This window comes from Chelonia mydas, chromosome 2 (assembly GCF_015237465.2).
Source record: "Chelonia mydas isolate rCheMyd1 chromosome 2, rCheMyd1.pri.v2, whole genome shotgun sequence".
NCBI classification, from domain to species: Eukaryota; Metazoa; Chordata; order Testudines; family Cheloniidae; genus Chelonia; species Chelonia mydas.
The window spans coordinates 37537322-37609410 of record NC_057850.1 but is presented as its reverse complement, the minus strand read 5'-3'; the positions used below and the strand labels follow the sequence as shown (position 1 = coordinate 37609410).

Here is a 72089-nt window from a genome sequence, read left to right as displayed (position 1 = left end):
TGGCTCTCAGCCATCACCTCTCTTGGCTGGAGACCTGTGTGTGTGTCTCTCTCTCTCTTCTGACCAGATTTCACAGTTCCCTGCCTACACTGTGATATTCCCAGCAAGCCAGATTGTCAAGACAGGCCAGGTCCTCTGCTTTGTTTTCTCCTCGGAGGCTATAAACAGCGGAATTGCCCACAGTTATGAGTTACTACACAGCTTCTTTTTTTTTTGAAAGTACATTTATTCTTAAGGGGAAAGCATTACAGAGAAAATATATTAGAAACAATAAAAGAACCTATGCACAGGCTGAAAAGCTTGTCAGAGATCACCCCAACTCCAGCAGGGCTCTTGCAGGAGTCAGTCCTTCAAACTCCACCTTGAAGTTTTTATGTGGTTACAAGGTCATAACTGCCTCAGCTCATAACATGGACACAGACTGCGCAGATCAGCCTGTTTCTTTATATAGCTTAGGCCTTTGATCTCCAACCCTTGGAACAGGTGATCAGCGGACGATGGTTCTCTCCTCAGAGCATAGCTGCAAAAGGTGGGGTTTTTGAATAACTGAGGACAAGGAATTTGCCTTCACCTTCCCCTAGATATTCCCCCAGGAAATCCACTCCCACGCATTGATCCAAAAGATCATTCTTGCCTGCCACATTGTTCAATATAGTCTTAATACAGTGGACTCCAAAGATACTTAAACTTAATTCAAGAAGGTTTTTTTCCAGGGTATTGCAGGAAATTGCCACAAGCCAGCTACTGGAGATGTGGATACGAGCCCAGTGGGAGCTGAACTGAGACCATCCAGCTCCTTTCATACAGGCCACCAAATAGTAAACATTCACAGTCACTACCAACCTGGACTGGACGTGAACCTGCAACCTAGGAGTAAAAGGCTCTCTCCTATCACCAATCCTCCAAATCCCTCCCATTCCCCTTAATGCATTTTTGCTTTCAGTCACATAACGTTCCCTTACAAAAACAAAATGTAGGTGTGTGGGGCAGAGAGGACCCCCACACCAGCAGAGGAGTTAAGGAGAGCATACGGGCCCAGCTGGCCCTGCCCTGCTATATCTCCACAATGGCAAGCTGGAGATGGAACAAGAGGAGAGAGCCTAGCTCAGTTGAGGGGTCATTAGCCAGGAAGGAGGATGGAGCTGTGCCTCTCTGCCTGAAGGGAGCTCCGGTTGCAGAGTTGCAGAGGGATGGGCTGCCTAGCCACTGTAGCCACTGGGGAGGAGCCATTAAAGCCCAGAAGGGAGCAATGCACAAGTAAGAGACTATTTTGGAGACAAACCTGAAAGGAAGGATGGGGAGCCCCACTGGAAGGCTGGGGCACAGCCCAGTATTCAGTTGTGTTTTCTTTGTGTTTTGGAACTTTTGGGGGCTGAGCCCCTCTGCCTCCCTGAGAGGGGGATAAGAGTTGAAGGGACAGTTATCTGGTGGGCCAGAGCCACACTACAGTGGGCCCTGGAGGTGGAACGCCCTCCCCACCCCAGGCAGGGAAGCCTGGGAGGACCACAAGGCCACTTACTACAGATTTGGTGGGTAACAACTTAGTCCCTGTGGAAAGGAGCCAGTCAATCCTTAAAATAAAGGGGGGAAAAAAGAGGAACCCTAAAGGAAATAGTCTACTCCCCATCCCCCACCCCGCTGTCGGATGGGTATGGATCAACTGCTGAAGCAGATGACAGAGCAGAATGCTCCACATCAACAACATCTCTTCTAGCAAATGGCCTAACAGTGGCAGCAGTTAATCTGTGATCTAGTGGCCCAAAAGCAGCAGCTGATACAACAGGTGGTCACAGTACTATGACCACTTGCTATAGCAGGACCAGCAGGCCCATCTGTCAGCGGCCCCAACCCCGTCAGGCTTACAAAGATGAAGCCCAACAAGAACCCCAAGGTCTTCCTCAAAACCTTCAAGCAGGTGGCCACAGCAGCCTTGTAGCCTCTCAAACAATGGGCAGTGTTGCTGGCCCTGTATTTAAGCAGGACGGTGCACACAGCTTATCATGCTTTGGACTTGGTTATTTCCCGAAATGATGGCAGGTCAAAGCAGCTATGCTTGATGCTCTAGACATCTCCAAAGAGATGTTCCAGCAATGTTTTCAGGAGGAGCAGTATCCTCTGGGAGTGCAGCCTTGCCTGGTCACCCAAAAGCTACAACATTCATGTTGGAGATGTCAGACCTGAGACAAAGACAGGAGTCCAGGAGACAGAGATAACTTTACCTGAACAGTTAACCCAGATAGTTCTCCATGAGGCAAATGACATTGGCCATTGTCTTGGGTTGATGCCATAGGACCAGTCCTTTCCACCAAGGAGAACTATCTGGTGGCCAAGATTGCCGTGATGAGACTCCATGAGGGGCCCACTGGGGCCAAAGGACCAGTGCAGGAAAATGAGAAAGCTGGCCATGGGGGCTCACATCTTGTGGGGTTCCACTCTGCTCCCCCCGCACCAGCACTCAGGAGGTCCCATAAGTCACAGGGACCATTGATAGCTTGGACCAAAGGTCTGGAGCCATTGACTCAGACCCCAGTTCAAGAAACCCCCAACCTACCTGGTCTTAAGAAGGTAACAACCATGAAAACCAAGTAGGGAGCCCCCATGCAATGGGACCTCCCAGGGACCCGGGGAAGCTCCCAAGACAATGGCAAAGCCTGAGATTTTTGCTTTTCATGTGGCTGTCCTGGGCATGGGTTTTTGAGTTCGCATTCATGGAACGCAGCTTTGAGCAAATTGGGATGGTCGAATCCAAGCTCAAAGATCACAGCCTGCTAAGTTGACCACTCCCATAAAGGTGAGTGGGGCAGAAGTGCTAGGTCTTGTGGACTCAGGATGTGCCCAAACCCTGGTGCAGAATTTGATGGTCCCAAATCCTGCATCACCTTGGAGCACCATCCTTCTACGATGTGTACATGGGGATGTGAAACCCTATCCTCATGTCCAAGTTAATCTAACTGTGGGGGGAACATATTAAGTCCCTGATGGTCAGCTTGGTCCCATCCCTTGCCTATCCCTTTATTATTGGCCATGTCAGGGAATACATTGGGAATCTATTGAAGGATTTCTCAGGACCTTTCCCAAACAATGAGGCTGACCTGCTGGAATCCCTGCCCTCAATTTGACCTGTATCAAACAACAGCATTCAATAATCTCTAGAATCCACTTGTCTTATGTTATTAGTTCCCATTGATGGTAAAAATGGGACAGGTGGTCCCCAAACAGAGAGACAACAGAATCTAACAAGACAGGTTTGAAGCTCTGTGTCCTTATGTCAAATATGTGATCTTGGACGAGTAGCAGCAGAAGATGAAATTGAAGATTTTCCAATTATTGTGAGGTTTAAACGACCTCTTCTTTTGCTGCTGCTGCTGTTGTTGTTAAGAGGAATGATGTTTTTGGTAATATTATTGGTATTATTTGGTAATAATAATTCCTTCTCTAACAGGAGTATGGTGCTGATGACAAAAAAGATGGGTATGGTCTCTGGTATCGGAAAAATAGAACAGAGGATGATCTTATTGTATTAAACATCCCTAAAGATCTAGCTGTAGAGTGACATTCTTCATTTTCTCTAGCACATTGTCTGTCTGTATACTAAATGAATCATTTCCCTCAAAGGGAAGATCCTCAGTTCTCATCCTTATCTCCTGAGGAAGACCCACTGATTTCAGCCAAGCATGTCTTCTTAATACAATAGGTGAAGCTACTGCTCTAGTTGATACATCTGAAGACTCAAATGCTGCTCTCAACTGGTATTTAGCAACATTTTTCCCTTCCACTGGAAGAGCACGTTTATGCTTCTCCAGTAGAGCATTCAGGAACATTACAATTTACCCTCCTAAATAATATTGCTATCTAGCCACGACAGCTTTGTAATTTGCTATTTGCATACCTAAAGAATCTGAAGAAAATATTTTCCTCCCAAACACATCCAGTCTTCTTCTTTCTTTAACAGAAGGAGTAGAGTGAACTTGTATACCCTTTGACCTGTGTAGTGCAACCTCTACTACTAACAGATTAGATGAGGGATGAGTATGGAACATAGCAAGACCTTCCTGAAGGAATTGGTACGATTTGTCAGCGTTTTTGGACATAGGCTGAACAGATGAGGTGCCTTCCAGATTGTTTTAGGCAGTTAAGACAATCCTTCCACTAAAGGGAGCCTGACCCTCTGTCTAGGAGCTGCCCTCAAAATATCGAAAACAGGGTGAGAAGATTCTACAACAGAAACAGAGGGAATAACCAATGTTTTTACCATGAGATCCATGAGCTCATGAGATAATACCACATTCTCTGATGGCCACAAGGCTGGTATCCCACATTCCCACATGAGATAATCCCACATTCTCCACCAGTCATTCCTTCAGAGTCTGGATCCCATTCTTGTACATCTGCTAATTCTTCCTCTTCTGACAGTACATCTCTTACCACTGGAGGAGATCTATCCTGACTTCGGGACATTGTCAGATCTATGTCTTTCAGATCAGGCACTTGAACGTCCTCTTGGTACCACATCAGTGAATGTCCATTCCAATACATAGGGACATCTTGATGCGGAGCTGGAGATGGCAAAATGAGATCATTGTACCCAAGGAGGGACTTTCTGTTAAGGCCAAAAGCCCATACTCTGCTGGGAATAAGGCACTGCAGCTGCAGCTGCTCAGTCTCCTGGTGGCCTTGACCCACAAATGGGTCACATCAGCGAGGCCGCCTGAGGGATTGCCCTGCCTTATTGACTGAGGAAGCTAGCAGACCTGTTCTTAATCCCAGCTGCAGTAAGTAGCTCACTGGCTGCTCAATGCACATGCCTACAGATTCTCTGTCCCTCTGTGTTTGCCTTGCTTCTGCTCCAGCCTAGGAGCATCCAGACTTGTCCAAGTCCTGTCCCAGCATTGCTCCTGCCTTGAAACCACCCCTGCTCCTTCCTTTCCTGACTCCACGTAATCCAGTTCTGACCTTCGGTTCCAATTCCTGACTCTGATTCTTATTCTGACCTTTCCCCCTCCCCCCTCACTACACCTGACTCCTGCTCCAACCACTAGGCCAAACCACTCAGGAGCCAGTCTCTTGACAGCTGGAAATATCTTTGTCCGTATGGATCCAAAGGAAATGCATGTAATTGCTGTAATGGTCTTTTTTCCAGATGCAACCTCTAATCTGTACCCATTCTGCCATCTGAGTCCATTCTTAGTTTGGATGGAAATGGAGATATCATTCTTCTAGGTTGAATAAAGGAGAGTGGAGAAAAACTTTTTCTGGAGATCCAGAAGGAGGTTTAGGTAACGGAAGTAATGGAGAAATCCTGACATCCTCAATTCTACTTCTCTTCACGGGGGAAGCATCCAGTTGAACCAGTGCCAAGAAAATGTCTGATTCCTGCTGAGTCGCAACACATGGGCTAATCTCTGATGGAATCGGAGAAGCATCTGATTTATATTCTGCACTATAACTATTTTTTGCAGTGCTGTGTCAGTACTCGTTATCAGATCCTTATATTTCCCTCAAACCATTGGTTCCTGCGTTTTAATTTTTGGAATTGGCTCAGCTGGATTCGACAGGACTGGATCCAAAGAAGCAAGTCTCCTGGTTCTACCATGAGAATCTGTACTCTTGGTAGATTCCTTGAAGATACTCTGGTCGGCTGCCTCCTCTCACGGATTGGGTTTTTTCAAAGAGGTTGCAACTGGCAAGGATGGAGCATTTGTACTCACCAGAACATCTGAGTCCTTTTCTCATGGATTGGCTCTAGAAACAGAAGCCGCCGTCATGGTGAGAGAGGCTTTTGTCTTTGGATCCTTCCTGCTTCTGGATCCTTTAGCGCTGAGTACTGAGGAGGGGGCTTTAGCTTTCTTCCTTACTGGTTCACTCAGAGCCAAAGCCAGTCTCTGAGATGTGTTTGAACCTTGCACTCACTCAGTTCCAGATAGTTTTGCTGACAAGAACTTACAGTAAAATCGCTTGAAGCACTGTCTGCCTCTCTTGTTTTGCTCACATTGTAAAGGTTGAGCAACTTGAGCATTTTGACAGTGAGTGTGCCTCACCCAAACATCCCAGGAACCTGGCACATGTGTCAGACGCTGGGAACACAGCCAGGCATGAAATGCACCTTTTAAATTTGGGCTTTTCAGCCTTCAGTTCCACCATCTTTGCAGCAAAGAACTTATAAGTAACTTGATCAAAATCTAAAACTATGAATGAACTACCAAAATATTAACTAAGATCAAACTAGCTGTGGATCTGGGAATACCCCAGAGTGGTTCCTAATCCATTCAGCTGGTTATGGCTGGAAGGAACGGAGATAGCTGGGACACCATGCCTGTTATACCCTCACCCTGGAACAGCTGATGTTCACTGAAGGGAGGGGAGAAGGAGGTGCACGAGTGCTCCAACAGCTACTACTAGCTAGGGTTTTTTGACACCTTGCTCAGGTCACCGCAAACTGAGTTACCGTGTACTGCTCTGCCTCAGCACAAGTGAGCTTTGCTGCTGCTAAGTTGTGTGTCACTGCCCTGACACACCGGCTTGTCTGCCTTGCCAGCAAACTCTACAGCCCAGGTTCTCAACCTTTTTCTTTCTGAGGACCCCCCAACGTGCTATAAAAACTCCACGGCCTGCCTGTGCCACAACAACTGTTTTTCTGCATATAAAAGCCAGAGCACACGTTAGTGGGTAGGAAGCAGGGCAGTTTTCCAGTGTCCCATGCCACAGGGGGATCCACACAGCTAAGTTGCTTAGGTTTTGGCTTCAGCCCTGGATGGCAGGGCTCAGGGCCCTGGGCTTTAGCCCCATGTGGTGGGGCTTCAGCTTTCTGCCCTGGGCCCCAGGAAGTCTAATTACGGCCCTTCTTGGCAGACCCCCTGAAACCTGCTCGCAGCCCCATGGGGGGCCCCAGACCCCTGGCTGAGAACCACTGCTCTACAGGACTCTGCCATTCCAAACCTTGTCTTGCACGTAACAATCAGTGAACCCCAGTTCCTGAGTTCACCAGAGATGTCTCCCTGCAGTGTCCAGTCCCTCCCACTGGACACTTAGGCCAGGTCTACACTACAGACCTCCATCGGTATAACTACGTTGCTCAGGGATGTGAAAAATCCATACCCCTGAGTGGCGTAGTTATACCGACCTAACCGTCTGTTTAGACAGTGCTATGACAATGGGAGAACTTCTCCCATTGACATAGCTCCCGCCTCTCAGGGAGGTGGATTAACTACGCTGATGGAAGAAGCTCTCCCATCGGAGTAGTAGCGTCTTCACTAAAACACTCCAGCAGTGCAACTGCACCACTAGAGTGCTGTACGTGAAAGCAAGCCCTTGCTGAAGTTATTAAGTTTGCTGCCTCGAAAGAGGCAGAGTAACACCAGCCTGTTAGGTTAGCTGAAGACACACTTCAAACCAATATGACAGCACTGAGATGGTTTTGTAATAAAACAAGAATACATTTATTAACATAGAACATTGGATTAAGGGATTTCAAGTAAGAAATATGAAATGTTACAAACAAAACACACTTTCTAGTGACTAACACTTAACTTCCAGCAAGTTACAATCCTTGTCTAAGCAGGTTTCTCACCTACAGTCAGTTCTGAGAGACTTCAACTCCTTGGTTGAAGGATCCATCTATAAAGTTGCCTGCAGTGACTCAAGAGCCTGGGTACCACCCTCAGGGCACACTGTTAAGAACCAGGGCACAAATCCCAAACTGGCTGTGAGTTCTGTACTTAGATTTCACCAACCACCAAGTGTAAACTCGTCAGGCACTATAACAGACTAAATGTGGCCTCACAGACAGTCCTTTTGTGTTCTTCGATATATCTTGCCATCCAGGTGACAATACCTTTGTGATAGTCACTTACACCAAGAATCACAGCAATATTTAGGTTACTCCCTGTCCCAAAGGACTAGTCACTTTCCCCAGGTCAATTGCACGTTAGATCTTACAACAAGGACAATGATTGGAGCTAATCCTATAATAAACTATATACAGATTTATTAGTAGGAAATGAAACAAGAGAGTTATTTATAAGGCTAAAGCAGGTAAACATATACACAGAAATTAGTTATAATCTTATAGAGCTTGCTTATTCTGAAATGTATGTCCTTTAGGGCTAACCCTGGCTAAGTACTGGGGATATCTTGTTTATGCCTAGTAAACCTTGCCCTCCAGAGTCCAAGCAGCACAGAGATCCAGTTCCTTCTTATTAGGGGTTTTTATTCCACTCCTCTCTTTGTGCTCTGTGCTGCAAACTCAGCTGATGGGAGGAATCCACTTGCATGACTCATATTCATGTGGGGGAGGGCAGAACAACAAAGTATTTTGCCCTCTTTAATGTCCCACAATAGTCTGACTGGTGTGGATGGACCTTTCTTTTTGGGCAGGACACAACACCTTTTGTTGAAGATCAGCACTTCACAGTAGTTAATGTCATTCTCCTGTCTGGTGATTTACAAAGTCACAGAGGCTCACAATACAACCATTCACATATTACCTTGCAGTATGGGATACAAAAGTTATAACTGAGATTAATGCATGCAACAACACACAAGCATTCAATAAAGACTAAACACTAACCACATTCATATAATTCTAATACCTATTTTAGGAATATTAACACATAGGTGAGCCAGACTGCTTCCAGCTATGGATTTGTCAGTGTTCAGTTGAGATTGGGCATGCACTGATCCCTGGTCTGCCAGCATCACACCACCCTTCTCAGATTTCAAGACCTCTGGCCTCTTGTGTCCCTCAAGTGACAGATACCAAAATGGTTTTCTGTTTCTGCGTAAGTCCATGTCTGTTTCAAGAGCCAGGGAGGTTTTCTGCAAGTGCAGCCTCCATCTCCCGGCGTGATCACTAAGTGGTCATCTCCGACCCTTGCTAGTTTGATGGCTTTGTTTACTTTCTATGTAAATATACTTCAATTGGAGACACAGTCAAGCAGGTGAAACAACATTCCTTTGTCTACGACAGGCTAGACTTATGCACTGCTTGTCAAACACATACCTTTTAAGAAGATATTTCCATCACACATCTATAATTGTTTATACTCCACCCATACATGCATCACACAATAATATTAATGACCAGCATGTTACCAGTTTATATATGATATCGTACATGACACCTTTAGATATGGATTATGACAACAGTGAGGTGGGACAATGAGTGTGTCAGGCCTGATGTGGGTTACGGCATAGTGTGCCCTCAGCCAGTTGGCAGTGAGCAGCTCCCTGGGTCACAAATTCTACCATTCAGGCATCACCAGCTGGAGCAACCCAAGAATGGACATATGCAGAGGATACTCGAAGAAGAATATCTTATCACCGCTTTGTTATAATATTTTACAGAGCACCATAAAGAAGGTCTGGTAAGACTTTATTTTTAAAAATTAGACAACAAAAGAACACAAGTCTAATTTATTTCTCTCTGCAGGCCACCTTTAAAGATCCCACACCACTCTTTGTAATGAAAAAGTGAAAATTGAGCGGGAAACTTGCATTCTTCCTGATTAAAATCCCCATGAAGTTTCAAATAGATATATTCTTTTTTCATTTCATTTCATAGCCCCCATCATATAGTGTTGCTTAGGCACTTTTTAGCAGCTGCTAAACTCCAGAGGTGGATGCATTTCAATGGGGGATGAACCTATTCCCACTTTGGTATAGTTTGTGAAGTACTTTTGGGCCCTCCAAGATAACAGGGGCTTGGATAAATATATTATTACAGTTACCCTAATTAAAATGTTCAGACTGGTTGTTTTAGAAGGAGGATGGTGTAATCTACTGTGTGCTTTGAGGTTTCACACTGGCTGCCTAACTTCCCTATCATTCTCAGCATGTTTGCTTAATTCCTTCTTGTTATATTCTTGGTTGTAACCCTTCCCTTGCTCACCTCTTCCGCTATATCACGGAGTATGTGTTTTAGTGTATTTATTGTCAAAGAATGCATCTTCCAGCATGCATAGTTCTACACACTCATTCTCTAACCCTTAAAAATAAACTTTGTTTCCACATCATACACACTTAAATCGTGTTGTAATCGCTTGACCCACTGCTAAATCTTCCATTCTGTCTAGAATGCAATTCCAAGTCTGTCAAGCTAGCACAGCAAAAAATTGATCTTACACGAAATTCTTTACACAAAAATAATATTTTTCTGGCTTGAAGTTCATTGGAGGCCATAGTGCACCAAAACCTTTCACTCAGGGTAGATCAGGACTCAAGTGCCAGCAATGCTAGAATTATAGACTTGCCACCAGGCAGTTAGATCACTCATTGCCAATATTAGCTGCTGTAGATAATACTCCCACCCTTTTGTCCTCCTATAATGAACATGGGGACCACTGTCTTTCTCTCAAGTGTGAGATCCTCTCACCCTCTAGTGGCTGTAACCTAGAGGACATATAGCTCTAATATGGTTTTCTGTGAATTTTTTAGAGTGCTCAAATGCATCTCTCTTAAGTAAAGTCACACTCAAACTATAACAAGAGTTGAATCCTTAGTGCTCAAGTGCTCACATTAGTACAAATGCACTTCACATTATCTTTTAGTGCTGGTGAAATTTCGCCTCCAGACACCAAGGGGTTAAGTTTTCTTTTCATTCAGAAACGGAGTAGGCCAACCACAGACTGTACAACTGAATTTTAACACATTTCAACAATTACAGGAGTACTCTTCGGTCTGAAACAGAGTTTCTATAAGTATCTTCCAAGTTTTAGTTCTACTTCCCTTAGCTCTGCTGGTTGGTATGTATGGGTTTGTGAAGATACCTGCACTCAGTTACCTTTCAACAGTACCATAATTAAAGCAGGGGAATTATTAAAAGAATCATCTGTGAAATATATTGAATCGGGAGTTTTCCATTTTTTCCCCTCCTTTCTCACCAATTATATTTGCATTTTACTATTGAAGAAAAGTCTGTTTCTCCCTCATTGTGAATGTCATTTTATAAACCTGCCTCTCCCAATGTGTGAAATCTGAAGTCATACACTGAGAAGGGTCCCGGCTGTTTGAAAAGCTGACTCAGCATCAGGTACACGAAGCAGAATACACTGAGGAACAGAAAATGAAAATGGCCAATAAAGGAAACAAAAAGAAGAGAGGTTTCAGAGTAACAGCAGTGTTAGTCTGTATTCGCAAAAAGAAAAGGAGGACTTGTGGCACCTTAGAGACTAACCAATTTATTTGAGCATAAACTTTCGTGAGCTGTAGCTCACGAAAGCTTATGCTCAAATAAAAAGAAGAGAGCACAAGGTGAGATGACATGGGGAGGAAGAAGGGATAGTAGAATGGGAAGGAAAGAGGCAGAGAGAAGCAGCAGAAGGGCAATGGGACAAGGATATATAGTACAGCGTAACTGCAACCTGGGCCAATAATGTGTCAAAGCTTTTAAGTGGAAGAAGTCTCATTAATGAAAAGGGGTTGCTGGAACTTTATGGGCAATACTACCTACCTACTTAGACAAGATTCTCCAGTTCCTGTTGGCAGTGGGAGCTGGAATTAAACATGTTAAGGCTAAATGGTTTAGCATTAGTAGTAAGGCAGCTTAACTACCCAGTCCCAAAAGGTTAAACTTCAATGAGTCTCTTAAAAAATAGTGACAGTTGAGTTTTGCTGTGAGGTTAGGCCGGGGGGCAGTTCCTCCTTTTCTCTCTCAAGGGTCTCATTGGGGGTATCTTCAATACAGCCAGAAACCATGACTCCAGCTCAGAACATGTTTAAATAGTAAAACTGACATTCAGAGGAGAACTTAACCAAGTGGAATTTGACACTAAACTATGAATAGTATCATTTCAATGTGATAACTATTTATGTTTACATATTGCACCCCCCCCCCCAAGGATCCCAAAGCACTTGGCAACCTTGGAACCTTATTTTGCAACTTCTTGTATGCAAACAGCTGCAGTTGCACTGAAGTTATGCAGGGCTCTCCAGTCTGCCTATGAGCAGGAAGTTGCAGGACTAGGGCCCTGGTGTTGGAAGGGGTGGACTAATGACTCTCAGAGGTCTGTTCCAGTTTGGATTTCTGTGATTTTATGTAACCGGTGCCTGGATTCTACAGCATACCTCCCAACATTTAAAGTAGCTAAAGCAGGAAGGGTCCTGCCCCTGTGCAGGGATGGGGGGAAGTCTGGGGAGGAAGTTTCAGAGTGAACCTGCCCCATACTTTCCTTGCAGAGGCAGCTCTTATGGCTCCTGTCCCGTGGGGCTGGCTGAGAGTGGCTGTCTGCTCTAGGTGTTGCAACCTGGGGTCACAGCGCTGCTCAGGATTGGCCCATCCACCTGTGGCCAGAATGGGAAGCCAAGCCCAGCCAGACCCACATGACAGAGTTTTTTGTGGATCAAAGCAGGACAGTCGTGTGAAACTCTTGGGAGATCTGCTATACTGATAGACGCCTTATAAACAAATGCTTTCAATGTACAGAAATCACTTTGTCCACCACTGAAACATAGCCGCTTCTGGGGCAAAATGCTGCAACTTTTGGAGAGCTGTGTAGGGTTACAGGACATGAAACAGATTAGAAGGGGGAAGAATGGAGCAGGGAAACAGTGGAAAAAGAGGAAAACCAAGATGAAAACAGAACGAGGCAGGAAGAATGAATGAAAGTCCCTCCCACAAAAACATCATTTCCTCCCAGGAAGCATTGTGTAGATTGTTAGGCTGTTTCAGGGGGACATGACTCCACGTAGGCAGGAAATACACAAAAGAAAAGGTGATCATAGACACAAAAGGGGCAATAGAAGGGTAGAGGCCTTCCCTGGTATTAAAATGCTTCCAGTGGGGCTAGTTTTCAAACATTTTTTGGCAGGGCTAAGGGACTCCTCCCTCGGACAGGGGATTCAGAGTGTAGCATATTCAACTCTGCTCTTGGAATCTCTGTATCTCCCTCCCTTTCTTCTGTGACTCACAGAGAGCAATAGGGTCTGTGCCAGACTACAGCAGCTCTCCATCACTGTTCTAACAGAGGACTTCAGTATGGGGCCTCAGTGGTTGCCAGCTCCCACTCTCTCCAGGAAAGGCTACTTTCACCCACTACGGGACTGCAATAACTGTAGGTTTCCCTGACAAGCTTGGCTGCTTCTCTCGGGAACATAATCTGTGAAAACCACGATTTGAGGACTTCAATAGCTCAGACATAGGTTAGAGGTTTGTTACAGGAGTGGGTGGGTGAGATTCTGTGGCCTGCGTTGTGCAGGAGGCCAGACTAGATGATCATAATGGTCCTTCTGACCTTAAAGTCTATGATCCTCAGTTGCCAGTTTCGCTCTAGTTTTAAATTAGCTATGTAGGCACCTAATATGATGAGTCAAACTTACATCATGTCTCATCAATTGTCAGAGGGACACTAGACCATGCAGCTGCTGTGACCATTCTGCTCAGTGCAGACCTTCATAGTCAACCACAGTGTTGTCACCTACAGTCTAGACTACTATAGTGCTTTCTACTTTGGGCAAACTCTGAAGACCAACAGGCTTCAACTGATGAAAAACGTAGTAGTCTAATGAGTAGGGTAGATTGCTCTGTGCACATAACACTACCGGGTGCAATTCAAAGTATTGATGACAATGTAAAATGTTGGTGAGAGTCTTGCTTACCTGACATAAGACCTCTTACTTTAGATCCCATTATAGCAAAAGCATCCTTCCCAGCTGGTGTGCTTTCAGCTCTGAGGACTGAAGTTTTCAGGACTGGAGACAGGGTTTCCAGCAGATTCTTCTGACTTTTGGGACTCTGCCCCTTTGATAGCTTGCTAGAAGCAGAGTTTGGAGGCCTTCAAGTACAGTGCAAGGCATATCTGGTTTAGTTTAGATTTCTGATTTTGTTTTCCAGTGATGTAGCAATATGTAATTTGTGCTCCTAAAATACTTCAATAGCACTTAGTTGCTATGGTGATTGGCACTCAGCCTATTCACTGTATGGTTCATGACTGGTGGAGCACCTACTTAAGTTTTACTCATCAAAATCAGCAGTTGCACCTGAGACTTACTACTTTGCATCTGAGCAGAGGGATAGGGAGAAAGGGTAGGGCAGATGAAAGGTATTTCCTCAATCTCACCTAGTAGAAGGCAAATTTGAAGCCTTTGAGCACTTGCTCAAACACTACTGCTCTACACAGTTTCTACTACTGTTCAAAATATTTTACACCTCCAGCAACTTCCAAACAAGAATCTCAAAGTATTTTGCAAAATTTGTGTCACATTGAGTGTGGTAGGTGAAAACCTCTTTTTAGAGAGAACAGATTAAATGACCAGATTTTCAAAGGCGCAGGGCACCCACACCTCTCACTGGTATCAGTTAAAGCTGAGTGCTGAGCACTTCTGAAAAATTCAGGCCAACTAAGGTCACAGAAAAAAATCTGGAAGAGACCGGGGAAGAGAGCACAGGTCTCCTGATTTCTAATCCTTTGCCATACTAGAAGAACACCTTCCCTACTATTCAGAGGTTGGTCACGTTAACCTGAAGGAAATTTGTCACAAGGGACTAAGAATTATTGCAAACAGGGAGATGCACCCAACCAAGAGGTGTCAGCTCTCAGAAGTCATTTTCTCTCACAGTAGCCACATCTTACCACTTGGGAGGAGCTGAAATCCAAGCAAAAGGAGCTATGGGGAGATGCCACTGGCTAGCTTACAGATGAGCTTGTGATAAGCAGGTACTGAGAGCTGCTGCAGAAAGGGACTTAACCAGATTCTTTTCCTAGAAGAGAGCGTGTGCCTATTGCCATTGTAGGAATCTTTCTCCAGCCCCCTACAGTCAGTCCCAAACCATTGCTGATGAATGGCCAGTCCAGCCTGTACTAACTTCATTTAAGCACCTTGTTCCATGATTAACTTTATAATTAGTTTATTTAAATTGAGCTGTCCCATCTGTAGTTTAAAGCCTATTAGTTGTAGGGCCCTTGCCATAACATGTAGTTAACACACCTCTCTTTGTAGACAATTCTCCCCTTCCACTGTCTTCTCCATGCCCAAATGTTTAAGGAGCTTTCACCACCATGTCCCTCTGCTTACACAACAGAACATTCAGCTGATGGGATTCTGGATGATGTAGCTGCATGGGTTCTGCTTGTAATACAAGCACTCTTGCAAATTACTGTTCTAATTAGGCAATATGCAGTGCAAATAAAGAATTAAATAGCTAAATAAGAAAAGAGCCTTAGATTGGTGTTAGAATTTACTTGCACAAACAGGCAGGAGACTCATTCCATAGAAGCAATTACATTTTTAATCAAGTGCTGTGGAGAATTCTAGCATCAAGAGTTGGGGTGGGGATCAAGACTCCAGGATGAGCACTCTGTGCTAAAGATATTTAGAAAATAGTTTCACATCTAAAAACATTGGATACAATTTCCTATGGATAATGACCTTTTATAAAGCTCTTTGAGATCTATTGATGAAAAGCATTATATAAAACCAGGAATTATATTTATAGTGTATTCATAGATGATAAAATGGTCTCATTCTAACTTACTTGTAACTAGAACATTAAACAAAGAACTGCAGGACTTACTAGTTTAGCATCCTACTTACGTTTAACAGGAGGCGGCAACTCTCCTTTGAAAGTTTGATGCAGGGATAGACCAAAAAAACTTCAGCTGAAACTATTCCAAAGTCTAAATTAATTCTATCCGTAGAATGGGGGGGGGGGGGGGGAACAACCCATGCAACTCTGATGTTAAATTCTACCGCTTTCACACAGTGAAGTGGTGTCTTCATCAAAAGTGGTTTTCTGCTCAGAAATAGAGCCACCACATACTGCAGATACCTATCCTTGGTTCATTGTTAAGAAAGTGGCTTTGAAAGTCCTCTTAATGTATTAGCCACCTTCTGCCAGACAACTCAGTTTACACTTGGATTTCAGGATAGAACTGGGCCCTTCATTTAGTCATGGCAGGAAGCTTAACCAATTACTGCCTTTTCCTTTAGACAGGTATTTGATTTTTATACAGTTAGTCATAATGCTAGAGAAAAGAATGGAACTGTAAGAAGTTCTCTTGGCAGTGATCTTGGGTGATTTGTCAGCTTTTCCTTTTAATAAGGGAACTTGTTCACACTTTCCCCTGCAATCTATTTGCTCTCATTTGCATTCTCCCACCTTTGAAGTCATCATAGATTTGTATGATTTTGTTGTGAACCCTAATTAGAAAAAGTAGATTCTTAACACGTGAGCCTACTCATAACATTTATACATTTAACACTGAGATTATCCTCCCCACCCTCTTCCATCAGTTTTGTTTGTTATACTGTTTGTTGGGTGTGGGTCTCAGCTGTTTCTAGAGATTTCTCAGGCCACTTTGAATTTGCTATTCAGTTGACTAGGATGTAAGATAGCAGAGTGATTTGTAAAAGGAGGGAAAGAACTGTGCAGGGGACGCTCTGTCATTTGGTAAAATCCAGCGTATTCTAGAAAGTCAGCTGGGCTGGAAAGCAGACATCCAATCTAGCAACTCAGTTCACTTCATCCTTCAAGAGCTCCCTGTTTCTACCACAGTGAAGCATCCATTATTTGGTGTAAAAAATGCTACAAAAAGTGGATGTAAATAGCAAGTTAAGCTGTGCTTACAGATACAGTACTGTTGAGTTTTTTGTGTAGTGTAGTTTTCATCCCCATTTGATTTATTTTAGTTTTTACCCAGCTTCATTCTAAAATATTTTCTTCTATAATTCCACAGAATGTTAGAAATGAAATTAATGTTGTTTCTGCCCTCAGTGGAACACCAAATGAGGACCAAGAAGTGCTCCGCCCGTCTCGATTATGTCAAATTCAGACTGACATCCCTGAATGTAATGAAGATACTTGCCAGAGGTGTGCTGTCAATGCAGCTCTTACAGGGGGCCTATGCTAGGGGAAGGAAGAGAAAGAATTAGACTCCAGATCCTTTCCCAGAATCAAATAGTAAAGTGCTCTGAGGGTTCAGAGAAATTGTCAAGACTCTCCAAGGCTCCATTTAAGAGCAAGAACACAAAAGCAAATGGAGAGATTCAATGTGATGGTCAGATTCTGGATCTTCTCCAAAGATTAGTTCTGGTCATGCCCTGGTGCACATGGAATTTTTGGGTCTTGAAGGTAGTGTCCCACTCCCCAGGTCTTGTCTGTATTGGTTGCACTTTTGTAATATTCTCTTCCGTGGCTTTAAATGCCTTTATGGGTGTACCATCTGGACACTCAAAAGCCTCCTGCAGCTCCAGCCCCTTCAAGTGTGTATTACATACTTTAGCAGGACAATTTAGTTTTAGCTTTCAAAATATTTAAGACAAGCTCTTAATCTTGCTACTTCATTTCCTGTGGAAAGCGAACCAAAATCTGGATGCAGAGAATCATTTAATCAGGGGAAAACTGACATTCGAATAGTCAAGATATTTCGCCATGCCTCTTGTTTTAGTGAAGTTTCTCTAGAATCCCTGTAAAAAAAATTCAGAGCAGGAAGACAGATTTACATGAAAGCTACAGAGAAGGTAGTTGAAAAGTCCATTCATAAAACTTTTATTCCACTTACATCAACTTAATACACATGTTCTTAACAGTTATGCTTGGATTGTTCATGAAAATTTCATAAGACATTAAACAAAGCTAGCCATCATCTCAAGTTATTTCCCTGTTAACTATTTTTACAGCACATGCATGTTAGGCAAGTATCAAAAAAATCACAAAAGCAAAAAAAACCTAAAAAAGTTAAATACATGGGTTTTTGTTTTACTGCTGTGCTCAATATACAGTGTAGTTATGGATATCAAGCATTTCATTTTTACTGCATCTTTACTTGTACATTTGTTCTTAGGTTGCCTAAACCATTTAAATACAAATAAAATGTGTAGCAAAAATAATGAAAGCAACAGCAGGTAACTTTACAAATAATGGAATGTGAACCGTTTCTGCCTTTCTCTAGAGAAAGTTGACTGGGTGATCAAAACTGTCTTAAGGAACGCTTTTCAGCTGCAATCAAAGATGTACACTTGATTGTATATTCCATAGGATTTCACATGCTTGACATGCAATATCCATGGGACATCTGTTCCCCCACAGCCATGGTATGCTTCAGCTTTGAAGTACTCACACTAACTACACCTGTGGCTGCAACTGATTATCCCCTTTTTCCATCATGACAGACCAATACGCAAGCAGTTTTCTTTGCTCAACATAGGAAGCTGTTTAACCCTGGCCACCTTGTGGGAAGCCACAGTATACCAAAAGTACTATGCCAAACATGTAAAACTTGTATAAAAATTTCACAACCCTATATTGGCCACCTCAGATGAAAACAGATAAATTCCCCAAATGTTAACTGGCTCTATTCCCCTAATATTAAACATAAAACCACATGGGAAATATAGAAATCCAAATAGAAGTAACATAAACCTGTCATAAATCGTAAACAAAAACTATTCGTGGGACAGCATGAGTGACAAATGGTCTACTGTGTAAATTTTAGAATGAGGCAGACAAAAGTTGGAAGGCTGGTTAATTCTCCCCTCCTTCTCCTGCTTCAGCTTCATCTCCTTGGGTATCCGATGTCCACAACTGTTTGAGAGAAAATGCAGTAAAGTGTTTGCATTTGCAAGAATGCTGAAAACCCATCCCATTACAGATTCTTGCTAAATATTATGAGTAGACGAGGATATGAGTAATATTTCTACTTTTCTTCAAGGGGGAAGCTCTTCCTACCTTGAATGGTATTATTGCTTAAAGGCTTTGTCACTGGGAGTTTGTTGCTCCTCTGGGAGTTTAACTATCAGCTGGTCAGCAAATCCTCAGCTGGTCTTTCGGTCATTGCTATCACAATATGATTTGGAGCATCCCTCTGCTTCAAAAGGTGGCGCTCCAATTGGATCCCTTAGCTGCCAAGGCCCTCACAAGTAGAAAGACCTTAAAGGGTTTAATTCTTCACTGCCTTGCACATATCTTAAATCAACATTCACTCTTGTGCAAAGATAGTATAAAATACTACAAATTCAGAATAGTAGACATTTACACACACTTTGCATATGTGTAAGTGATGCAAGGCAGTGGAGAATCCTGTGCAAGATCTGCAGCCTTGTTCCTGGCCTGAATGCAGTGCAGATGCCACATGGCGAATGCTCCTTGCTTAAACTTTAAGCAGCATGAAAATACCTAAAAATTGACCAGAAAATAAATGACAGATGTGCCGAGACATGGTATCTACCAGGAAACAATTTCAGAAAACATGCAGGCCAATCTAGATTCATGCTGTGGATAGTAGTCAGTTTGAGTAACAATGAATTAAAAGGTTTCAAAGTGGTAGCCGTGTTAGTCTGTATCAGCAAAAACAGCAAGGAGTCATTGTGGCACCTTAGAGACTAACAAATTTATTTGGGCATAAGCTTTTGTGGGCTACAACCCACTTCTAGCCCACAAAAGCTTATGCCCAAATAAATTTGTTAGTCTCTAAGGTGCCATGAGGACTTCTTGTTGTTTTTAACTAATTAAAAGTTACTGTTCTGTGGCTCACTTGTAAGTCTTCTGAATAACACTGATTCTAGAGAAGTTTCAAATAAAAAAACATGACCAAAAAAGGAAACAAGCTTGTTTATATTGGTCTTAGTACTAAGTTCAAGTATATCTACCTCACAAAATATTTGTTTGCATAAATATCAAGTAAGCCTGGAAAAAAAAATCCTCTGGAACATGAGCAAGAACGCACCATTTGGTGGATGAAGAAAAGGGAGGGGAAAAAAACCCCACCTTACTGCTGAGGCAACTGACACCTCACTGGATGATATTTAGCCATTTAGAACTACACTAGGGCCCATGCCTTATGCATATGATCAGGCTGGACCCATTACACAAAGGTGAAGAGTAGCTCTAAAAACAAAAACAAAAAACCCCACCAAAAAAAAAAAAAAAAATTCCAAGAGGATGTAAAGATTGCACTGTCAGTCAAAGCTTTCAATACCATTTTTAGGGGATAACACTAAAAATAAGTGAAAGTTAACCTACATTGCAGCTTGTTTTTAAAAATGCTAGATTCCTTACATAAGCCAGAAAATGTAGTTATTCAACGATGTAGTGGATTTGCCAATTATGGGATCATAGAAACTGAAAGTTGTCAACTTACCATGGGAGGCCAAAGTGTGAACAAAATTTCAGTTCAGGAATATAAACTTGCTAACAAACATTATTTACCTACATGTTAGGCATAAAATAGTAGCCCCCAGTTAACTGCTCATATGCTTTAGTTAGAGTCAAGCAATAAACAAAATGCTTGATTCATTATGACATGTAATACAATTCCTTGCTTAACAAGCAAGTTTTAATGGTACTTACTGTCAAGTTGTCTCTCAGTAATTGCATTATTAGCGTGCTGTCTTTGTATGACTCTTCACTTAACGTATCAAGTTCAGCAATGGCTTCATCAAAAGCCTAGAGGGTTTTTTTTAAAAAAAATAAATAAATTTTAAAAAAATGTTATTGCCCATATAATATAGGTTACATAAAACATTTAAGCTTTTGATTCTTTTTTAAAAACTTACAGTCTTTGCAAGGGAACAGGCTTTCTCCGGGGAATTCAGAATCTCATAGTAAAACACAGAGAAGTTCAGAGCCAGACCTAATCTGATTGGATGTGTTGGTTGCATCTCCTTTTTACTGATTTCAAAAGCTTCTTGATACGCCTGTTGTGACTGCTCCACTATCCCTTCAAGAAAAACATGTAAATAATTTAGATGCATTTACACAGCTGTGTTCAAGACCTATGTTTTTATCATGTAACAAACATGAGTAATAGGTTTGGGTTTAGTTTCCTCATTAATAAGGAGCTCTTAGCTTTACAAATATTTTCATAGCATAATACTGTTTTAAAAACAGTTTTGCGGAATTAGCCAGTTAAAGCAACATGTCCAAATTAGCTTTGGCCCACAATAAGCATTAAGGCTGGATGGAGATAGCTGGTCAATATGTAAAGCTGAATTTGCCTCCCAGGCATTGCAGCATTTTTATAGTATTTAATAAAGAATGAAGAGGCAAGGAACAAAAAATTTAGCATAAGTTTCAGGATTCTAGTATCTAATCTATATGTATAAGACTACAATTTCATCTGACAGTGTCTCTTTAATGCTGCAAAGTATTCCAAATCTACTTTTTATTACAGACAGGGTTGGCAGCATTGCAGATTAATGTTGCTCCCACATTTACCATTATAAGTCCCCGTTTGCAATTGCTTATAAAACTTTGTGAAACTATTTCTCCTACACAAATAACTGTCGGGTACAAATATGTAACTTGAGGATCTCTTCTCTTTGTTGAGGGAAGACACAGATAGTCTCTGGGTACGATTTTGGTGCCACTGCACTGGCCGCATACACCATTCAGTTCGGGTTCAATGCAAAGTCAGTTCTGAACAGTTTGCAAACAAAGCAGAAGAGACTTACCATGAACTGTTAGGGTACAAGTTTAGAATTAGAAAGACAAACCTTTTTTTGGCTAGACTTGCTACAATTCTACAGTATTTTAAAAAATAGACAAACTAGGTGTTTGGACCCTCAAGGACTAAGAGACTAAGCTATAGGGGTACTGCTTACCCTTGCTAATCTGTCTACTAGGTTGTTACAAGTTTGTATCTATGTAGATACAGCAGACAGGTAAAATTAGTTTCTAAAACAATAAGCAAACCAATTTATGGGATGGCAATACAATTCCTAGATCTGGACACTTCAATTGGAGATGAGGTCTGCCTCAGCTCAAGACAACAATTCTCATTCCAGTACATCATGAGTTTGGGTCATTAGCCACTTCCCTTCCAAGGTGGGTTCCAGCCTCATTGAGGGTCAACACCTAGTTTTGTCAGCTATTTTTAAAAATATTGTAGAAGTGTAGCAAGTCGAGCAAAAAAGCTAAATATTAATCCTTGTGGAGAAAGGGTAGGGTACTGACCCCCCACCCAAAGGCAGAAATATGAATGGAGATGGCTGGGGCAAAGGGAATTCATATCTCTGTTCTGAAACTAGGGATATACACATACACAAGCATAATGGTTGACTGCTTCAGGAGTGTTGCATGACCAACCACACGTTTGCTACAGTGGGGATCTGCAAAGCACACTTGTAATGGAGAATCCCTGGGGACTCTTGTTTGAGAGCTATTGACCTACCACGTTTAGGCAATAAACTGGGAATTTCTATAACCACAGAGCTAAACCACCTTTTAATTCTATTTAACATTAATCATCTCCCAGAATCAGAGAAAGAGCACCGTCCCATTTGAAACAAGCCCATTTTTTGACAAATTTAACAAGAAGCTGACATACTGTACCTTTCTTGTCATCCCCAGCAGCAACCTCAGCCAAGTAACGGTAGTAGTCTCCTTTCATTTTCAAATAGAAAACTTTACTTTCTGCTTGAGAAGCGTTAGGAATCAAGAACTTTTCCAACAGAGACTAAAATCAAAACAAAGAGTACTATGTTTTACACAACCATACCTTTCAATAGTATTGTAGATCCATCAAATTAGTTATATTGCAGGTTTTTCAAAAAGTCAAGAAAACTTGGTTCTGATAACAAGCTTTAGTCAGCCTAGTTTTTATCCACTTCTTTGCTGAATATGCCATGTTGCGATCTACAGGAGGAACTGTTTTAGGTACAGAATGTTCAGCAGTGCAAAACACCTAAATAACTGAAAGGTAGGTTAACTGCCTATGAAACTCCACTTTATGAAAGAAGCATTGTAAACTGGGAGATTTTTTTTCAGCTACAGTAGTATCTGCATTAGCGCTTACATAGCAACAATGTGGAGTCTATCACCCAGGCTACAAAGCAATTTTACATTTGTTTGAAGTCACTTATCAGAGAGTACCTAAAACCTATTTGTGTAACATGCCATACGTAATTCTTGACTGTTTTTCTAGCATATTCTTCCTTAACTCTGATTTAAAATGGGTTACCTGGAGGAGGAATGAGTAACAGTACCTTGAAAAGGAGCAATGTATTTATACTTCACATAAGACAGTGATTACAAAAAATTCTAGTTAATGTTTGGTTTTATAACCTCTCTACCCAATCTGAATATAATTCCATTTTGCTAGTTGTAAATTCTAATAATAAGTTCTAATAATGGAGTCTTAAACTGAGGACAGTATGCCTGCATACACTGCCTAAAATTTTAACAGATAGAAACAATATTACAAACATTGGTTCTCAAATGTTGTTCCAGACATCACTACTAAAAGTTTAGAGTAAATCAGATTCTGATCAGTAGTGGAATAGAAGCACTATTTAAAAACACTACAGTACTTGGCTCAATGCTACTATTCACCTTGACACTTTTGTACCTAGTAGTATTAACTGTATGTTACACTGGGACATTATTATCCTATCAATATTCTATATCTTACATCATTTAATGGTGCATGTTTATAATTATGTTAATAAAACACTGTAGCATGTTTTTAGCTGAAGTGTAGCCACATAGCCAGTTTTATTGTGGTGCAAAAGCAAAGACTAGTCATCGCTAGTACTTGTTTCTTTTGACTTTTCAGGACATTTCAGATTTAGCATGGTAGTCAAGTTTCCTCCCCCAGCTTAGGTGCTTAAAGTTAGGCACCTATATAAATGACTCAGTTTTCTTCTAAGAGTGGAGATCACTTCTTTAGGTGTCTAACACCCACGTTGAAAAAGTTGGGCATAGCATTCGTCTAAAGTTGAGTGAGATTTTAGAGGCAGTTACACATGTTATAATTTAAAGATATCTGGGGTAGGTAATGTTAAAGTTTGATAAGAGACTATTCATTAACGATAACTTTTCTGCTATTTAACTTCTACAAATAAACCCCTAACATTTCAACTTTTATCTCACACTGTTCTTAGATTATCCTTTCAAACTCATCATAGAATTGGGGGGTGTTCAAGACTCCAGAACTATGGACAGTTTTGCAGCATTTACTACTACATGACTGAACTAGGAAATTAGTTGGAGCAGAAGCAACATGCATGTTTCCTTCTTGGGGAGAGAGGCTATCCCCATATTCAGAACACACTTGTACTGAATTCTTATACCAGCACCTTTGGTGCCAGATTTGGCAAACAGCATGTGAAGTAGCAGGAAAAACCATGTGTCTCATTGAGTAAAGTGATATGGGAGGAGTGAACCAATTAAAGGATGTAGCAATACTCCTAAAAAGGGTCGCTGTTAATTTTCGTGAGTTGTGAAATTTAATACGACTTGAAGACCAACTCCACACACATTCAAGATGAAAAACTACTTTAAGCCAAATGTCTCTCCATCCCCCTGCAGATGGGGGTAGCCAGGATGTAGGGTGGGTGGAAGCAAGAGTCAGACCAGAAGGAATGTTATTGTCTATACTCTATGAAGGTCAGACAAAGCCCACTAGTGTAGTTTTAGTACTGCATACTTCTAGCATCTTTCATCAGATTAGTGATTCTCACAGCATCTTCTCAGCTCCTGTGAAGTAGGTATCAACTCCTACAGATGCGTAATGAGACATGAGATAACTGACTGGTGGGTTCTTGCTTCTGGCATGAATGGTCGCAGCAGGGCCAATCCTTGGCAGAGATCTGACCCAAAAGCAAGTTAGTATCACAGCGAGGGAGAACACCCTAATCTTTGTTCTAACCAGGCACCCTTCAAAATTTTAATCTTATGACCTGCTTTTCACAAGTGCCAAGAATTTGCAGCTTTCATTAAATTCAGTGGTGATTCCAGGTATTCCAAGAACTAAAAAGAAAAAAAGCCAGTACACTCATTCTTAATTATAGCCCTGAAAAGAATGTTTACCAGATTGGTTAGTATGCACATAACCCTTTGGTACGAGTCCCCCCACCCTCAGATAAGCCATACCTATACATTCTCAGTTACAAATGTCAAGAAATTGGAATTACCCCCAGAAGTTTTCTGCAACATGATTCCAACTGAGCAGAAGAATAACTAGCTTCTTTTATGAAGTCTGGCAGTTAGCAATCAGTAGCATGCATATCCCTTTATTATTAACTCGCCACTGCCACAGCTCCAGGTGAAATTCTAAATCCATAAAAATACCCGTTGCTTAATAGTTTTGTTTGCTTACTACCAAGTGAAGGGACGTATTTGCACTGGTGGTAGAAAGGATTACTAATTAGGAAAGCCTCTTGTACAGCTGAGATGTTAACAGTGCAGCCAGCTGCTCGGAAAATGAAGGTGTAATAATTTCCTCAACACACCCTGAACATAGGAGTTATGCATTGCTCCCCAACTCCTGGCAGTTAATGGGGGAGCACGTACTGAAGCAAGGTTTATCCCTTCCTTATCAGTCTCCTTTATTAAGGAGACAACCTAATCTTTCCAATTTCTCATATGACTGGGTTTTGTTTCTGCTGCATCTTTGAGATTATACAATCCTAACTACAAGCAAGGACTATTTAGACAAGATGCTTAAAAATACTGACTATTCCATTCTCTACATATCCACTGTCTGCAGCTTTTTGGGACCAGTGCCATGCATTAAGCGATTCACGATTATAGCTGAGCTTTTCTGGAATGGTTACTGTTCACATATAACCCAAAACACGTATTAGTTTGAGTTATTCCTTTCACCATGCATTAACTTGAATGTCTAATGTGCTCAGCACTGTACAATCCACAAGTCTATGTATCAACGTTTAGTTTTGTCTACCACTGTTTGCTGTGCAGCCACTAGCTTTGTAAATTGCTCGATTGTCTTCTCTAATCTGATTAGAGAAGTATTATCTATGTTGCTATATACCACAGCAAAGTACATAAAATACAAATTCAAGAAATGGCAGTTACTTACTGTAACTGGAAGTTCTTTGACATGTGCAGCCCCTATATGTATTCTACACGTGGGGTATGCATGTACAACATGCGCTAGAGTCTGGAGATTTTAGCAAGCAGCGTCCATTGGCCCACACATGTGCAATAGATCTCCTTGTGCTCCCAAGAGAGGGTATAAGAGGCAGTGCAGGTCGATAGCTCCTCAGGTTCCTCCTCTTATGGCAAATCCAATCCAGAATCGAAGCATAGGAGATGGAAGGCAGGTAGTGGAATACAGATAGGGACCACACATCTTGAAGAACTCACAGTCACAGTAAGTAACCTCTATTTCTTCTTCGAGCACAGGTCACAGAATCACAGAATATCAGGGTTGGAAGGGACCTCAGAAGATAGTCTAGTCCTGCCCAGTCCAACTCAAAGCAGGGCCAATCCCCATTTTTTGCCCCAGATCAACTAAACGGCCCCCTCAAGGATTGAACTCACAGCCCTGGGTTTAGCAGGCCAATGCTCAAACCACTGAGCTATCCCACCCCCCTTTCACATATGGGTGACTGACAAGCAGTACTCTGACTGCTACAGCAGAGGCCTGGACTTGAGCATAATGCCTATCAAATGTGCATATGGAACTCCAGGTAGTTGCTCTGCATATATCCTACATTGGGACTTCCTGTAGGGATTATACCATGGCAGCCTGTGCTCTTGTGGAGTGGGCCGTTATTTTGCCATGGAGGTGAGCCAGTTTGTAGCATCTGATAATGCAGCCAGAAACCCACTTAGAAATTCTCTAAGATGATATAGCTTGACCACAGGACACCTCTATTATCACAATGAGTCTTAGAGACTGCCTGATAGGCTTGGTTCTTTTCAGGTAAAAGACCAGTGCTTGCCTGACATTGAGGGAATGAAGTCTCTTCTCTTCAGAAGAAGGGTGGGATTTTGGAAAAAGAACAGGCAAGTGAATACACTGGTTAAGGTGGAATTCAGAAATGACCTTGGGTAGAAGCGTAGGGTGAAGGCAAAGGGATATGTTGTCCTTGGGAAATACCATGAAGGGCAGTCCGCCATGAGGGCTCCCAGTTCATTGACCCTCTTGGCCAAAGTGATGGCCACTAGAAACTCCAGTTTCATGGATAGGTGGGACGTGGAACATGTTGCTACAGGTTCAAATGAAGGACCAGAACTTTGACAGCACGAGGTTATGATTCCATAGTGGTTGGTGTTGGTTTAATGACTGATGTGAAGGCCTTGATGAGGTCCTTCATGAACCGTGTTGTAGTTGGGTAAATAAAGAGAGCACCTGTCTACTGGAGGGAGGTAGGCACTAATGGCTGATTAAGAAACTAGGAGGTTTTTTTAGAGACAGGAGGTAATCTAAAACTATAGGGATGCTTGGCAAGACTGAGTGAGATTGATTCTGTTGCATTCAGGCAAAGAAGTGTTTCCATTTAGCCAAACAGGTATTGATTCTTTTTTTATTCTGGGTAAGTATCACCTGACGGGACTAACTAGAGTGCTCTATTTCCGACACCAATCCAAACACGAGGCTGTGAGGTGAAGAGTCTGGACTGTGGGGTTGACTCAGGACAAGGGCAGGGTTAAAGAGTTCTGGGAAGGTGTAAATTTTGATTGGAGGACAAGCTGACATTGACAGCTCTTGGAACCAAAAAAGCGTCCTGGCCAGTAGAATGCTCTGAGAGTAACACTGGCCTCTTCCACGGGTGCTTTGAAAGAGATGTTGTGAAGTAGGGGGATGGGATGAAAGGCATATCCGAGACTACTTTTCCTTGCCAGCAGGAGAGTGTCGCCATTGGAGTCATGGCTTATGGCTCCTCTGGAACAAAGAGTGAGATTTTTTGTTCACTTGAGACACAGAGGTCTCCTAGCGGAGGGTGAATATGTCTGACAAAATGCAGTCACGGATTTCCAACTCATGGTCCGCCGAGAAGTGCCTGCTGAGGTTTTCTGCTAAGGCCTCAATGTGAACTCCTGGGAGGTATGCCACCTGGATGGTGGTGTTGTGCCTGATGCCCCAGTTCCAAAGCCTGACTGTCTCCAAACAAAGCAGGAGCAATCTCGCACCTTCTTGATATAGTTCGACATCATTTGAACGTGAAGGAAGTGAATGAGTGGGAGGAAGGTCTTGCATGCAAGGTGGACTGCCCACAGCTCCAGAATATTGGATGTCCAAGCAGTGGGCTGGGAATGGGTTGTGGTCACAGTGGTAGAGGGGGATGAAAAAGTGGGACTTCTATGTCTGCTATCACTTATGGGGAGGTTTGGCAGGACACTAGTAGTAGAGTGCATGAGGAGGTGAAGGTGGTCTTGGGTTATAGATTTGCCTTTGCTGCTTCCTCCTGGGGACTGGTGGATGGATCCCCAGGGAGTAAAGGTAGACAGTGAGAGTCCTTTAACGATTGGAGGGAGTTATCTCCTTATTAAAGGGAAGGTCTTGGATGGTATTTTGCACCTCCCTGGGGAAGCCTGAGGATTGCAACCACAAATCCCTCCGCATAACAATACCAGTAGCTAAAGCTCTGAACATTAACTGCATCCAGAAGGGCCGTTTTTGCCACCAGCCTGCCCGCCTCTAAAAGAGGAACCATGCTCTTTCCTAAGAGGAAAGTTTGTCCAGAAAGGCTTCCAGTCTAGAATAGTTATTAAAGGTCATACTTGACTAACAGGGCCTGGTAACTGGCAATGCAGAATTGCAAGTCAGCAGTGAAGACCTTTCTGCGCAGGAGGTCATCTCTTGGAACCCCTGTCTGATGGAATGGGATCCTTAGGTATTGTGACCTATTTCATTCTGTAGCAGCCTGCACCAACAGAGAGTTGGGAAATTCTTAGGTGTGGGAGCACAGACTAATCTCGCAAGTTCCAATATGGTTTCATTAACTGGAAAGGCTACCTTACTCGGGACCTGAGGCTGCAGAACGTCAAACAGTTGGTGGTGTGGGTCTTAGACTTCCTCCGGAGATAACTGGAGATTGTCCGCCACTATTCGTAATAAGTCCTGGTATTGCTTATGGTCTACTGGTGGGGATGGGGAAGAAGAAGAAGAAGAAGAAGAAGAAACTGCCTCATCTGGAGAAGAGGTGGAGACTCCCGTCGGAACTTGTCAGTATCTGCAGTTCCAGTTTAACACCCCTCCTCCTCCTCATACACCGATGGAACTGGTTGGGAGAAGAGCGGAAAGACTCCTGGGTGGGTCCTGGACATCTGGTATAGAGATCCCAAAGCCCACAGTAAGGCCAAAAAAAAGGACCAACCACTGGGGGTAGGGGGGCATGGAATGGGAAACCACTGGTCCCTAGAGTGGTTGTGTACATAAGAGTAGTGACTGTCTGCGTGTGGCTCTCTCTGTGGGGATGAAGGAGGGACCAGCCCATCAGATTCATTCTCAATCTTGGGGGGGAGGGGTGGGGAGATCACTCCTGCTGGAATGGCGGAGCTGTCAGTACCAGGGCAATCCTGCCTGATGGTTCAGAGACGGTTCCTGGATACCAAAGTAGTATCTTCCAGTTTAGTAATGTCGTTCAGGAGGGCTGGGACAGACAAAAGGGGAGACTGCAGATAGGGGGAGTAAGATATCCTCCAGTGCCGTGTAGATCTCTGCACTCCAGTGTGCATGGGTCTTGGTGGTCAGCATTGACGGTACAGGAGCATCTTTAGACGAGGTGTGTTCTTTGTGCAGATGAGTTGGTACTGCAGATTCTGGAGCTGCACTCATTGACAGGACCACTGGATGATGGTCCTTACGCTTTGTTACCTGCTTCATCTTCCAGTCTCAGGGTCTTTTTGCGGAATCAGTTCCTCATGGTCTGCAAGTAGGGAGTCACCCAACCTTGGTGGGCTCAGGGAAGGAGCACTTCTCTTATGGATGGTCTTCAATGGGGTTTGTCCTTGTGCCCATGAGAGTGTCCCTTGCTCTCATGGAAATCCCTAGAGAAAGATGTCTCTATGCTTAGAAACTGAGGGCTCCACTCTTAAGCATGTGCTCGGAGGGGAGCTGCTCGTTTGGTGAGGCCGATGTACCAAATCTCCCTTGCCAAATCAGAGACACACCTCATGGCCTTCTCCACTAAGTGTTTTCTAAGGCATAGCTCATGAACTCTGAGAGTTCTCCGTGGAAACAAGCAACAAATGCTGCACTTCGTCGAAATATGCATCAGGCAGCGCTGATGTTAGTCACTGATGGAGAGATACACACAGCAGGAGAGACAATTTTTGAAGCCCAGGACTCTGGATTGCCTCCCCACAGTCAGGGACTATACCTGGTCTGGGGAAACAAGCTATACTAAAAACTAACTATACTATGCTAAAAGAATAACTATTTAAAATCTTATTTACAGGATTTTCTGAAAGACTGGAGCAGGAGAGGACACTGGATTCACAGTCAGGCCATATGATGGTAAGAAGCAACTGAGTGGGCATTGACCCACACTGCCTCTTATGCCCTTACTTAGAAGCGCAAAGAGATCTACTATGCATGTGGGACCAATGGACACTGCTTGCCTAAACCTTGAGACTTGGGCACATGGTACGTGTGGGTACCTCATGTGTGGAATACACATATGGACCAGCACTTAAAGAGGAAACTTGGCACATTTCTATCCCAACCCAAGGGAATTTCAGTACTACCAAAAAAAAAAAAAAAATCTTTAAAACAGAATAAAAAAAGATACAATATAGACAGCTTCAGCACAAGCTTCACTAATCTGCCAGTGAATCTCAGTCCTGATCTACTTCTAGGCTTATGATGAAACATCCAAGAACACTTGTTATAGTTAAAGAGTAATGTCCAGTAATCTGCAGTGGCACACTGCCACTGCATCTTTTTTGCATATTAGCTTAGGCTAGATTGGAACTAGTGATCTTAGCTAAGGATCTTAGGATATTTACTGTTCCACTCTGAGAAATGACCAAAGCAAGAGATTTATTTTTCCACTGCTCCAGCTGTTGAGAAACCACCAGCTAGTTAGAAAATCAAGGCAAATATACATATTCAGTACGCACCACTAAAACATCTGTACATTGTAAATTTACATGGTGATTTACAAATGTAGCAGACATGTTCTTTCGGGACTAGTCATTTAACGCCATTTGTTCCTGTGGTCCAGCAAAATGAGGTTTATCCCAGAGAGACGCTTACTGTTTGTACATTTTAAATAAATAAATAAAAAATAAAACTAAATTTTTTGCAACGTAAATGCTTTTCCTTCATGTAGGTAGTGTACATACTGGAGTTATGAAGTTGTGCTCTGGACTTCAAGCTAAGACTGGAACGCAACCCATGGCGATTAAAATAGCCGTTTACTGGCATCTGGGGCCTGAACTACCTTTGTAGAAAAGTGTGTTCATTCATTTCTTTTGGTGAAACTAACCTGGCAGGAACAGGTTCCTTAATCCAACAGAAGATGTTAAACCAATGTCCTACTTTGGCCAGCTGCTTCTAGTTCTGAGTGTACACACTGATGAAATTGTTGATGAAGCTTTCAGTAAAAATGAACGTTCCCACCTGGGGATTCTGAATAATTAATATTGTACCTGAGGAAGGTTTCTGCAATACAGTGTTCTATTTAAAGTATTTCCCTTCTGACAAACAAGGGCAGGCCATTAGGAGTGGGCTCACTTGTCCTAAAGATATCAGCTGCTCATTAACAGCAATATACCTAATTTAAGAGAAGGAATATATAAGAACTCAGGGTGGATAAAAATCAAATGATTTCGATAAAATGCTTTTTGAGGAAAAAAAACTATCTAAAGATAGTTTTAATTAAGATACATCATCACTCAAAGATATCTCAACATGGAATAGGGATTATAAGTCTAATTCTATAGTATGAGACAATATATTCATGTACTATTTAAGAAAAATTTTGTAAATTAGTTCCAATAGTTTATGGATTAGGGACCCAATCTTATGGGATTCCAGGGGTTTCTCTATAGATTATTTAGGTTAATCTTTCTATCTACCAAATGGGACTCAGTGCTCAGTCTAGAAGATACTATCAAAGATGCAGTTCTCAAACTGTGGATTGGTGTCTCCAGAGATAACATGCTTGTTAAGGGCAAAAATGTTTTAAAATAAATAAATACATGCATACATAATCAGAGGCGAGAAATAACAGACCTCAACTCTATTGTCCCCTCTGCAAATTTGTGTACAGAGTCAATCCCTTACCTCTCTCTAAAAGTGCAAAGTTTCAAAAAGTTCAATGACTAGAAGATTGTTGGGGGCGGAATAGATCTGGACAAGGAGGAAAAGTCTGGAAATAAATGTGAGAAGGGAGGGACAGGCAGAAGAAACAAAAAAGTGAAACTGTTTAAGCAGCATATTCCAGAAGTCCTGAGGTCTTTCTGAGTGTAGCCTTCACTGATTTGAGATCTACCATACCATTCTAACACTAGAAGGGAAAACCTATAATGGCAGCAGGCCATAAAAGAGACCCAGTTTGGGAATATTTAATGAAGTTCCTCTACCTGTGGGAAAGACAGGCATGCGTGCAAAACACAAAGAGTGCAACAAAGAAATGCAAGGCCTGGTTGCCCGAATGAAACATCATGAGAAGTGTTCTTTCTCAGGAACAAGCTGCGTTGAAGATGATGAAAGGAACATATCTGAACATGCAGGATCTTCAGGTTAGTAAAATTTTATATTTCATACTTCTTTCTTAAGGATTGCCTGTCTTCCTTCTGGACTATTCTTGAATTCTCATGTCTGAGCAAAAAATATAGTTGTTACTCTATGGTACTATCATTTTAGATGCAGTTGTGATAAAAAATAAAAAGCAGAAATAGGCAGATCTTCCTTTTACAATTTCACCTTTAAAGTGGTACTGAGTGTCAGTGAATACAATGAGAATACTAAATGAGCAGTACGGTAATAATAATTAAATAACTGCTTTGACTTATTTTGTTTAGGAGAATTCATCCTCCACATACATGATTCTCAAGACTATCCACCTTCGAGATCACCATCATTTTCTATAGTTTCAGTTATCTGCCAATGTATGTCACATAGCCACAGTATATCATCTGTAGCAAAAAGGAAAAAAACCAACTCCATCATCCAGAACCAAACCATAGATAAGTTTGTGATAAGAACAAGCAGATTACAAAAAGAGGTAATTGATGAAAAAATTGTCCGGTTTGTTTACGCAACAAACTCGCCTTTCTGTATGATTGAGAACCCACACTTCATTAACACGGTTCAGTCATTAAGACCAGGATACAGTCCACCCAACAGAGCAGATGTTGCAGGCAAATCGCTGGATAAAGTATATGAAAGAGAAATTGAGCAGTGTGCAAAAGGTCTAGAGGGTGAAATTGTTATCTTGAGTCTTGATGGGTGGAGCAATGTCCACAATGATCTTGTTGTACGTGCTTCTATGACAACAGAAGAAGGAAATGTCTTCCTGACAGAAACAACTAATACATCAGGAAATGAACATACAGCAGAATACTTACAAGAAGTAGCAGTAAAAGGTATAACAAACTGAAAAAAAATTCAAACGTCGAGCAGCTTGGTCACAGACAATGCTGCAAATGTATCCAAGATGAGAAGAAATTTAGAAGAGAGTCCCAAGCTAATAACAGATGGTTGCAGTGCTCATTTGATGCACCTCCTAGCCAAAGACTTCAGTGTTCCAGAAATAAAGGCTAATGTTGTTGAAATTGCAAAATACTTCTTTAACAAGCACTTTGCAGCAGCTGCTCTGAAAAAAGTGGGAGGAAACAAGCTAACTCTCCCACAAGATGTGCGAAGGAACTCAATAGTGGACTGTTTTGAGCACTATATCAAAAACTGGCCTAATCTGATGACAGTTTATGAACAAAATCATGAAAAAATAGATGGCACTGTAACAGCGAAAGTTCTCAACATTGGGCCTAAGAGAAATGTTGAACACATGCTGCGTACCCTGATGCCTATTTCTGTAGCCTTGAACAAAATGCAGGGAAATAGCTGTTCTATTGCTGATGTTGTTGAAATTTGGAAGGAACTGAATGAGATCTTAAAAAGAGAAATATGCAATGACAGAGTTTTAAATTACAAGCATTAAAAAAAACAAATGGGACAAGCACTATCTCCAGCTCATTTTCTTGCAAATATTCTCAATACTTGGTACCAGGGTCAAGCCTTAACTGCTGAAGAAGAGGAGTTGGCTATGACATGGACATCCAGCAGTCATCCCTCCATAATGCCAACTATAATAAACTTCAGAGCTAAGGGTGAACCATTCAAGAAATATGTTTGCTGGTGATGTTTTAAAGAAAATCACACCAGTGAACTGGTGGAAGTCACTTAAGCACTTGGATTCAGAGACTAGTGAAGTGATCATCTCACTTTTAACAGCAGTAGCTTCTTCTGCCTGTGTAGAAATAATATTTTCTTCCTTTGGACTAATTCACTCCAAATTGAGAAATTGTTCGGGACCTGAAAAAGCAGGAAAGCTTGTTTTTCTTTTCCAGATTATGAACAAACAGGAAAATGAAGGTGAAGATGACTGAGTTAACTTATATTTTAAAGTTTCTCATGTTGACCTAGCTGACAGTGATTTTTTTTTAAAAAATATTTTATTAAACTATTTTAAACAATTTTAACAAAAACAAACCTGATTTTAAACAAATTGAATGTTTAACTAAATTCAAAAATTCATATGCTTGTTTTGTTAAAATATATGTTTGCTGTTGAAGAAAAAAATCCAGAATACATAACGTTGTTGTTTTATTTAACTAAAACAATTAAAATGTATCTGGTGATGTTCTCCTCCTAATACAACATGGCAAGAAAATCCTCCACATATTAATGATTAACCTGTTGAATGGAGATCATTCATCTCCCAATGACTTCATAAATATCTGCTTTGGTAAATGAAATAACGAAATAATTCATTTTCAGATAGCTGGAAAACTAATCTGAAAAGTTTTCAAAATAAATCACTTTAAATATGTATAGTAAATTCACTTCTAAAAATGAAACCTACATCTATCTCCAACTTGTGAAGAATATGTATTAAGGTTTAACAACCAACAAGAATGCACTTTTATGTAGAAATCCATGATTAAATAGAGTTTTCCTGACTCGTGATTTAAATCAATTTGATTTAAATTATATCTACCCTGTAAGAAGTTATCCATACTTTATGAAAGCTTTCCTTCCTAGGACACTAAAGCCATTGATTACTGTTAAGATATCCAATGAAAGAAAAGCCTAGAAGTACTAATATAAAACTCAGACCTTATGTTGGAAAGACATCAAACTTTAGAAGGACCAAAAATTTGAAGGCCTGCATTTGTAAATGTGTTGGACTGATAAAACAATTACGCTAGTTTAAGAACTCAAATGAGTGTCATGTTAGTTTATAGCAAAACCAATGCCATTTTTTAACATTAATACCAAACTTGTTTATTTTACAATGTTATATTCAAAATTAATTTTACAAGGGAATGAAAGGGATTAAAAGTACTGGAGGATATTTTACCACGTTTTACTGATTAAGTCTTACCATACTTGTCTTTCTCAGTTTAAGCCTTCTTTTATGCAACCTATTTCTGACATGGACCTTCCTGTCCCAGGACATTGGAGTCTCATCTTCTATTAAATCCCTCTTGAAAACCCATTTCTATGAGGCCTCTGACAATTCCACACTTTTCCTTTTTTATATAAAGGGCTCTATTACCACCTGAGTCTTATTTGATTCTGTATTATAAACTCCTGCAGGCAGGCAATCAGATCTATGTCTTGTACAGCATCAAACATTGGTACTTAAATCTGGCTATATTTTGTAGAAACTACCAAGATTATTTCAGTATTATCTAAATTGCAGTAGTACGTAAGCCCAAATCAGGATCATGGCCCTGTTATGAGAGGTACTGTAACAGGAAGAGTGCCTGCCCAAAAATGCTTTTAGTCTAAAAGGGGATACAAGTAAAACTACCATACTTGATGGTAGACCCTTGTCATCATATTAATTCCATATGCAAGATATCGTCTATTACAAAGAAGTTTTGTGTTTCTTTAAGAAGGAATAGTAGGGACTGGAGTAAGAAAGGAATATAAAGAGACAGGAAAAAGAGCAAGAAACATAACAGAGAAAAAATAAGGGTGACCGGTTGATGGGTGATTAGTGGCTCTCCATTTGCCCTTCTACACTGCAAATCAGTGACAGTCCATCAAATCTTTTATAAGATGTAGCACATTTTGGTCATTTAAATTTACTCATGTAGTTTTGAGAGATTACAGTGCAGAGCTGTAAGATACTTCTGCAATTTCCAGTGTTATTTATTAAAAAACTATATTTTGCACGTTCCTTCCCTTCATGTAGGCCGTGTACATCAATAACTGGCCATGCATAAGATCAAGTGCAACATTATCCAAACTGCCTGAGATCTGGACTCTTTTGAAAGCAAAAGGAACTAGGCATTCTACAATAGGCAAGGGTGCCACTAACTGCCTTAGTGTAAGTTATATTTTACAGCATTATGTATGTGATGTTTCAAATGAACAGCTTAAGAGGTTTTTCTCCCTACCAATGAAGTAGGGAAAGAACATATGTTAGACAATCTAGGTTGAGTTATTTTTCAGTGCACACACAGCACAAGGAGAAAAGATCGTGATCTAGTCTGTGTTCCAAATGGAATTTTATATTAAATCTAAACTTATGAGCATGCCAACAGTGCAGGACCATAGTTGTCCCAGTGATATTCCATTTTAGGACTGTACATCTACTTTTACAGGGTCTCATCTTGATCAGATTTTATGATAAACTTAGATATTTTCTTCTGCAATATACACTGGATTTGTAGTTATGACTGTTTTCCATCCAGCAACTATTAAACATCAGTTATGTCTGTGGAGTACGAGAGCCATCACTTACAAAATACAAGTTTTCTGGCTTCTTTCCATACATTTGTCTTTCTCCCTGTGCAGCAGGAGAAAAAAGAATTCACACTGAGTATAATTTGATAAATGCCAATCAGTAGCAGCATTAAATGATTTTATTAATCAAGCTATCTCAAAAGTTGAAACTATTGCCAATAAAAAGGAATCTTTAAGATGTCAATTTTCTCCTAGTTTGAGGATCACATGGATACTATGTACTTAGCATTCCCCTGCTACAGGCAACTTCTAGGGAGAAGCCTCTTCAGATGCTCTTGATTACAAGAGTTCTGTCAAGAGCTTTAGGCTACCCTGTCCTTTACTAGTAGAGTAAAACACTTCCACCCCTTTCAGACTAGTAATTATAAACAAGTTAGCCAAAGATCTGTTTTATCAGGACTTACTCATGGATGTGAGTTTCACCAATGGAAAAAAACATGAATTAATATGGTTCAGTCCAGACTAAGCCAGACACAAACATGTGTGGCAAGTAAAGGGATCTAATTCTGAGGCACACCTAAGAGATGCTGTTCAAATAGAAATTTACCTGAGCTTAAGCAAAACTGGTTACTAGAAGCAGTGTGGCCTGGAGGAATGGATTATTAGTAAGGCAACTTTATTACAATAATTTCATCAACAATCGGTAGAAAGCTACAAGCAACAGCGGGGGTCAGAGGGAAAAAGACAGTCATAGTATTAGGCAACTGACCAAATGTGTGTCATTTTTATTTTGGTAGTGTCAGTTTCCTACTTGTTACTGGCAAGTTCATTTTTAAGTTCTTGCAAAAGTTAAAGAAAAGCTTTGTTCGGATGCCATCATATAGTACCAAGCACTGTGTGTAGTTCTTGCTATTCATGCTAGAAATTAAAGTCAGGTGGGAATTAATGAGGGAAAAACAAATGGCTATCAGAAAGATGTGTTCTCACTTCCAAATACTGACTGTTCCATGAAACTTGTACTGACTTTTTCCATGTTCCTGCTTGCACTTATTAAGGGGATCTCTCACACCTAGTCACTATGGTGATTGGTGCAACAAATACATCTAGCTAGATCAAGGCCAGAACACACAATATTGACAGTTGTCCTTTCCTTTGTCCATACAGCTTTATTGTTAAGAATGAACCACGTATCTTGACTGTGCGGAATCCAAACACTTTGCTACCCTGTTAGTGAGCCAAAGTTTCATACCTTTGCAGAAGAATTAATAGAATCAAATGTAGTCATTCTGATTTATATTACACCAAACTGATCAGGGTAGTTAGCAGTCCATCTCAAACTCAAAGTTATTGGTTTCAGAGTAACAGCTGTGTTAGTCTGTATTCGCAAAAAGAAAAGGAGTACTCGTGGCACCTTACAGACTAACCAATTTATTGATGACTGACAGAGTTTCAGTTCTGCTTTGTGATTTTGGAGCTGTTAGCAGCATATTAGTAGTTTGACTAGAAACTTGTTAGAGAATTAAAGGAAAACTATCTTGTTATTTTAGCAAGTTCCTACACCTTTGTGATGGGGAAAAGAGTTCAGACAGGTGCAGCTACAACCAGGAAGTAATTCTCACAAATTAACAGTGTGAAGTCGGAAGACTCAATGAGTTTGCACCTGCCTCCTATTCAATACTTTGGCAACTGTACACTGAAGCCTAATGGAAAGGCTGATCATAGACAATTAAATCAAGAGGAGACCTCATTAGAGCCTTAATGGAAAACTAAAAATTGAACTATAGCTAGTAATCTCTCTGAAATATACCGGTTACCTTCAATGCATCACTTGTAAATCCAAAAGACTAACAATTTAATTCACAAATGTAGAATTTCTAACATTTTTTAGCATATAATAGTGTTAACTAATGGTTCTAAAACAGAAAAACAGATATATTACAACTGCTAATGACTAAGATTTTTCAAGAGAGCCTAAGGGGACTAGGCATTCAACTCCCACTGAATTTTAATAACTGGAGCACAACTCTTTAGATGCCTTTGAAAATTCAAATAAAGTTCTTGATACAAGTTCTGGCTAAACTTCTGCTGCATACTCCAAAAAGTTTTGAATACAGGACAAAAAATACGAATTGACATGGAGACTAAATATCAAGTCTACATTTAGAAAAGATGTTAAATGGCCATAGAATTACATGCAGCGATAGTACTTCCATGGAAGTACTGAATATCTTCTCTTGCAAGTTTGTTAAAATCTTTCACAGTATAGTGAATTATATTGTATCACAAGAGTTAAGCAATGCAGCTGCTGAAAAAACCCACTGAACTCAACCAACTGATTCACTGTTATTACACCATTAGAGCCCACCACCAACCCACCAGTCTACCTGCCAGAAAAATTACAGCGGTGTTCCCTAAAAATTAGTAGGCTGGAAGTAGGACACTATGTTAGATGCCACTTTTAAAGTAAAAATATAGTCATGTATGTCCATCTGCAAAAGCATTCAATGGTAACTCAAACCCTAGACAAGCCAAGTGGGGGATGTTAATTTTGCTAGTACTACTCATTAACAGTGGATGCAGAAATATGATTAAGTACAGATGGAATGTGGTAAATATGAATAGGTGATAGCATATTAACCTCTTACACCTATATATCTTTATCAATGGAATACGAAATAGTGTTTTAGAATGGCCAATTCCCAAAACTAAGGCAACAGACATCCCTGCTGCAGCACTTTGAGAACAAGCAGTCACTTGGGTCTGTTCTGACGCTACTTATGCTCCTTCACAAACATAAAATTTGGGGGTTTTTATATATCCACTTCAGAGAACTGTATACCAAAAAAATACAGGTGGATGATTAAATTCTGCCCTCTTCCTTCAGTTCTGCTACTACCCAGCTTCAGTTTACAGTGTGTACTTATAGCAAGTGTAAGTAGATGCACTTCCCTGAAGAAGTGCCACTGTAAACTTCTGACCCTGAAATTAGTATGAAGCAGTTGTTTTACAGACACAATTTGAGGAAGAAGGCCTCATTACCTCATTCAAGGAGTCCCTGGACAGACCACTTGTCCCTGGATTTTTTGGCTGAGCAAAACAAGGCCCTAAACTCAACTGCATTTTTCTAACAATAACTTGGAACATCGCATTGATCAATTCCAAAATTTCAGGGAGTATTCTAGGCATCAAAAGACAACTCTATTGATTTTGATGTAAAAAGAAATACCAGAGACTGGATTCAGAGAATAATCAGGCTTCCTGGTACTGCCTACACATATCAGTGGCAGCCATTTAACTTGCTTTGTGGAGAAGATATTTCTGTCAGATGCCAGACAAAGAGAGAGTCTTACATGGTGGCTTTGTGGGAGACAACTGTAGCGAGTGGACAAAAGGAGAGACATACAAGGGAACAGAGGTGGGAGTGGTGATGAGGGAAATCAGGGACCCGGAAGAGGAAAAAAGAGGTAGGGGGCATGGAAACAGTGACCTGCAGTCTGCGGAAGGATTGGGAAAGGGAACATAGAGCCCAGGAAGGGAGGTGCAGGGGGGTAATGGAGGACACAGACTCAAGCATAGAAGAGTTGCAGGGACTCCCTGAAATAGAAAAGCAGGGAAGGTGGCACATAAGGAGCTTAAGAGGGAGATGCAGGAATGCAAGGAGCCCCTGGTATGTGCAATGTGCTAGGCCTATAGAATCTATGAATATATCTATATCTATCTATAGCTATATCTTCCTACTGTATTTTCCACTGCATGCATCCGATGAAGTGGATTTTAGCCCACAAAATCTTATGCTCAAATAAATTTGTTAGTCTCTTAGGTGCCACAAGTACTCCTGTTCTTTTTGAGAATCTCTTAAGTATGCGTTCCCCCAGTACTACTTTCCATTGTAAATTGTCAGCTATTGCTCGTGTTTTAAGTGAGCATCTAGCAACTGGCGTAGGCCAATGCTTGTCTGAAGCCCTGCACTTCCTTTACAGCTGTTAAGTGTTTTGGAAAAGCCAGTACCTGTATACATACTATGAAGTGCCAAATCCTTTAGAAAGTATTCCTTGACCAATTTCCCACGCTTCCATATCAGAATAATTCCAGTTTAAATGGAAGACTGGTAATACCAGGGTCACAGCAGGTCAGCAGCAGAGCTGGGAACAGAACCCAGGTCTCCCAAATCCCAATCCACTGCCCCAACAAATGGATTGTGTTCATGCTATTTATTTTAATCTACCACTTTTATATGTTCCCAGCAAATTACGAACGCAGCATCATAAAGCTCCAGCACAACCAACTGCCGCCACATTCCGGTAATGTCACAAACACAGTAGACTAAAGGGCTTCCCCCCACCACTTTCCTAATCTATCAATTTAGCGATTAGGATATCTATTACTTCCAAGTGAATTGTGGTACAATATTTCATACTTTGCAGTGTTTCCTGAATGACCCTGCAAATACTGAGGGAGAGCAGCAGCTTAAAAAAGTCATTTATTTAATGACCAAGCAGAGTGGGAAAGAAAAGCGAATACATTCATTTAAATGGAGCTTGTTAGGGAAGCATAGGGAGCCTGAGTAGTTTTTGCATGAAACTTTGTAAAGGCCATGAACTGTGTATAACTGGAACTTTATTATACACACTTAAGATCCAGTTGTCTATATAAAAGCAGAGTCAATAACTACGCTCTCTGGTCAGTCTCATTTTCCTCTGAAATTATTTAGTTTGCTATGTGGATAGTTGTAGGCTATTCTATAGAGTCCAACTACAAAAACTTGTAATTAAAGTAAGTCTCTTTTCATTTTCACTCAGATAGTAGTATCATGCAGATACCTATGTTGAATATGCAGCTAAAATATGCTGTTGTAGTTGATTCTCTCACTTAGTAACATGGGCTAAAATGAATGTGGACTGGATTTTATCCCGTTTGCCCATCTCAAGTCATCAAATCTGGTATAGAAACTTCTTGGTACATACTAGTTTAATTAGTGAGTCTATGTGGGACATCTTATCCATCAAGAAACAAGAGTGAGTTTAGCTATAAATGTTAATTCTTTAACCAAAATTTTAACCTTGATAATTAGTGCACCTTTGAAAGCATTTTTAAAACCAGTCACATGGATACATAAGATAGTAATAGTCTAACTTTTTTTTTTTTAAACCTAGCATTTAGAAGAGCAGTTTTCTTAAAAAAAGTCAATGCCCAGGGCATTGTTTCATCTGGATGGTGGCTTAGTCCAAACAGGTTTAGTTTTGATTAAGAATAACTGGACTGGCCACACCCAGATGAGTAAGATTTTAGCTGGCTGAAGTCAGTTAAGTATGCTGAGTAGTAATGATCTAAACAGATAATTTATATTTCTGATCACCAAATACAGCAAACAATTTAAAGTCCCTTCTGAAATCTGAAGGATACTGACAGCCTTTTTTTTTTTTTTTTTTGGCTTGTTTTTCCACACACAGATACCTTAGATTAAAACATGCTGAAATAGTTTAATATTTTAGTTTCCTGCTTTATTTTTTAAGCAGGAACAATGAAAACCTTGTTTCAGAATCTGTTTTTCATGCTTGAGAAAAAAATACTTCAGTGTTTGATTGCAAACACTGCTGTCTCCAATAAATCTTTTAGCAGAATTAAGAAATCTTTTATGAAGTTGTTGGCCTTAAAGCTTTATGAACCTCGTTTACAAGGCTGAGTTTTGTATTAAGTCTGCCCAAGCAGTGTCCTTTTCAAAAATTCTGTTCTCTCCCACCAATATGAGACCTACTGAAATAAAGTTAGGAATTAGCAGCTTTGGGTAGTAGTCCTTAATCGGATTGAAGCACACTTCACATTGAGAAAGTTGTTTTAATAGTGTTACATCTGCATAAGCTAGGCAGTCCCAGTTCCATAGGCACTTTAAAGTTACCCTTATATTAATGTTAAGACACATTCTGCATGAGTACTTTTAGTATGCCAATCTCCAAGGAAGATAGACCCTAAATAGAACTAGACACTCAGGATGATGCTGAAATTGCCATATTCTCTTCTACACCTTTGGAGAAGTTGTATTCCATACATTTCAGTTCATTCTAAGGGATGATCATATCGCATTTCATCTAGTGACTATCCACCAGCCAAGATTTAAGGTGAGTCAGTAACCTTAATAGAAGTTTAAAAGAAGGGTTCAGCTGAAGCGTGCATACCATTTTAATCAACACCTGCATGCATCTTAGCTGATTTTACAACATATACATGTATAACTTGAATCCTTATATCACAAAATTTCAGTGAAGTTCCTGATTTACTGTCACTGTTCTCACCAGCAATAGGATTTCCACCTCAGCACACATGCAAAAGGAAGACACTCACTAGCAATGAGTTCATTGTATACCAGTATGTGTGTATTATTGTAAAGTTCGAAAAATGTAGGTAACTAGATACTTCAAAGAGCGTTTTTGGCACCTGAATTATCATAATTAGAAACTTAAACATTCAGCCCTCATGTTAACTAATCTTATTCTATACTGCAAGCCATAAAAGTAGGCTAACTCTAGAGATCACCTTCTTTGTTATAGCTTTTTATCACTAAAAGCTGTAACTTGAAGAGGGCATCAGTAGCTTTGCTACTGCCTCCTTGTGCAGACAGTTTTCTGCATGGCTGAGTCATAACTAACATTACATCATCTTACCCAGGGAGGGGCACAATTTCCATAGTGAGAATTACAACCTCATACAAGCAGCACAGTATATTGAAGATTCCAGATACAAAAGTCATCTGGGTTATGTGAAAAAAATATTTTTTTGAAAAGAAACCAGGTTCAATGCCCCTTAATTAGTTCATTCATAGATAAGTATAGTGTCAATACTTTTGCTTATATACAAGTGTATAATTAAGAGATCAATGGAATATAAAGTCTACGTACAATAAAGAGTTTCAACAAGTTTGCAAATATGTAAGAGTTGATGCCCATGAGGACTTTAATAGAAGTTTTGGAATTATGTATTTAAGGAAGAGAAGTCACTCGGTTATCTAATTTTGTTTTTCAGAAGTGGTGGTATGGGGGAGATTTTGGATGCTTTGCATAGAATGCCTCAGTTTTTAGCAAGGGACTGAAAAATAGTAGTTTAACAGGGCCAAAACTATTTACCCTGCAATATTAAGCAAACACGAATTAAATACAGTTTTATTATCTCTCACCAGCACATCATTGCAGATGTCTCTTAGCTCTGTCTCAATTTTCTCTCTGTATTCTCGGGCCATCTGCTGTTTTTTCTCAGCACCTTCCGTCTTTTGTTCAATACTCGAGACGACTCTCCAAGATGACCTACGGGCTCCTACGACATTTTTGTAAGCAACAGAGAGAAGATTCCTCTCCTCATTGGACAATTCAGCTCCTTGCTCAGTCACAGACTTCATGCAGCCTGCCATGTCATCATATCTCTCAGCCTGCTCAGCCAGTTTGGCCTTTTGCACCAGCTCATTTTTATCCATGCTGATTTTTCTGAAGAGGGAAAATAGGAAGGCATTATTTAAACAATATTCATCAAGGGCAAATTAGCCTCATATGTAGAATGAGTCTTTTTTTTAAATTATATAATATTCTAGCTAGTCAGTTATGCAACTAAGGCTCTCAATGCTTGGACATTTATAAAACCAGTGACTTAAAAGTCTTCATGCCATGACATTTCTACAAATTCAAACCTTTAATTAGCACTTCTAATCTTTCATTTCAGAGATCACATCACATTTGGAAGGTTAAGGTGCACCATTTCTGTGCTTTCCCAAGTATGTAGACAATTCAAGTGCCTCTTGCCACTGCTCAGAGTTCTCTTCAGACTACTTCCAAGCAGCATCAGCATGATTAAGTTGGTCAGTTTCATTTTTCTGATGATTGGAGAACAAACTGGAAGCAGCATCAGTTGCTGACCCTTAAACAGTTCAGAGGAAGACCAGTCCAAAAAATAAATGAAAAACAGAAATAAAAAAAAACCCTGAACAACTCCAGGCTGAACTAGCTGCACAAAACTCCCAACTCCCTCAAGAAAAATAACTCTGCCGCAGCCAGAAGGAGTTTTTAAACTTTCAGATACTTACTAGCCAGAGGTTGATATCACAGCTTGGGCCCTAATCATACACCCACATACACTTGCAGCCCTCCTAGAAAGGGAGGGGCTGAGCTTCTCACCTGGGCATTGCTCTTCCACCTTACTGGTTATGGCTTGATGGGCACATTGCCCAATTTGAGTAAAAACCCTCATTGAGATGCAAGTGTTAGCTGGGTGTGTTGTAGACCTTTTGGTCTGCATCTTAACAAGCCCTTTCAATCATACTGATCTAACTTGATTAAAATATATCCTTTCGCATGTCAGAATGGTTAGAGTCCACCCCCCCCCCCCCCACTCATTTCACTAGTCTTTGGTTCATAATATTTGGTAATTATTTCAAGCCCTGCAATATTCACTAGCTATAAGATTCCTTGGAATCTTAACTGATGAGGCTAAAAAGTGTGTTTTTATATTACTTATTCCAACTGCCATCCCATTGCTCCCCAACAGTTTTGTTTGTCTTACATAAGTGTAATACTTCACATAAGACTATCGGAATTGAATTTCTTGTATTTAAACTCAATTTAAAAAAATTTAGATTTTTTTTCAGAGATCAGGTCATCTCAAGGGTGAAAGATGTTTCAGTAGCTGTTTCAACCAACACTGGTCAAGAACAGTTGCTCCATTTCTCTGTAATATTTTCTAGGGTGGATTAAGGCCTTGACCACACTGCAAACACTGTTAAGAAGCCATTTTACATAATGGTTGCAGCTACAGCAATGATACCACCCAGCATAGATTAGACAGGGCAGATATGGTTAAAACGTTCTCTGAAAGCCAGTTGATCAAACTGTGATTACCGGCCAGCTAACGCTAGTAGACTGGCACGGCAGGATCCTGGACAGCACTGCTGCACTTTAACAGAAGAGAAGCCACTTTCATGAAGCACAGCGATGGTGGGAAAATGCCAGTCAATTCCTCTGTACACTAGATCACGTCTTGACAGCATAAAATGGTGCTGCTGGAGCTCTCTGCAGCGCCGGGCCGCGGTGCGTGCTTGCAGCCGGCAAGGCTACACCGAGCGCGGGGCGGTGGGGCGGCTACACCATGAAATCGACACGGCGTGGGCGAGGAGGGACAACCGGGCTAGACTCCTCCCGTCGCCCCTCCCGCGCTGCGGCCGCCGCATCCGCCCGGTTCCGAGACAGGCAGCGCCTCGCCTGGGCTCTTTGTCATGGCGGATCCGTGCCAGAGCCCAGCCCACTGTGCGCGCTAACCCCGCTCACCTCAGCCCAGCGGCGGGGGGAGGAGACGGCCGCACTCCCGCCCCCGCCCCGACACAGAGCGACAGTGGGGAAAGCCGCAGCCCGGCGCCGTCGCCACACGGGCGAGAGAGGGGGCGCGGACCCCGCCCCGCGGCGCCAGCACAGTCACCGCCCTATAGGAGCTGCCGTGGCCGCTCGGGAGCCCGGGCAAAGCGCCCATTACACGCCCCGCGGCCCGGGTCCCCAGCGACACCCCGGCTCCCTCCGCGCCGGGATCCGGGGCGGGGCCACCGCACCAAGGCGCTCCAGGAACCCCGCTCGGCCAGGCGGAGGCAGCGCTGCCGGCGGCAGACCACACCCAACCAGCGAGCCGCCTGCGCCCCACACGCTACGCGCCCGGCCCCAGGCAGGCGGCACCCCTGCCGGCGGGGCCCCGCGCGCCCAGGTGGGGCGGCCCGCACCGGCCCCGGAGGGACTGCGCCCCCTGCCCCGCTGCCTGCCCGGCCCGAAGGAGCCCCCGCCCAGCAGCCCCACCTGCCAGAGGAGCTGACCCCCTGCCCCGGCTCACACGCTGCTGCCCCCGCCTCCCCCAACGGCTCCATCTTCCCCCTCTCCGAGGCAGCAACCTGGCAGGGGGCACAGGGAGGGGCGGACCCGGCCTCACCTGTGCAGCGCAGGCCACGTCCGCAGCGGCGGAATAGTTACCTGGGGGCCAGCGCCCCCGCGCCCTGCCCGCGGAGCCCGGCGCGGGGAGCCGCCCTGCTGCCTGCGAAAGGACGGGGGGGGGGGGAGCGCCGCTATCCCGCCAGCTCCTTCCCCCCTTGCGGACGCCCCGCACGGCTGGCTGTGCTGTGGACCCCGTTACCTGTGTAAGGAGGAAGCGGCGGCGCGAGTCTCTCTGGGCGGGTAGCCGGCACGGACTGTAGCTCTCGAGCCCTGCTGCTCTCTCCGCTGCAGCCTCTCTCCCAGCGCCGCACACGGGGTCTCCGCCAATCACTGCGCCGCAACGCACGGGCACCACACTGCCCGTGACGTCAAACGGGGCCATGGCAACCGCGAGCGAGCGCCTGCGCCCGCGCCTTCCCCGCCGCCCCACAGGGCGGGGGCCGCACCAACCGCCGCTGGCGTCGGCGCGCGCAGCACCGCGGGGGACACGCCTCGCCCCGCCACAGCCGCTGCCGCGGGCGCGCGCCTTTGCTTCCAACTGCAGCGTGTGAGTGAGCAAGCGCTTGCGGGGTCCGCGCCGCTCCCCTGGCGGCAGGGCTGGGAGAGGCCGCGCACCGATTCTCCCTTCCCCCACACAGACCTGCCACAATGCCGCCTTCCGCCGGGGAGGGGCTCCCTCCTGCTGACTTGTGCGAGGTGCCCTCGGTGGGGCGGCGTCTCTCAGTTCAAATAGCCCCAAATGTGGCTGGCTGAAGCCCCGGCTCCCATGTGACACACGACATTTCAAAGCAGTCTGAGTAACCCTGCAGCAGCTCTTTAGAGCAGTGGGTTCCAAACTTTTTTTCTGGGGACCCAGTTGAAGAAAATTGTTGATGCCCATGACGCAAGGGCGCTTGGGTTTGGGGTGCGGGAGGGGCTCACGGCTGGGGCAGTGGGGTGGGGGGTGAGGGCTGCAGGGTGGGGCTGGGAATGAGCGGTTCAGGGTGCAGGAGGGTGTCTGGGCTGGGGGTGCAGGCTCTGGGGGTGGGGATGGGGGGTTTGGGGTGCAGGAAGGGGTTCCAGGTTTAGGGGGCTCAGGGCTGGGGCACAGGCTTACCTCCGGCGACTCCTGGTCAGCAACACAACCAGGGTTCAGAAGCAGGCTTCCCGCCTGGCTGGCACCGCGGACCGCACTGCGCCATGTAAGCAGCCAGCAGCAGGTCCGGTTACTAGGCGGAGGCGCGCAAGCGGCTTCGCATGACTCTCGCCCGCATGCACTGCCCCCCCAGCGCTGCTCGGGATGGGGGCAGCGCGCGGAGCCCCGTCGCCCCCCTGCCTAGAAGCCAGACCCGTTGCTGGGGTGCAGCGTGGTATTGGAACAGATAGGCATTAGCCTGGGCAGCACCGCTGATAGGACTTTTAATGTCCCGGTTGGCGGTGCTGACCAGAGTGACTCAGTGCCTGACATCCCGAAAAACGCTGCTTTAGAGCACCTAGGAGAGTTGAACTTGAAGCAGAAAGCTGGTTTTACCCTTCACTCTAGCAAAGCCGGTGCTCTGCTCTCATCCATCGATCTGAGTTTTATGCTATTGCCCATCACTGGAGGATCTGAGTGCCTTAAACAGAAAATCAATAGCAATAGCAGAGTCCCTAGTGGCCTTCCTGGAGTCTCTGGCAAGTCTCCCTTTATGCGGTCAGATCTCTGCTGGGGATAGGGCCGGGGGTTTCAGGAGGGGTGGGGGAGGGTTGAGAAGGGTTTTGAGAATAAAAGGTGTGTTTGAATTGTGAGCATTACTTATGATGGAAAGGGTTCCTCTGACAGAAAATTGCAACATTATCTAAAAATGGTCAGACTGCATCCACCCGATCAATTGGTCTACAGCCAGATCACCTTGCCAGAGAATGCTTTGTCCTCCACTTCGCACATTTGTCATCCTGGGTTATAAGGAAAGGTTAAAAGAATTGGGCATGTTTAACCTAGAGAAAAGAATATTGGGGGCAACATGATAACAGTCTTCAAATATGTCAAGGGTTATAACACTTCTGAGGGAATTCTGCACCAAAAGAAATTTCTGTGCATAATATTTTAAAATTCTGCACATTTTATTTGTTGTCAATAAATAATCTTGGAGGCTCCAGACTGGCAGCGGGGAGCACAGGCCACTGGCTGCATGGAGGTGGGAGATCACCCTGAAGCCCCTCTCTGCCCCCCCGGGACACGGACTCAGAGGTGAGACTGCACCAAACTTTGACACAGTGGAAGGGCAGAGCCTACCCCAGAAACGCCTGGGGCCCTGCCCCTCCGCACCAGGTGTGGCCGGGCAGGCTCAGCCCAGCAGGATCCAAGCGGAGGGTGGGGGATCCAGGTTTGGGGTGAAAGAGTTCTATGTGGGGCAATCTGAGTGCAGGTGGCTCAATGGGGGATCTGGGTATGTGGGGGATCTGGATGCACAGGGTTCATTTGGGGTTTCCAGGTTGGGACAATGGGACTCTGCAGGGGAGTCCAGGTGAAGATGGTTGGGGCTCAGAGGGAGAATCTGGATGAGGGGGGATGGAGCTCAGCAGGGGGGTCTGGGTGCTGGGGGAATGGGTCTTGGTGGGGTGAGGATCCGGGTGCATGGAGCTCGTCAGGGCGGGTGTTGGAGTGCAGAGGGATCACTGGGAGGGTGGTCTGGATGAAGGGGATGGGGTTCAGTGGGGAGGGTCTGATTGCAGGAGGTGAGGCTCAGCAGGGTTGGGGTTTGGATGCGGGGGCTCAATGTGTCCCTTTCTCTGTCCTGTTAATCCATGCACTCCCTAGACAACTTCTAGGCATGTCCTCTCCTTCTCTTTCTCGTCTGGACTGCAGAAATGGCTGTAGACTTGTAAATATAATAAAATGACAGAAGTGAGGATGTTGTCTCTAGATTGTTTAGCTCTTCAAAAGTATACTCATACCAAAGAACATCATTTGTTCATTTTTAGGTGGTGACATTTCTGCAGTAGTTTTGACTTTTTCTGATATGACACAGCCCCTTCTTTATCACATGCCCTAAGAACTGTAGTCAGGTTTGTCTTATTGGGATCCAGGAAGTGGGCGGGCGAAGCTCGCCCACTGCTAAAGGATCCCCCCCCAGCCTAAGGGGGAGATCCACAGGACCTGGGAAACCAAGTAATTATGGGGGACAACTAATGAACAACAGGGACAGGAGTGCGGTCAAAGGGTCAAACGAAGGGAACCGGACGGGAACACCGAGCAGAGAACCCCGGACAGTGCCCACCGCTCCTCAAAGGCGTCAAGGGAGTCAGTGGACGCCGCCCAGAGGAACTCTGCCCGGAGGCGTGAACGGACAGAGGATCGGAAATAGGCCCCGCAGTCGCAGGAGACTCCATCGGCCAACCTCCTCACCCTGGTTTTATAGATGGCCACTTTAGCCAGGGCCAGGAGGAGGTTGACCAGGAGGTCTCGCGACTTAGTGGGGCCACGGACAGGGAGTGCGTAGATAAGGAGGTGAGGAGAAAAATGCAACCAAAACCTTAACAAAATATTCGTGAGGAGCCAGAATAGAGGCTGCAACCTGGCGCACTCCAGATAGACGTGTGCCAGGGTTTCCCTCACGCCGCAAAAGGGGCAGGTGTCCGGGATTGGGGTGAACCGCGCCAAGTACACGCCCGTGCTCACAGCCCCGTGAAGGAGCCACCAACTGATATCCCCGGCGGGCCTCGGGACTAAGGTGGAATAGAGGCTGGCCCACCGGGGCTCCTCACCCTCTAGAGGTGGCAGGAGGTCCCGCCACTTTGTGTCAGGGCGGGACGCGAGGGTGAGGACATGAAGGGTGTGGAGCACGAGCGTGTAGAGATGTTGTTTTGGCACGGTCTGGAACCGGACCAGCTGCAGCTCGCGGTGAAGGGGCGGGGGGGTCGGTTGAGTCCACGGGGCAGGGGCCCGATGAAAAGGTCCGGAGGGCCTGGGGTGGAGGGTGGGCGGGGCGCACCCTCTCGCAGGACCCGGTCGAGGTAAACCCGAGCAGCGGGCGGCAAAGCGGCCCTCACCTCCGGAAGTACGCGCAGGGCAGTACGAGGTCTGGAGAGCCCCATGCGCTGAGCGAGCATCAGGGGATCCAGCCAGTCTCCCTGGTCGTAGTCCAGGAGGTCTCCGACTTTGGTGACTTCTGCCAGGACCAACCTCTGGCGCACCAAGGGGGACTCCGCCGCCTGCACACGGAGCTGGGGGTTGTGTAGCAGGGGCTCCGTGAGGAGATCTTCCCCCACAGAGGCCACCACGGACCTGGTCGCTGCGAACGGTTTCCAGGTCCGGAGGAGGTCCTGGTAGAAGACCGGCAGCCCGGAGAGGTCTCGCGGAAGACCCCTCGGATGGAGATAAAGGAGCTGCCGGTCATATCAGAGCCCTCGGAGGTGGCGCAGGAAGGCGTGCACCAATATGCTCCACGCCGGACTACCTGCACCATAAAGGAGCCTCTGCAGGGCCTGGAGGCAGAAGACATGGACCTGAGTGCGGAGACATTTCAGGCCCTGCCCTCCCTCCTCCAGGGGTAGATGGAGAAACCCTGCAGAGACCCAGTACATTCCTGACCAGAAGAACTCCAGAATCAATTTCCGGAAGTTGGCCAGGAAATCCGGGGCCGGAACCAGGGTGTTGAGCCAGTACCAGAGCATGGACAGGACTAGTTGATTGAGCACCAGTGCCCGCCCTCAAAACGACAGACACCGGAGTAGTCCTGTCCATCTCCGGAGCCGCTCTACCACCCTGCCCTCTAAACCGTGCCAGTTCTCCGGCGGAGACGGATGCGTGGCAGAAAAGTAAACGCAGAGATAGAGCAGCAGACCCGCGCTCCACCGGATAGCTTGAAGCGCGGGTGGGAGGGAGCTCGCTTGCCGCCAGTCCCCTACCACCAAGCCAGAGCTCTTGACCCAGTTGACCCGGGCGGAGGAGGCTGCCGAGTACACAGCCTGGCAAGCCTCCACCCGCGCCAAGTCGCCCGGGTTCTGGACCACGAGGAGTACATCGTCGGCGTACGCCGACAGGACCAGCCGCAGCTCCGGCTCCCGTAGCGCCAACCCCGTCAACCTCCTGCGGAGGAGACAGAGGAAGGGCTCGATCGCCAGAGCGTACAGCTGGCCCGAGAGGGGGCACCCCTGCTGTACTCCTCTCCCGAAGCTGACCGGTTCGGTCAGGGTCCAGTTGAGCCTGACCAGACACTCTGCGGAGGCGTACAGCACCTGGAGAAAACCCACAAACTGGGGTCCCAAGCCAAACGCTCGCAGAGTGCCCAGGAGATACCCGTGATCCACTCTGTCGAACGCCTTCTCCTGATCCAGGAACAGGAGGGCGAACGACAGACCGTCCCTACACCCGAGTTCCAAAAGGTCCCGGACCAGATATAGGTCGTCGAAGATGGTGCGGCCCGGGACGGTGTAGGTCTGTTCTGGGTGGATCACGTCCGCCAGCACGGACCCTAGCTGCAGCGAGATGGCTTTCGCTACGACCTTGTAGTCCGTGCTGAGGAGCGAGACGGGACGCCAATTTCGTAAATCGCGGAGGTCCCCTTCTTTGGCAATAAGGCGAGCACAGCTCACCTGCACAAAAGAGGGAGGACCCCGCTCTGCAAAGATTCGGCCCAGACGGTAACTAGGTCTGGGCCGAGGACGTCCCAGAATGCGCGGTAGAACTCCACGGTCAGCCCGTCCATGCCCGGAGATTTATTGGTGGGCATGTGGCGGAGGGCTTCCGAGAACTCGGCCAGAGTGAGAGGCACCTCTAGCCGGTCTCGGTCGCCCACGCTGACCGTCGGGAGTTCGTCCCAGAGCACTCTGCAAGCATTAGGATCGGTCGGATCCGGGGAGAAAAGGCCTGCGTAGAAGGCCCTGGCCCTCCCGCACATCTCCACCGGATCCGTGAGGGGGGTGCTGTCCTCTGCGAGGAGGCAGGTGACGTGTTTCTTGGCCCCCCTCTTTTTCTCCAGGGTGTAGAAGAAGCGGGAGCCACGATCCATCTCCCGAAGGAGGCGGATGCGGGATCGAACAAAAGCACCCCGGGCCCGATGGTCCTCGAGGGCCCGGAGCTCCTCCCGCTTCTCCCGGCACGCTCCGCAGAGGGATGGATCCTCGGGGCTGGCGGCCAAATGCCTCTCCAGCTCTAAGACCTCCCGTTCCAACTGCCCTATCGCCGCATCCCTCCGTCGGCTGGCGCCCTGGGTGTAGTCACGGCAGAAGAGCCGGGCGCGCACCTTCCCTAGGTCCCACCACCGCCGCGCCGAGGGAAAGGCACGCCGCTGCCCTCGCCAGGCCAACCAGAACTCCCGGAAGGACGCCACGAAGCCCACGTCCTCCAACAAGCTGTTATTAAAATGCCAATAGGCCGGCCCCGGCCTCTCTGCACAGAGAGAGACCGTCACGGTGGCCAGGTGACGATCGGAGAATGGGGCCGGCCGGATGCTGGAGGAGCGGGCCTGTAAAAGATGGAAACATGATAAATAGATACGGTCCAACCGGGAGTAGCGCGACTGACAGGCCTCCACCCGGACAAAGGTGAACGTCAAGACGTCGTCCGGGTGGTGGTCGCGCCAGACGTCTACCAGGGAGTGATGGTCGACTATCTCCCGGAGGACGCCCGCGGCGGCCGAGCACTGCTCGGTCCCTGAGCGGTCCCGCTCCTCGAGGGTCGTATTAAAGTCCCTGCCCAGGACCAGGCACTCGTGAGGATCCAAAGTGCCGAGGAAGGCGGATGCCTGCTGAAAGAAACGTAGCCGCTCCGGGCCCGATGTCGGGGCATAGACGTTGACAAGATTGACCAAGAGCCCCTCCAAACGGACCTGTAGTCAGGTTTGTCAGAGGCTATTGTACATTTTGTTCTATTCTGACCACCCCAATTGCCTTCAGACCTTGTTTTAAATTTACATGATACTCTTTCTTGGATTTCCCACAAATTAAAATGTCATCCATTTAAACTTTCACTTCCCCCAGGACTTACAAAACCTCATTCTTTTTCCTTTGGAAGATTTCTGGAGCACTTGTGAGACCAAATGGGAGGTAACAAAAGTAAGGTATTCAGAATGGTGGGGCAGAACTCACCAGAATTCACTAGTTACATGTGGTGAGGAAAAATTATTGCTCAAGATAAATTTGAAGAATATACCTTTTCCTCTTTACTGCTTCATTGAACGTCTGTAAGACTGTGCAGATACAGAGGTCTCCATTTTTTTTTGCAATATACATCATAAAGGTACATCACTTTGTAGGTTCCGTTACACTATTCTTCTCTATCATATCTAGTTCTTGTTTCAATTTTAGAAGCAATGGGATTATTACCCTTGCAGCTGTAATGACCAAGGAGATATACATTGCTCACCTTTGTTTGTGCTGCCTCCCTGATTCATTTGCTTCAACAAGATATATTCCCACCACCATCTTTTATTATTACATTTCCTGCATGCTTCCACTGGCTTGGAAAACCTCATCTATTCTGTGTTCTACTTTATCATGCTTGTTACATTTCTGTCCAGGGAACTTGGTATTCTTGAAAGACTTATGTTAGGGGGTGTGATGGGGTATACCTGGCCTTCAAGGCCCCCCTGTCCTACTACACCTCACCTGAAAAAAGGAGCAGTGAAGGTGCGTCCTCCAGGCTTTCCTAGAGAGGCTGCATGGAGCAGCCAATCAGAGCCCACAGGGCTCAGATAAAAGTTGAAGCAAGGCCTTAGTAAGTCAGTTCCTGGCTGGGACTGGAGGGCCTTCTCTGCCTAAGGAAGTCTGAGCTGGTAGCCAGTCTACTTCTGGCTGCATTTTGCTTAGCTGGGTTTCTAGAGAGTTATATTTATATCTTAAGACCCTTAACCGAGAAGTACAGGTGGAGCAGGTAGGAAGAAGCCCAGGGAAGAAGCAGCAATGAACTGAAGTGAGTGGTACATGGCTGCTGATAAGAGGGACCCTGGGTTGGAACCTAGGGTAGTGGGTGGGCCTGAGTTCCTCTGCTGTTCACAGAAAATGGTGTAAACCCCATTAAGGGGCAGGACTGAGTTGGGAGCATAAACAAAGGGCTGCATTTAAAGGGGCCCAGAGCTAGGACTGAAGACCCTACCAAAGGGGAATAAATTATTTATCAGAGTTTATAACACCTTGGAAGGGGTTCATTTGGGCTTTGTGACTTGACTGGAGGGCTGAGCCATAAAGAGCTGCCAAGTGAGTTTCACAACCTACAAGGGGTGCCAGGAGCAGGAAAAGGACTGCAGTACTGCATGCAGCAGCAAGTGCTCAAGAAATGTGTATTCCCTGTTACAGGGGGCTTCCTTTTCCCTCAAGAGAATTTTTTTCTTTGCTGCTTTTTTGCACCATGCTTCTACAGTTTTCTTGCTGGATGACTTGTGTTTTCACTATCTCAGACTGTCAGGCATACTTGTCAACATCCAGGAAGGAAAAACCAATAGATCATGAATTTCTAAAATTATAGAAACTTGCATACACTTATAGATTTGCATAAAAGTACATTAAAAACAGAGCAGGTGGGAGGAAGAGGGGGTGGACAGAGAATGACCCCAAAATATCCTTCTCTTTCCCTCACAGAAGATTAGGGTTGGAAGAGATCTGAGAAGGTCATCTAGTCCAATCCCATGCTCAAAGCAGGACCAACCCCAACTAAATCATCCCAGCCAGGGCTTTGTCAAGCCAGGACTTAAAAACCTCTAAGGATGAAGATTCCACCACCCTCCCTCCACAACACACAATTATTTCTCCCGTAATATTATTATCCCTCCCTCCAACTGTAACCTTTTAGAAGGTGGATGGGGGAAGCAGAGCAAGGCTATTCACCTCTGAGGCCTCCAGAGGTGGCAGCAGGGCAGTTTTTTCCAACCCCTCTCCCTTGGGGAAGGAGGGATACAGCAGGGAGAAGGCCTTGTACTGGGGTTGACAGCACAAGAAGCCAGTGGGAGCAGCTGCTTGCCAGCTGGCTCTTGAAACAGGGGTCCCACCACATCAACTGGGAGATAAAAGCATTGCTTTCTCCCTGTGCTAAGGGAGTAAAGAATGCATCAGTCTATAGAGCAGGTTTGATTGACTGCCTTTCTCCAGGGGGAAGGAATGTGAGGAATAGCTTATAGCAGCCAAATGGAGGGAATTTCCCTAAAGGCTAGGGGTTTTCCCAGCAGCCCCCAGAAAGATCTGCAAATCTCTAGTCTATGCGAGAATCCTGTAGATTCAGCAGGTCTGTCATGCTTTTGTAAAGCTTTTGATACTGTTTCACATGACCGTCTCATAAACAAACTAGGGAAATGCAACCTAGATTAAGTTACTATAAGGTGGGTGAAAACTGGTTGGAAAACCATTTCCAGAGAGTAGTTATCAGTGGATCACAGTCATGCTGGAAGGGCATAGTGGGTGGGTTCCCGCAAGGATCAGTTCTGCGTCTGGTTCTGTTCAATATCTTCATCGGTGATTTAGACAATGGTATACAGAGCACACTTATAAAGTTTGTGGATGATACCAAGCTGGGAAGGGTTGCAAGTGCTTTGGAGGACAGGATTATAATTCAAAATGATCCGGACAAACTAGAGAAATGGTCTGAAGTAAATAGGATGAAATTCAATAAGAACAAATGCAAAGTACTCCACTAAGGAAGGAAAAATCAATTGCACACATACGAAATGGTAAATGACTGCCTAGGAAGGAGTACTGTGGAAAGGGATCTGGGGGTCATAGTGGACCACAAGCTAAATATGAGTCAACAGTGTAACACTGTTGCAAAAAAAGCAAACATCCTTCTGGGATGTATTAGCAGGGGTGTTGTAAGCAATACATGAGAAGTAATTCTTCCACTCTACTCTGCACTGATTAGGCCTCAACTGGAGTATTGTGTCCAGTTCTGGGTGCCACATTTCAAGAAAGATGTGCACAAACTGGAGAGAGTCCAGAGAAGAGCAACAAAAATGATTAAAGATTTAGAAATCATTACCTATGAGACAAGATTGAGAAAATTGGGTTTGTGTTGTCTGGAAAAGAGAAGACTGAGTGGGGACATGTTAACAGTTTTCAAGTATGTAAAAGGTTGTTACAAGGAGGAGGAAGAAAAATTGTTTTTCGTAACCTCTGAGGATAGGACAAGAAGCAATGGGCTTAAATTGCAGCAAAGGAGGTTTAGGTTGGACATTAGGAAAAAATTCCTAACTGTCAGGGTGGTTAAGCACTGGAATAAATTGGCTAGGGAAGTTGTGGCGTCTCCATCATTGGAGACTTTTAAGAGCAGGTTAGACAAACACCTGTCAGGGATGGTCTAGATCAGAGGTGGGCAAACTACGGCCCGCGGGACCCTCCTGCCCTGCCCCTGAGCTCCCGGCCGGGGAGGCTAGCCCCCAGCCCCTCCCCTGTTGTTCCCCCTCCCCCACGGCCTCAGCTCACTGTGCCACCAGCGCAATGCTCTGCGCAGCGGGGCTGCGAGCTCTTGCCGGGCAGCGCAGCTGCAGCCTGACCTGGTGCTCTGTGCTGCACAGTGGCATGGCTGGCTCCAGCCGGGTGGTGCGGCTGCCTGTCCTGGTGCTCTGGGCAGCGCGTCTGTAGCGCCGCCAGCCACCAGTGTTCCAGGCAGCGTGGTAAGGGGGCAGGGGTGTGTGGATGGGGCAGAGGTCCTGGGGGGGGCCATCAGGGAACAGGCGGGGTTGGATGGTGCAGGAGTCCCAGGGGGGCCATCAGGGGGCGAGAAGCTGGGGGGGGGGGTCAGATGGGGGTGGGGGTCAGGCCATGCCTGACTGTCTGGGGAGGCACAGCCTCCCCTAACCGGCCCTCCATACAATTTTGGAAACCCGATGCGGCCCTTGGGCCAAAAAGTTTGCCTGTCCCTGGTCTAGATAATACTTAGTCCTGCCACAAGTGCAGGGGACTGGACTCTCAAGGTCCCTTCCAGTTCCATGATTCTGTGCTTATGGCGCTGCCTATTGTAGAGTTAAGTCAGACATTAACTGTAATTTTCTGACAGTTCCTTGCTTAAAATCCTAATTACTAGATGGTCTTTTATATGTTCTTTATTGAAATCAAAGTCACAAGGCTGTACTTGTACATTATAGTACCCTTACAAAGGCTTGCATGCATCCTTCAGTAACAGCGTGCTTGCTTGTGTATTACATTCCTTTTTGGAACTGAACATTCATACTTTTTAAGAAGGTGTCATAGTTATTCCAATCTCCTTCCTCAGCAAAGGCTAATGATTTATAAATATTTTCAGCCTCATTCCTCATGATGTAGATTAACGAGCAGACCTGTATTTCATCACTCTCTGTGGCAAGCTTGGCTGTGTTTTGGAATCTACTGACATGTTCCTTCCTCTCAGGATATTTGGTCAGCTGATCAAGCTAAAAAACTTCTGGGGCATTCAATTTTTGAATTTTCTCTTCCTTCTCTTTGTATTGGTCCAAAACTAATCAAATGCGAACACCATGTCATGTGACAATGGTTTAAAAAAAATCACAGAAAGAGCGCCTTCTTTACATTTTCCTTGTTCAGTGATAGATTAGGATAAGATGAGGAGTATTACCCCTAAAGCTATACACATTCTTGCTCTCTGCTTCACTGAAAAGTTTCTGCCTAGGACCCCTTGTGGGAGTCCGCAGACTACGATTTCCAAAGGGATCCGCACCTTCATTTGAAATTTTTTAGGGGTCTGCAAACAAAAAAAGGTTGAAAACCACTGGCCTAGAACCTTCTCCAAACCCCTCTTTCCTGGTTGGCTTCCTTCTGAAGTCTTAAATAAACAATACACATATCCTCCTCGGAAGACGCAAAGAACCAGTACAACCTGAAGTCCTGTTTAGGTAATCCTTGTAGTCATATCTTCAGATGACTTTGGATATGGAGTGATATATTAATGCAGATCTTGGTTGCAGATGTCCACATTGGGGATACTTCAGACATTATCTGATAGAGAAGTTCAGTTTATTTGAACATAAGAACAGCCATACTGGGTCAGACCAAAGGTCCATCTAGCCCAGTATCCTGTCTTCTGACAGTGGCCAATGCCAGGTGCTCCAAAGGGCATGAACAGAACAGGTAATCATCAAGTGATCCATTCCCTGTCACCCATTCCCAGCTTCTGGCAAACATAGGCTAGGGACAACATCCCTGCCCATCCTGGCTAATTGCCATTGATGGACCTATCCTCCATGAATTTATGTAGTTCTTTTTTGAACCCTGTTTATAGTCTTAGCCTTCACAACATCCTCTGGCAAAGAGTTCCACAGACTGACTGTGCGTTGTGTGAAAAAAATACTTCCTTTTGTTTTAAGCCTGCTGCCTATTAATTTCATTTGGTGGCCCCTAGTTCTTGTGTTATGAGAAGGAGTAAATAACACTTCCTTATTTACTTTCTCCACACCAGTCACAATTTTATAGACTTCTGTCATATCCCCCCTTAGTCTGTTTTTTTCCAAGATGAAAAGTCCCAGTCTTATTAATCTCTCCTCATATGGCAGACAGTTCATACCGCTAATTATTTTTGTTGCCCTTTTCTTAACCTTTTCGAATTCCAATATATATATATTTTTAGATGGGGCAACCACATCCGCACGCCATATTCAAGGGTGGGCGTACCATGGATTTATATAGAGGCAATATGATATTTTCTGTCTTATTATCTATCCCTTTCTTAATGATTGCCAAGATTCTGTTTGCCTTTTTGACTGCCGCTGCACATTGAGTGGATGTTTTCAGAGAACTATCTACAATGACTTCAAGATCTCTTTCTTGAGTGGGAACAACTAATTTAGACCCCATCATTTTATATGTGTATTTGGGATTGTGTTTTCCAATGTGCATTACTTTGCATTTATCAAATTGAATTTCATCTGCCATTTTGTTGCCCAGTCACCCAGTTTGTAGAGATCCTTTTGTAGCTCTTCACAATCTGCCTGGGACTTAACTATCTTGAGTAGTTTTGTATCATTTGCAAATTTTGCCACCTCACTGTTTTACCCCCTTTCCCAGATCATTTATGAATATGTTGAATAAGACTGGACCCACTACAGACCCCATGGGACACCACTATTTACCTCTCTCCATTCTGAAAACTTACCATTTATTCCTACCCTTTGTTTCCTATCTGTTAATCAGTTACCAGTCCATGAGAGGAAATATCTTACAAATGTTTGTTTGCAAACGATAGAAAGTGATAAAGAAAAATGATATAGAATTTTAACATACCATTCACAAACAAAAACAACGAGGAGTCCGGTGGCACCTTAAAGACTAACAGATTTATTTGGGCATAAGCTTTCGTGGGTAAAAAACCCCACTTCTTCAGATACACAACAAATATTTGCAAACAAATATCATAGAAGCCATAAATTGTAACCTTAACATGCAGTTATTTTCTGAAAAGAAATGATGTAAAACAACTTCTTACTCAGCTTATCTAGTTGCCTGAGTGACAAAAGTAGGTGTATACTGCTTTTTACTCCTGTTAGAACTGCAGAGCTAACACAGCTGAGAGAGAAAGCTGGATTCTGTTCTTTTTGTCTTGTGTGTGAAAAGTTCCAATTGGTTACACCTTTGCAAACCTACTGAAGGCAGTGGGTTTGCAAAGGTGTCACTAAGGGCTTAATTTGGTCTATAGAACCTTTGTTAGTGGTGATAAATATGTGAGATGAATAGAACCTCGCTTGAATCTGAGTCCAGGCTGAGTGTGAAGGGCTGCAGGCAAATTTGCAGACTCTGATGAGAAGGAAGAGGAGTCTATAAGTCTCAAATGGGTGTCACATGTGCTCTATGTAAATCATGGTTTGCTCTATTATGGCCTCCATTAGTGTGGTGTCTGAGCACCTGTTATATTAAGTTGGGAATTATGCAGCCCGGTGGGTTCTTGGATCCAGTGGAGCTTGGTTTGAAAACCAGGCAGCTTGATGTTGTTAGGGGGTTGTTAACATTCTGGGGGGAGAATCAGTTTATTCCTGTGTTTGGAGTTGGTGTGATAACATTAAATGCAAGCTGAGATGCAAAATGGAAGAACAAAGTTCTCTCTCTAGAATTAGATTGACTAAACTAATTAGGCCACTTTGGGGTGTAAATGAAGAACTGGATTTGGGGTGGGTACTGTTACCATTGGAACCAACAAGAAGTCATATAATAGACCTACCAGTCATAAACCAGGCTTCCAATAATTTACTGGCGATCTAAGCTGTAATGTTTGAAAATGTGGGTCTAGAATAGATCATATTCGTGTGTAGGAACCAGCATGAGGCCTACATATCACTTAAATCACAATATTTTATTCTTTTCTGGTTCTTACACCATGCCTATCACTGTGGTATATCTATGTCTTCCAAAGATACATAAAACAAACACTAACATGTAGGAAACATATAGTCTTGTCACTGCTTTTGAAGATGACATACAATGTCCTATCACATATGAAGGTGTGATGGTAGCTGACTCCAACGTTTGAACCAGGGACCTCCAGAACTGAAGACATGAGTCCTTACAGCTTAAGTGAATAGTATACAGATCTGAGAACCTAATGATGCATCCATTCCATCCTCAGTTACACTCCAGTGAAATACTTCTGGATTTAGTAACTGAGGATGAACTCTTGCCTCTTGTTTCTAAGAAGAAAAAGCATTAGGAATTTGGAAGTTGGACTTGTTCAGTGTTCATTGTTAATAAATACAAAGTAACGCACTTTGGAAGGAAAAAAGTAAATATTTGTACATCTTAGAGTTTTAAATGAACGTATCAGCTCAGGAAAGGATCCTAGGCATGACTGTCTATAGCTCAATGAAGACTCTGCTTAATATGCAACTATGCTCAAAAAAAAGCAAACAAGATGTTAGGATGCAAACAGAAGAGGATGAGAATAATATGGAGAATAGTATAATGCCATAATATAAAATCAAAGGCGTGGCCTCTTTGGGAGTATTGTGTGCTGTACAAGTCACTGCATCTCCAAAATGATATTGTACAATTAGAGGGGGTGTAATGCTGCATGCAGTCAGTGACTCAAGAGCCTGAGTAGCAACCTCAGGGCAGAGTGTTAAGAACCAGGGCACAAATCCTGGTTGTGAGATCTATACTTAGATTTCACCAACCAACCATCAACTGTAAACTCTTCAGGGTCTAAACATAGTCACAGATTATGTATGTTTGGGTACTCTGATCTATTTTACCACCCAGGTGAGTGTACCTTTGTGATAGCTGGTCCCTTACACCAAGAATTATAGCGATATTCTGGTTACTCTCAGTCCCAAAGAACCAGTCACTCCAGATCAACTGCACCTTAGATCTCATACCAAAGATAATGCTTGTAGCCAATCCTATAATAAACTATATAAAGATTTATTAAATAGGAAAAGGAAGCAAGTTATTTGCAAGGTTAAAGCAGGTAAACATATACACACATGAGTTACAATCTTAAATTTCAAAAGGCAATAGAAGTTTCTATAATAAGTAATCTGTACATGTCCATTGGGCTAGGCAGCTGGGGATCTCTTGCTTATGCCTAGGAAACCTGCCCCCCGCCCTCCCCAAGTCAAAGCAGCACAGATATCCAGTTCCTTCTTGTTAGGAGTTTCCATCCCTCTCTTTCCTTGTGCTCTGAGCTGTAAACTCAGCTGATGGGGCGGAATCCACTTACATGACTCATCTTCACATGGAGGTCCTCTTCAACGTCCCACCGTAGACCATCTGGTGTCAATGGACTTTTTCCGTTGGGCAGGACATAACATCTTCTTTTGGAGATCTGCATTGCAGACTAGTTTATGTCTCTGTCCTGTCTGGTGACTTACACATCACAGATGCTCACAGTACAACCAATTAAATATTACCTTGCAGTATGGGATACAGATGTTATAAGTGAGATTAATGCATGCAGCAACTCACAAGCATTCAGTAAAGTCTAAACATGTTTGTATAATTCTAATATCTATTTTAACAATACTTAACACACGAGCCAGATTGTATCCAGCTATGTATTTCTCCGTGTTCAATGGACACATGGGAACTTTGGCAAGAGTTGGCATCTGGTCTGCTAATATCACAGAGGGTTCAGAGAAGGGTGATGAGAATGAATAGGGAAATTGTCATATGAAGAGAAATGGAAAAGATTGGAATTGTTTACCTCAGAAAAGAAATGAATCAGAGGGAACATATTAAAAGTATATAAATTGAGTGGCCTATAGAAGATATATTGGGTTCTCCCTGTCTCATAATATAAGAACGCAATTTCAATGAAAAGTTTCTGTGAAAAGGTAGGGATTTCAAAACTGATAAACACTTTTTCATACAACACCTAATTAAATGTTGGAATTCATTGCCATGAAAGGCCTTGAGGTCTAGGATTTAGTAACATTCAAATAGGAATCAGACATTTACATGGATAACAAGAATATCCAAAGTTATAATAGCTAATGATAATAAAAATTTTGGAAGGACTATTAAAGATCATGCTTCAGTGTTTAAAACAATCTTTAGCTATTAGAGATTAGGATGAAACCTAAAGTGGAGGGCAGCCGCCTAATGCAGGGCTCTTGGATCTTTCTCTGAAGCATCTGTTCTAGGTCACTGGCAGAGAGAAGATACTAGATTAGATGGACCTGAGGTCTGATCCAATCTGGCACTTCTTATGCACTGACATAATATCTAAAGAACTCACTCAGAAATATTCTTGTGGAAAATTACATTGATCCCAACTGTGCATCACTACAATTGGTGTATGGGTGTGACATAATCAGAAAAGACCATCTGGCCACTCAGAATATGCCTTCAAACAACCAGTGTCCATAGACACACTAATAGGACATCCACTCCATTTCCCCTACAATAAAGGATTATTCCCTACAGTACTTTTTCTAGGGTTTTGTTCAGTCACATTTAAAAAGTCCCTAGTGATGGGGCTTTCTCCACTTCTTTTGGGGGTCTGTTCCACAGCCAAATAGATCTGTCATGAAATGTATCCGAAATATATGCCTTAATTTTTCCCTTTCTTAATTTCATTCCCCCTACTGCTGCAAAAATCCACAAGTTCTGCACTAGTGAGTGATTGGTGATCACCTTTGGCATAGCTTATTGCCATTTTACTTTTTTTTTTAAACCCCTCTTAAGCAGTTTTTGGAATGTATGTGGCATTCTTTATTAGAACCTTTTTTCATCATGTCAGTATAAGATAAACTGGTAGGGGGGAAAAACACTAAGTACCCATCACTACTTTTTTTGAATATTTCTTGTTTAATTTTTTTTTTCAATCCCTTTCTCTCAGTCTCTCTCTGTTTGTTTGTGGGTGTTTTTTATTTGTTTGTTTGATCTGCTACTATACACCCTTCCCTATTGACGCTCAGCTGCTGTTTGATATCAGTTTGTAGGCCAGCAGCCAATTTGGACTTATATACAAATGAAATCTGGTATAGCGAGCCATTCCCAATTTAGCTTATACAGCTGATTGTGAGTGGAACAACACTTTAAGGGCCACAAATTGCTGCTGAAATGTTAAAGAAGCTACAGGCTTGAAGGGCAGCAGAAATTTAAAACTATCATTCCCCCCCCCTTCTGCCCCTCATTCTTTCCTCTCACCCCAAACAACCTCTCTTCACCCCTTCCTCCCCACAGGGCATCTTATCCTTTGTTCTTCCCCTGCCAACATCTTCCAGCCCCGTACCAATCCATTGAACATAATGAGAGCAGGGATTTTGTTGGTGTGATTTAGTCAGGAGATCCCAGCAGTGCACTGTTGGGAGTCAGGGTTACAGCCATTCACTATCAGAATGGGTTCAACTGGCCAATTAGAATATGGCTTCGGATGATCAGTGTCCACAGTCGCAGCCCATTTCTAGTTGTTATAGCCCCCTGTCCCCACCCTAAATCTCCTTCTTTGGTAGTTACACTCATCAAATATTTGTGGACTCTTAAAATGTCCCCCTTAGGCCTCTGGTATTTTAGTGATCTGGTTGGGAGTATCGGTGGCTCTAATTTGGGGGATTATAGGTATCAATGAGAATAACGGATTTGTTAATCTATGTACAAATTTTAAAACTTAGTTTCACCACAAGATAAGGACATTTTCAGAATCTTATATGGAGTGGAGATTTAGAATTGTCTGGAAGTGTCATCTTTATTGCTTTTAAATAATAATATCTGAGTTTGTTTGTTTGTTTGCAAGTGAGTTTACTAGTGGAAGATACAAAAAGAAATTACTTCACTCCTTTTTTGTCCTTTGGCTGTGGGATCCTCAATAAGGTTGAACAGCTTTTCCTACAGTGGTGGTTCTTATGGGTGCCATCTCCAGGCCCTGAATTCAGGGGTAGGTCAGCTGGGAAGGGATGAAGTCAAAATAAGGAATACATGCATACCATTATGCCAACAAGGTCAAAATCTGGTTTCCCACGCCTCTTCCCAGCCAGCTGAATATGACTCTGTATGATAAAGCCACGGGAAGTATGAAATTAGTGAGAATGGTTGCAGTGTCACCATGTTACAATTTGACTGTTCTTTAGAATTTGAAGTTCAGCAGCAGACTGACAGCTACACTTGTTCCCCTGTTCTTGGAGGGACGGGGCGGGAGAATCAAGCCGCACAGTAAACAAGATCAAAGTGACTTGCCCATGTCACACAGAAAATCTGTGACAGAGCCAGGAATTGACCATGATCCTCTAGGTTCCAGTCCAGTGCCTTAAACGCAAAAGCATCTTTACCATATGAACCCATAGATAATACTTCTGGGACAGATTTTCAAGGCCCAGAGCTTAGTGGCAGATTTTTGGAGTAAAAACTCTAGGCTGCAATTCACTGGGCTAGTGCTCTTTCTTTTCTAACTTTTGGCATCTACTGGCAGTGCTTCATGGTTCAACCTGAAATAGCTTTAAAGGGGAAGAAAATTAAGCTATTGGAGGAGACTAACATGCTTATGGACACTATTACCTCTCAAATAGTTAATGTCTCACTTCTCAGTTAAACATTTATTTCTTTTCAAATAAGTTAAAGTTGGCAGACTTCTGGCTGGGCTAGTTGGAGCACAAATAGGTAGTAATCATAGGATCACTGCAACTGATAAGCAGTATGCAAGAGAAAATAAGAGCAGTAAATTATTTTCTGAGTGAAAAGTGTCTCTGTACTTCACAAGTAGAATTGTCAGTCAGTTGATCCATAGTGTTAATACAACACTGTCTTTAGCGTACCTCATCCACACAACACGGTATGTAGCCAATTACAGTCCACATATGCAAATATGAACAATGTGTGCAGGTATCAATATAACATGCAGGAAGACATGATGGGGGCACGATTTTAAAATGAGTACCAGGCCAAGGTTTAGGGATGATGTCTGAGCCCAGGAAAACTGGGAGCTCCAAGAGCAGGGATTAGTTGTTTAGCTAGAGACGGTTTGGAGTTACAGGCCAAAGAGAAGTGAAGTGTTGGGACAGGATCTGAAGAGAAAAGCCATAGGTGTAGAGAATATTCTACCATTCACCGTGAAGAGACAGGAAAAGGTCAAAAAAAAGTCTGATGTTTGAGCAGCTGAGAATTGGGTTAGAGAAAAGGAAGCAACTGGATGGTGTGGTGCAAGTCCATGGACGGTCTTGAAGGAAGAGGAAGATTTTTGTACTGGATTCTGAAATGATTAGAAAGCCAGTGGACATTTCTGAGGATGGGGTTAATATTTTTATGTACACATCAGATGACAAAGTGGAGATTTTTCAAATCTTCAACTAAACCCATGGTTGATACTCAAGCAAAGAGTACTTGTTAGAATGCACTGAAGGATGCATGTGGATATGCATGGAGGATACGTGCTTTAGAACTAAATGGTAATGTAGAGTCAAGCTCTCTTCTCAGTGTTATCCAGAATCATTGTTTTCTGATCCCCTCCATCCAGGCAGCAGTAATGAAAAGGCATGGCTAATTATTAGCTTTTTGTGGTGTGGTGTCTGCCCCACACAAGGCCTGAAGGGGTAAATTAAGTCAATTAACCTTAGGCTGCACCTGGAGGAAACGTAGGGCATGCTGTGGCTTAATTACAGATGAAATGCAGCTTGGGGGAGGAGCTGGTCAGGATCTGTCAAGAGACGAAGTTGGCAGGCTGGGGAAGGAGACCTGCAGTTGCATTCCTTGATACAAGGAGGAAGCACAAGAAGCGGTCCAGAGAAGGAACAGTAAGGGCTGGGAGAGTAAAAGCCTATAGCTTGTGGGTTGAGAGTCCTTAGAGTGGAATCAGGTGTAGAGGGTGGGCCTGGGTTTCTCCACTAGCCACTGGGGGAGTGGTACAGACCAGGCAATGGGGAGCAGACTGCCTGGGACAGTTTGCCTCAAAGGGCTTGCGATACCCTAGAAGTGGGGAGAACTTTAAAGTGGTTTGACCAGGGGGCTAAGCTGTGAAGAGGACAGTGATGTTGCTAACAGTGCATTAGAGGCTACAGAGTTAGTGGGTGAAATGATGGATTGAGTAACCCCAGGAAGGAATGTTTGATCAGGTGGCAGAGCTAATTCCCCAGATGGGCCACAAGGAAGTGCTACAGAGCAGTGAGCGGACCACCCCATCACACTTCTCTGAAGCCTCTGAGTTTTAAACTTTAAATGCACATGCACTTGTTTAAAAACACAAAAGCTGCTCCTTACAACAGGTAGGAACAAAACTAGATTAGTTTGTCCATCCTTTCAGATTTTCCAGAAACAAATTACATTAAACATTATCAGATAGAGAGGCTCTGATGTAACTAGGAAAAGCCTTTGTTGACACTTGTACAGTGTGCTACTCCCAGGAAGAGTTGGGTGGTAGCTGGGCACACCCTACCTTCCTGCTCATGCAATTCATGACCTCTTTCCCAGCTCCCACAGAACCTTCTAGTTCCAAAATCCCAATGCTCTAAGGTGTGTCTACACAGCAAGTTAGTGCACAGCAAACCAGGGTATAAATCTACAGTGCACCAGCTTGCCATGTGCTATTGTAACCCACACACCTTCTGGGTGTGGTGTTCTGTCGTATCTAGTGGCACTGAGATCACTTAGAGGGATTAATGAGTCTTTTCTATAGCAGACATGCCAAACCTGTGAAAAAAACCAGAAATTGGGTTTGTTTTTGGCTTAATTGGCTTGTGAGTTGCTTGTGGGCTAGTTTTTGCCTTGCAGCTTGTCGCTTGTTTGGCTTGCAGCTTGTTGCTGCTGCTTTTTTTGGTTTTTTCGGATCGGCTCCTGGGAAGCAGGGGAGAGAGTCAGGGGTGCACAGCGGGCCCACCACAGTCACAGACTGCACGCCAGGGAGATCTAGTCATATAGAGTGTTGGAGTTCTTGGGGATTGGCTTGTTTTGGCCTTGTTTTGAAATGGGATTAGCTTGATTTTTGGCTTATTGTGAAAGTTGGGGTGCTTATTTACTGTGTGAAAGTTAGCTAAGGCTGAAGAGCACACCTGCCAGCAGCCATATCGCTCTTAGCTCATCCAGTAGCAGCTCATGCATTAAGCTCCAGTGGCCCCAGGTTTGATCCTGCCTGCCGATGACCAGGGTCTGTCTGTGTTACACTGTCTCACCATGTGGACATTGCTACAGCACAGTGAAAGTTCCAGAGTGTGGCTTAGCAAACTGTGCTTTAAGCTGGTGTGCTGTAGGTTCACACCTTTGCTTGATGTGCACTAGTTTGCTGTGTAGATAAGCTCTAAATCAATGAGACAAAATTGCTCCAGGGATATAGCAGTATTCAGAAAGTTTCCAAACCGAAACCAGGTGTACGCACAGTATTGAAGTGCACCATTCCCATGTCCTGCTTCTTTTGCCACCCAACCAAACTATGTATGCCACACTTTTCTTACCATCCTCCTCCCCATGTATTCCAGTTCCTGTAGCTTGGTTCCACTTCTGCCTGGCCCTACTCCATGCCTAGAAATTCTGCACTTTTTACTTTGGAGCCTAACTTCCTCCTGTGGCAGCAGTAAGCCAGGCAGGGCCCCCATTGATTTGTGGGCCCGTCAAACATGAATCCTGGCACTGTGGCTGCTGGGGTATGATTTATACTTCCAGACAGCTCTGTGTCCTTTGAGCTCTAATATGCTCTGCTGCTTTATTGACAATGTAACGAAGAACAAAGTGTCTGAACTTCCCTTGATTTGTGCCAGGTGATCAAAAAATATCTCAACGTAGGTATTGGTATTAAAGATGGGTGAATTTCATGAAGTTTGGGAAATAGTAAACTTCTCAAATGACTTTTTAGGTTCTCAGGGCTTGAAAACAAGTTCAAGTTCATGGTCCTTTCTCCCTCCTGTAACTTAAAACTATATTATCTTTGGAGGCAAATTCAATTTTTAAAAATTTTTTTACCTAAAGGGGAGCCTGTGTGTTGTACTGGGGACAGCCTAATTTGGGAAATTCTTCTATCATGTATACAGTATAGCATTTTTAATTACATATGTTACAGGCATTAAAAAACAGATACCTTATAATTTAAATACTGTATTTATTAGAATTTTTCTCTTCCCCTTTCTACTCCTCTTTCAGTTGTTTCTCCTAAGCAAGGAAACAGTGGAGGTTGGACTCTGAGTTCATGAAAATGTGCACTCATTGCACATGTAATAACCAGCATTTGTAAGTAATGTGCCACTCGTGGAAATTATCCATTTATATGTGCATAGGGGAGGTTTTGCTGGAACAAGTGCACATGCTCCTTTTGTGAGCACACCTGTTGTGCCTTCCTTTGAACACATGGCCATTAATGTCAGCTAAGCAGCATGCCTCACACATTTAGAATTCCAAGGGGAATGTCTTTTATGGGGAGGGAGGAGGGGAAACAATGAGAGCATTTTTTCCCACAAAGATGAAAATGTCAAGATTGTGCTGGAATGTAGACTTTCATGTAAGATTATTTTCTTTTCTTTTGTGATGAAGTCAAGAAGTGTTTTGCTATTTATATGATGTGCCAGGGGTCTTCCCGCTATCTTGTTGCTACAAGATAGATACAATAGAAACTTGCTAATCTGTACACTGTATAATTTGCACACAAAAGTAGTGCTGTAGTGAAGTCTCGTTCTTTTTACAAAGAACACTACAAAGCATTTACTAGTACATTAGGAAATAATGGTATCATAAATAATTAACACTAAACTGCAATTGTCAAAATAAATACAGTACATTCTGCGATGCATTAGCCTCACTATTTTATTCTGTTGGATCATTTACAAATTTAGACATTATCAGCAGGTCTCCAAGTTACTGGTGTGAATTAGAAGGATTCTTCTGTTAGTTTTAAATATTTCAAGTGGGTATAACTTGGGGGAGGGAAACCACTCTTTTGGGAGGGGGAGAAGGAGGATATATATAGATATATATAGATATATATATTTTACATTAAAAAAAACCCACAAAAAACAAAATGGCAGCTCTCTGAAGCTGCTTGGGTGGTTGGCATGCTAGACTCAGTCCTAGGGAGATGGGTTAGTGGTAGGAGCTGTAAACATATTTATGGGATAAACTGCATGAAATAGAGCATATAGGCATGTGAGAAATGTATTTATCACGTGCCTATGCAATCTATTTATCACAGAAATATCACCTCCAGATATATCGTATGTAATAGTATATACTCCTATTAAATAGATGCTGGCATAGAAATCCTAACCCATTGAAGACTATCTATAAATGGAAAATTGACATCTCGGGGGTGGGAGCGGGAAATCAGTCAACATTGGAAACTATGATAAACATTTCCAAACTCATTTCTACACTATATTTTTAATAAAGTTTAAAAAAAACAGTTCTGTGAAGTGGTAATTTTTGCTTTGTGGGACTTGCTGTAGAGCAGGGATCTCAAACTCAAATTACCACGAGGGCCACATGAGGACTAGTACATTGGCCTGAGGGCTGCATCACTGACACCTTTTCATATACAGATACAAAAGCGCCCCCCTGTCCCCACCCCCACTCCACCCCTTCCATGAGGCCCCGCCTCTTCCCACCCCTTCCCCAAAGTCCCCACCCCAACTCCGCCCCTTCCCTGCCCCATTCCAACCCCTTCCCCAAATCCCCGCCCCTTCTTCGCCTCCTCCCCTGAGCGTGTGGCTCCCCGCTCCGTCTTGGAAAGCGCTAAGCGCTGCCAAACAGCTGTTTGACGGTGGGAAGAGCCTGGAGGTAGGCAGAGGAGCAGGGATGCGGCGTGCTTGGGGGGGAGAGGGGGCAGCGGGTGAGGGGAGCTTGGTGGCTGCAGGAAATAACTCTGGGGGGTGGTGGGGGGAAGCTTGGCGGGCTGCAGCTGCAGGCCCCGTGTTTGAGACCCCGATCTAGAACCAACTAGCCTTCTAATATGTGTCTATTAATTTAATATCTGAGCGCAAATTATATAGTTTCAGGTTACATCAATTCCACCTAAGCAATGACCAAACTCTCCTCCTTCCACCTCACTCAGTTTAGAGCCATTTTCTAAAAAGAAATCAATGGGAAAACTATGGCGTATTTGAAATCAATAGCAAAGCTCCAGTTGACATCATTGGAGCCAGGATTTCACCCCAAGTCCAGGTGGCTGTCTTAGGGTTTGTCTACAATGCAATGTAAGCCCAGGGTCTGCAGGCTCTGGGTATGAAAGCCCAGAGCTTATGTCCACACTCATTGCTGATCCTGGGTTAAGAATTTTTCAGCCTGGGCCCCACATCAGGACTCCAGCATCCAGACTACAGTATGCAGACCTGAGTTTGTCCAACCAAATCACAGACTATATTGCACCCTCCTGAAATGTGGTGCTCTAGCCCTTTGTTCATGGTGCAGTGTGGGAAAACTTGACTTTCCACCCTGCATGTTGCAGGAAGTTGTGGCAGCCTGCCAACACATCCTGCTGAGCCATCATTTTGGTCTGCATACTCTCTGCAACCAGAGCCAGCAACATGGAGGAGTCACCATTTGAAGAACTTCTTTTGCTTGGGCTTTTGCTCCCATTTCAGGAAAGAGGCAAGGCTTCCGTGAGGTGCTGGTGGACATTTCAGTGGCCTTTTTTGACCCACTAAAGGCACCTGACAGAGCAGGAGGGGGACAATACAGAGGTGGAAGACACAAAGTGGCAGCTGCTGCTCATAACTCTTGGTATAGCTGCTGATGCCCCCTATGTGGACTGGTGCTTCTGGAGCAGGGCCACACGTGCAGACTTGTGGTGTCACATTATCATGCAGACCTGGGATGACCAGCAGTGGCTCCAGAACTTTTGCCTGAAGAAAGCTACATGTTTTGGGGGGAGTCTTGCGAGCCGTATGCCCTGACCCTCTGGTGTCATGACACATGTACAAGGGCAGCCATATTAGTGCAGAAGCAGGTTGCTATAACAGTCTGGAAGCTAGCTAGCCCAGACCGCTACAGGTCTGTTACTAGTGTTGGAAAGTCAACTGTGGGTAAAGTGGTGGTGGAGGTTTCTGAGGCAATCAGAGGTGTGATTTACCCAACGGTGGTGGGTGTAAACAATATTTCTGAGGTGATTGGAAAGATTATTCTCTCAAAACCAGCAAACTGTGCTGGGGCCATTGATGGGATTAATGTCCGCAGTGTGCCCTCCTCAGGGAGCAAATGAGTACATAAACCACAAAGAGCAGTGCTCCACTGTTTATGCAGGCCCTTTGGACCACAGAGGTCAATTTATGGACCTCAAGATGTGCTGTACTGGAAAGGTTCATGATGCAAGGGTTTTCCATTG

The 72089-nt window shown here is 43.8% G+C and overlaps 1 protein-coding gene and 1 long non-coding RNA gene across 5 annotated transcripts; one reads left to right on the top strand and one right to left on the bottom strand.

The window, feature by feature from the left end:
- Positions 1-17463: 17463 nt before the first annotated feature.
- Positions 17464-46856, bottom strand: YWHAZ (tyrosine 3-monooxygenase/tryptophan 5-monooxygenase activation protein zeta). 4 transcript variants are annotated; one of them, XM_037892189.2, is made up of 6 exons: positions 46698-46856; positions 43720-44023; positions 22262-22385; positions 20485-20648; positions 20279-20374; positions 17464-18514 (listed from the first exon to the last, which is right to left on the bottom strand). In XM_037892189.2, exons 2-6 carry the CDS (start codon positions 44011-44013, stop codon positions 18455-18457), a joined length of 738 nt encoding a protein of 245 aa, XP_037748117.1. In that variant the 5' UTR covers positions 44014-44023; positions 46698-46856; the 3' UTR covers positions 17464-18454. The 4 variants fall into 4 exon arrangements, with proteins under 4 accessions (XP_037748117.1, XP_043395192.1, XP_043395193.1 ...); XM_043539257.1 differs by lacking the exon at positions 46698-46856 and adding an exon at positions 46497-46673; XM_043539258.1 differs by lacking the exon at positions 46698-46856 and adding an exon at positions 45854-46004.
- LOC122464414 lies at positions 32329-32780 on the top strand. Its single transcript, XR_006288405.1, has 2 exons — positions 32329-32371; positions 32654-32780. It is a non-coding gene; the product is annotated as an uncharacterized LOC122464414 (long non-coding RNA).
- Positions 46857-72089: the final 25233 nt, after the last annotated feature.

Excerpts from the sequence above, each read along its gene's own strand:
- YWHAZ (XM_043539256.1), bottom strand. The coding sequence starts at position 45,576 with ATGCTGTCAAGACGTGATCTAGTGTACAGAGGAATTGACTGGCATTTT. Across the intron at positions 22,386-43,719 it reads ACATCTGCAATGATGTGCTG|TCTCTGTTGGAAAAGTTCTT; the intron begins GTGAGAGATAAT and ends TTTTGATTTTAG. Across the intron at positions 20,375-20,484 it reads CCTGTTCCCTTGCAAAGACT|GCTTTTGATGAAGCCATTGC; the intron begins GTAAGTTTTTAA and ends AAAACCCTCTAG.